We start from the raw sequence: 72,089 nt of genomic DNA, 5'->3' as shown, positions 1-72,089 counted from the left end.
CAACACCCCAGACGACCATGCCCAGGTGGCTGTGAAGGGTGTTTATGGTGCAAATTACGTCATTGTGCAATAGGTCAATAGGGCTTGAAAGTGCTACGTCACAGCATAGCAACAATTTCAAAAATTCAAAAACTGGATCCACTTGGATCCAGTTTTTGTATGGATCCAAGCACATTTCAAGCCGTCTTACCCACAGCATGGTGATGTAGCCAGTGAAACTGACTGATTTCGCTACTGGGGGCAGGGTTACAACTGGTGGCGAAATAAAAGTCACACCTGCATGCGACATGAGTGGGTTGCTATGCACCCACATATATAGGCAATAGCAAAGTCACACCTTAGTGGATCCAAAAATAGAAATCTAATGTCAACTTACTACACCCTGGTCGTTTTGACGTCATCACTTTCAAGCCCTATGGGTCCATTCTTCTTTCTGTACCGGGTCGTGATGATTGTGTTTTGTGCACGTGTGTCCAATGTGATGATTTGCAGCCAGGCCAACGCAGCGGTGGCCCGTCAGGCGCTAGCCATGGCCGCGGAGCACGCCAGGAACACGTCCGTTTCAGCAGTACCACCACAGCAGCAACAGCACCAGCATCACACGTCACCTCCCATGGCAACCGCAGCTCCAGGAGCTGCGAACACGCGCCCGCTGGTGGCAAGAGCGATCGGGCCAGATGCGCCAACTCACCGCCACCTGCCAAAGGTTGCGGCAGCGGCGGTGGAAACCGCACAGACGCGTGGCAGTGCTGAGGTTGCGGTGCCCGCCGACTTGGCCAGTTGTCATGTCATGATTCACGCGTTGCGAAAGGATAACGTACGGAAAGCTCATGAGGTATGTATGACTGCGTATTGCAATGTGACCTATGTAGCTTTCAAGCTGGTGCCAGTCCTGCCCTGCCCCCCTCTCCATCTCTCTCTCTCTCTCTCTCTCTCTCTCTCTCTCTCTCTCTCTCTCTCTTTCTCTCTCTTTCTCTCTCTCTCTCTCTCTCTCTCTCTCTCTCTCTCTCTCTCTCTCTCTCTCTCTCCCTCTCTTTCTATCTCTCTCAATTGTAAATTTTAGGCTATCGAGTATCGTTTCTGGTCAGTAGTGGCGATTTTCTCCTATGACAGACCTGCAAGGAACACATGGTTTGTGTGTGTGTGCGTGTGCGTGCGCTTGTGTATGTGTGTGTGTGTGTGTGTATGCGTGTGTGTGTGTGTATGTATGCGTGCATGTGTCCGTGTATGCACACGCGTGTGCAAACATGTTCTGTTGCCTGTTCACTGCGGTGGTGATGTCGCTAGCTTGGACAGCTGAAAGCCGACCTGAACGACTTGCTCTACTCGAACAAGTGGACGCCGGACGCCTTCCTGCTCGCCAAGGCCTACACCAAACAGCCGAACACCAGCAGTGCTGCAGCTGCGGCCGCTGCTACTGGCCAACACACGACCACCGGCACAAGCAAACACTTTGCACACAAGACCGGCATGGGACGTGGTGGCGGTGGTGGCGGTGCTGGTGTCTCACTGCCCGCAATCAACCAGAGCACTCGCACTCGCGACGGCAAGCCCCTCGTGCCGTACTCGTTTCCACGCACGCTGGACACGTCCGAAGACTTCCGGCTGCCGGCTCTGAAGCCTAAGGCGCCCAGCCACGCGGGGCGACAGCGCAACGTGCAGGCAGTCCAGAAAGCCAGACAGGAGCGGCAGTAGCTATGCGAAGGGGTGACGGCGTGCTACATCATCCCCAGCCCGTACGCACCGGGGGCCCAGTCTCGAATGGTGCAGAGCTGCAGCATCTGACAGCTGGCTCGTGCCTAAGACATCGGCATGGTGCTTCTGATGCATCAAACCATGCTGTGCACGTGACATATCTATTGTTATGCTACTACAGAGGGTAACCATGGGAACGGGTGACGGCAGTGCTACCCAATCCCGGCCCGTACGCACCGGGGGGTCGCCCCGAATGATGCAGAGCTGCGGCATCAAACCTCTGGCTAGTGTTTTGGATGCAATCAAACCATGCTGCACATGTGGCATTATGCTACTTAAAGAGGGACAAACGAGAATCACAACAGTTTATTTATCACGATACTTATAATTATCTCTTTCATGGCTGCATGAGAAGACCGTTAGCTAGAGCTATGAATCTCAGCCAATCAGAAGACAATCATGCTCACATACTTCAACGTTCATCCACATGCAGCTGCGGAGCGAAGTGACGGCATTGCCCCGAAGGAACTCATGTGCTTCCTCCGCCCAGGAGACTATACCCATCGTGTTGGAAGTCGATCTTCACGGCACGGGAATGGAATCCAACTTTTGACATTTACATGTACCACCCAGTCTATAAGTCAGGTTGTGTGTGTGTGTGTAAGGATGTCAAGGAGTATTTTGTGCTCAGATAGAAGCTGTTCTGCCGTCTTGCTCTGATCATTGTCTTCAATACTCATTATCATGATCCATTTTGTTCCTTACTGTGTTTCACACTGCGCAGTAGAACACAGCAAGAGCAAGAGATCTATCTGTTCCGAAAGAGCACGACTGAAAGGACACGTTCTTTTGGTTTTGTTGTTTTGAAGTGTCATGAGAATTGTAAACAGCTGCAGGTGCATGTTTTCACGGTGACAGCATGAACAAGGCGATTTCGCGCTGTCACCGTGAAAACATGTTACCTATCAGGCAAGGCTTGCATATACAGGTGCTGTTGGTGTCCTATGTTTTCACAGTGACAGCGTGTTAGCAAGACGAGGACACACTGTATGGGAAACAGTGCGCTGTCACCATGAAAACATGCAACCAAGAGTCCATAACTATGGTCTCTTGATGTTACCTACATTGTATCGGGCAAGGCTTGCGTTACATACAAGGTACTACAACCATAACCCGGTTGGCAGAGTCCCGGTCTTGCGACCATTTGAACCGTATTGGGAAAACCCAGGTTCGGACCCTCTTCACTCTAGGGCCCAGTAGGGGTTGGTAGGAAGTAGAATTTTTTTTCTTTTTTTGTTGTGTTGTAGATGGACCCTCTTTACTCTAGGGCCCAGTAGGGGTTGGTAGGATGAAGAATTTTTTCTTCTTTTTTTGTTGTGTTGTAGATGTCGTCGTGTTGCCACCGCAGTTGTTGTTCACGTATTATACCGGTACCAGCTACTGTATTACCGGTACAGTGCTGTCGGTCGCCGAAGAACTGGGGGAGGGTCAGCCTCCTAGCCTAGTCCGTTCTTATTTCCATGTACTACAGTCGATGGGCAGTTGAGTCCTCGTGTATACATATTGGTATGCTGTGCTATATGAAATTCTAGCCTGGCTGTTCTTCGGCGCCCGACAGCACTGTAGTAGTACTCAGTGCTGCTCTATAATCAGGGAGTAGTACAATATAATGGTATTGTACTACTCCCTGATTATAATCCAATCACGCGAGTCAGGCTTGCGCCCTGTGCAGTACCCGATTTCAGAGCCCAGTGTTCGTAGGTACTAGGGCTGCGCAATGCCCGCGGCGCGTACTTGAGTGACTCCGGGTCGGATTTCAGTGAGCAACACTGTACATGAACATGAGAGAGCATGGGTTGTGTACGACATGACTGTGCTCTTTTCTCCCAGAGTATGTGTACTAACGGGATAGCGACGGCACACTAGAGCAAAGGCGCTGGCAGAAAAGCTTCCCGGTCCCATGCAACTTCACACGAACACCATCGGCATGGAAACGGCAAGAGCATCAAATTCGCACAACAGCACACTAGATTTCCAGGTGGAAAAGTTTTCAACAAAACAAGTTCTAAAGCAAACTATTACGGAAGTACTACAGACCCTAAGCAGAAAGAGACCGTTGAAAAGCGATTGCCACTGGCGTTGAAGCCATGGCGACATTCGACAAATCCAATTGAAACAACGCCTAATATCGTCCTAAACCAACAGAACACGAAGACAGTTTTATTCGAGCTGAGATGCTAAAATGATATATTTTTCTTGGAGTAAGATCAGTTCTAAACAATTACATCATCATCATTATTACTGTATCTTAGAAAAAGTTCTATAAATAGAGATCAGACCTTTAGAGAAAAGTATGAGAGAGAGAGAGGAGCAGTGTTAGACAGGCGTTTAGTGGCGCTTGCAGAGCTCCAGGGGGCGAGTGTCCATCTCCATCTTGTGCACGTTATCACAGGCTGCTGGCTTGTCACTTCCCTTGTACAGGGTGCAGATGGTGGTGAGCAAGTCATTGGTGTTCTCCAAGTGCTGCATAGGCAGAGTGAAAGAGAGCAAAAGAATTGCGTTACTTATCAATAGTAATCTCTCTCTCTCCCTCCCTCCCTCCCTCCCTCTCTCTCTCTCTCTCTCTCTCTCTCTCTCTCTCTCTCTCTCTCTCTCTCTCTCTCTCTCTCTCTCTCTCTCTCTCTCTCTCTCTCTCTCTCTCTCTCTCTCTCTTCTCTCTCTCTCTCTCTCTGCACCCGGCACTGGGGTGACTCGTCACTCGAGTGCTCGAATTTCGTTGGGCTGTGCCGATATACACAGACTGACACACACGCACACACTTATGACATACGTACGCATACACCCACGACCCCTCCCACACACACACACACACACACACACACACACACACACACACACACACACACACACACACACACACACACACACACACACACACACACACACACAACACATACATACATACACACACACACACATGCATCCACACATACACCCCCCCCCCCCCCCACACACACACATGCACACACACACACACACACACCAGGGGCGGATCCAGGAATTTTTCAGGGGGGGGTTCAATTTTTTTCGAGTGCACAGAATTAAATTCGCTTCAAACTGTTTTCGGTTCGTTCACTACACCGGGAGTTGCAAAACTTTATTGTCACGGTAGCCCTTGCATTGCTTGGCCAATAAGACAAGGGTAATAATGCGTTTAGAGCCTTACAAAGTACAAAGCTGCAGCACAGGCAGAAACTAAGGCCGTGACTGCAGCATTTTCCGAACTGACGGAAGGCGAAGTTCTCTGACTGTCCTCCGGCTGGGACTGCGTGTCGTCACATTCGCGTCGTACACGGCGGAACGAAGCCAAGCTCAATGGCAACTGATCGGCCGCTCGCCTCTTTGGCAGACGTCGCGACATGGCAAACCACACGACAAACACAAACATTATCTTCGTACTGCGACGGAGGAAACCTACAGTCCAGCCAGCGCGAAATAAAACAAAAACGACAAGGAAGGTAAGGAGGACAAGTGGCAGTTTCTCCACCTTTTCCTCCACCAAGACATGGCAAACTACACGACAAACACAAAATAATATTATCTTCGTACTGCGACGGCGGAAACCTACAGTCCAGCCAGCGCGAAATAACACAAAACGACAAGGAAGGTAAGGAGGACAAGTGGCAGTTTCTCCACCTTTTCCTCCACCGCGACATGGCAAACTACACGACAAACACAAACATGATCTTCGTACTGCGACGGAGGAAAGCTACAGTCCAGCCATCGCGAAATAAAACAAAACGACAAGGAAGGTAAGGAGGACAAGTGGCAGTTTCTCCACCTTTTCCTCCACCGCGAAACTACACGACAAACACAAACATGATCTTCGTACTGCGACGGAGGAAACCTACAGTCCAGCCAGCGCGAAATAAAACAAAACGACAAGGAAGGAGGACAAGTGGCAGTTTTTCCACCTTTTGCTCCACCACTTGAACTGTCGATCGTTTCAAGTCACATGATACGCGTACAGACCCTTCGATTCGAACGGTACGCGTATAACAGTCCCGACCACTGCATGCATGCAGCGACCTACATGTGTAGTACCTGCACTGCCTGTATACGTGACTACTGCATGCAGGATGCATGCCAGTGAAGTCTACTGGCTACGCTGCATGTAGATCTACGCTACACTTCGCTGGTTGCGCACGTGGATATCACAAAAGAATCGACTGGACCCATGCATGGTCGAAATTATTTTAGGGGGTTCGTCCGAACCCCCTGAACCCCCCCTGTATCCGCCCCTGCACACACACACACACACACACACACACACACACACACACACGCGATGTCAGGGTAAATTTCTGTTTTGAGAATCGGGCAAATATTGTAATACCATCCGATTCCTGAAGACAAGTAGAGTATACTGGCAAAGTTTAAAGCAAATCGGAGCAAATATAGTGGACTTATTCCAGTTTAGAGTGCGCGGGGTAAGCGCCGCCATTGTCGAAAAGCACCATGCCTCACTGTACACAAACCAGATCTCACCACGGCACAAAATCGGTCTTGACAACAGGGATCGCGGCTCATGAATAATCTTGCGCACTGTACAAAATGAAATACCGTAGCTGTACTATTTTTTGTTGTTGCTGCAAACTGTTGGAGAAATTCAAGAAGACTGTTGAAGAGTAGCCGAAGTATGAGTTGTGATTTGGCCATTCTCCGAGACAAGAAGAGTTCGACAAGTAGATTATGATCCTGGTGGTGGTCCGCTTTGAACTTCATCAGTTCTAACACCAATGCATTTGAAACGTTTCCGATCATGCTAGGCAGGGGCTTATCCTGCAATAGCTGCTCCTCCTTGAGTCCAAGACTCGACAAAACATCTTCACCGCCGGTCCATTTGCTGGACGAACACTCATGATGGCGTTGTATCCAGCAATGGAGTACCTGTCGCGAAAAATACTACAAGTCTGGTGCGCGGCGTGATACGCCGGTGAAACTTGGCAGCAAACTAAATTGGACGACGGGGAACACGATGGAACTAAAATCAAACCTGTATCAGGCAGCGCAAGAGATGAAAAAGGCGACTGAACATACGCTAACTTGTCGGCGGCCATACTCCCAGCTCTGTAGGCGCAGCGCGCCCGCACAAACGCGGATACGAAAGTTCATCTTCTATTTTCGTGGCAATAGTCACGACCAAGCTTGTCACTGACGTCTTCAGGTCACATTTGAATATCCCGCGTGCCAAGTACTGCACGCTCTGGCCGCGACTGGCATTCTGCCGTACTGGCCTTTTGTGCCATCATTTCAGCTGGTTGCTAGGGAATCCAGCGACAAGCGTGGAGGTCACGTGGCACGGCACTCTGACATCGCTACACACACACACACACACACACACACACACAACCCCCCCCCCCCCCCATGTACACACACACACACAACCCCCCCCCCCCATGCACACACACACACACACACACACACACACACACACACACACACACACACACACACACACACACACACACAAACTCCTTACCTTGCCGTTGACGGTCACCCATGGTGTGTAGGTGTGCGGTGGTTCTAGAGCCATGGTCTTGTTGTGAGCGGCCAGCTCAAGCGTGTGTCCCAGGTCACTGCCATGGCATTCATACACTTGCTGCCACTCAATGTTGCTCTCCTTTGCGCACTGCTCGGCCGTCTTGATAGTCTGCTTGTAACCATGTGCCTCCGTGCACACAACATATGGCCACCACACAGAGCTGGATTGAGAGAGAGAGAGAGAGAAAGAGAGAGACCGGCACACCGACACACACACACACCAACACACACGAATGTGCAAAGGACAGAAGAGAGGCAAATAAGAAAAAAACGACTGATGCAGGCCATCCAGTACAAGGTAGAAGTAGAACAACATATGGAGCAATGTTGAATGCAAAGAAAACGTTTGTCCTCAAGGGGCGGGTTCGATTGCACATTTGGGCCCAGGTTTTATAATTCTCGAATGAACATAATGAACGGATTGCGGCCATGTAAACGAACGACTACACGTAAAAATCGCAAAAGGGGATCACGTGGGATCCCGTGCATCCTCGCGCGCACGTGGACCTAGCATGGCGTGATACGTCGAGTGCGTCAATTCTGGAATTAGTAATTTTGGAATTAGAAATTCCGCCCTCTCTTCAGAGTTGACGGAATTGGAATTGACGACGGAATTTGTGTAATCGAACGGTGCATCCACCATAACTAATTCTAGAATTGACCGAAATGTGTGTAATCGAACGCGCCCAAGGTGACCTTTATTCAGGCTGGCCGTGTTAGTGGTAACACCAAGAGTCCATAAACAAGAGTGTGCAACGCCACATAGATGTCTGTCACGACTCGTTTTCAACATTACGTCATTTTCATGTAGCTGCGCGTGCAGGCCGCGACATTCGCTGGATGAAAATGTACATGAAAATGACGTAATGTTGAAAACGAGTCGTGACAAGACCCTATCGCGCGTTGCACACTCTTGTTTATGGACTCTTGGCAACACTCTTTAACACTCTCTACAGCTCCAAGGACCGCATTCCTACTTCCTATAGAACCGGTGACAATCACAAGGATGACCAAGTAGTGAACCAGATGAGAAAGATCCCAGACAAGTTCTTCGTGCAGCATCGGACTGAGCTCAAACCACCAGAAACTGACGTTTTCGCCAGTTCGGGGTACAGTAAACCTGGTTTAATCGACCACCCCACGGTGCAAGCAAAAGCGGTCGTTAAAGCCAGGTGGTCTTTAGATCCAGGTCCCACAGTTTCCGCGTAGAACTGTCCGTGCATGGAAAAACGGTCGTTAAGAGCAGGTGGTCGCTAAACCCAGAGGTCGCATAAACCGGTTTTACTGTGCCACGGCTTTGGCTCATCAGGTCTCGCACCCAGCGACAATTGCCACCCAAATTGGGGCTCGAACCCACAACCCTGAGATTAACAAACCCCGAGCGCGCAGCGCAGCGCCAAAAGAGACCTCGCAGAGGTCAAAGGACCACGGGCGAGCCGGGGACGCAGTACTGCGCTGGCTCACTTCAACACGAACGAGCAAACAGAACTAGGGAACAAGCAGCTGCACAACAAATACAGCGCTTCTTACATATCCTTGTTGTAGTGCATAACACACGCCTCAATGGTGTTCATCACACACTCAATAGGGCCGTGCTGGCACTCAAAGCGGTTGTTAACCAGCTTTGCATTGCCCCAGGGTACGAAGTCGAGCGTCATGATGGAGCTCAGCTGCACGTCAAAAGTCAAAAACACGAACAAACACACGTACACATCACACACACACACACAAACATGTAGACACACGCATGCACATGCACACACACACACACGCACACACACACGCACACACGAACGTGCGCGCGCACGCACACACACACACACAAACATTTCAGGCATCACTATTTAGGGATCACGTGGACAGATCTGCATGGTGCAGGTCACAAACACGGACACTTAGCGAACAAACTTCGTTGTGAAAATGTCATGAAAATGTCGTGTTAGGAGAACTTAAAAGTTATGACTGTGATGTGCGCGGCAGTCCGTGTTTCTTGCTTACCCTTTTTCTGCGAAGTCATTGTCGTCAACCATAAGTATATAAACCGGAGTGTGCAGTTCTGCATCAATGCTACATAAAACCGATCCCACCTCTAAGTTTTCGTTTTGTTTAGATCATTATGGATCATAGAAAATCCGTCATACCAGTCCTGGCAGTAGTAATAGGTGCAGTGCTAAATCACCGTATCACCAAGGTGATGACGGGAAATTCGCGTGCGTTTTACAACAAAAAAACTATTTACTTCGTTGTGGGATGATTCTCCCGGACCTGCAGTCCTGCACACTCTGGTTTATGTACTCTTGCTAATAGCAGTAAATACGGTATGATTGCTAGTAAAAAAAACCATCTCCATTATAGCATCCATTGGGCATGCCTGCCCGGCCATTTAGTTCTGATCTGCTATATAAAATACCGTAAACCAAAACAAAAAACAACTGCATGCAGTGGAGATTCTCGATATTTTTTTTGGGTGGGGGGTCAAAACATTCGAAGGCGCAGCGCCACGCTATGCGCGTTTTTGTAGGCTACAGCCCTGCACACTACACTGGGCACTCGAACAAATAGCACATATCCGACAAAGTGAATCCTGAAAATGATTATGTCCATACCTCTTTCACGGCTTTGTTCATGGTTGTCTCAGCCAGCTGGTCACATCCCGGACACAGCGCTTCGGAATAGAACCCGACAGTGACCTTTTCGGCGCCCTGGGAGGCGGCAGCCGCAACCAGCGAGAGGAAAACGAAAGCAAGGGCAGCCATGACTGAGATACGCAAGAAGAACCTTGGATGAACCTGGTCCGTTTGGCAAGCTCTTGTGAAGTGCAACAGTGCTACAGGGAAAGAAAAGGAGCTTCGCCACATCGGCTGTGACGCTGGTTCAAAGTCGAGTCGAAGCAGTTCGCTTTGTGCGATGTCGCTGGCCCTTCCTTTTACACAGTCGTGCATCACGTGCAGATGTCACGTGTCAGGCGTGAGGCTGCTAAATAAAGCCGAGACAGGAGTACAGGGAGTCGTACAAATACGACCCCCCCCCCCCGCGCAAAAGTACTCAGGCCCTGATTTCAGTCTTCTCGAGAAATGACTCGTGACATTGTCATTGACAAGCCCCAGGCCGCCCCCAGAGCATTGAAAGGGCGATCGCAGAAGCCCCAAAAGAAATACAAAAATTAATAGCAAAGACCCCCCAAAGTGCAAGATACGATTTCCATACAGTCTGTCATATGCATCATGCCATGTACACGTATACTAATAATAGTATACCGTGACTGGGTACTAGATACAGTACATAATGCAAGCCTACGAGTACACATACTGACATAGTACACACTAGTACTGATCCCAGCAATGGCCAATGCCAGATACTGTACATGTATGCCAAACATCACTATAATGCTACAGAACCACACTGCATGCCTGCTGTTCCTTAGATTCGCAGTACCTAAAACAGGATCACAGTGTGTGCACACAATCATGTACCGTAAAGTACCGTTGATCCGCCCCCTCTCTAATCCCCCCCCCCCCCCTGTCGATTTTCTGCCTTTGAAGCGCGGACTTCGGTGTATACAACGAAATACGATGTTGAACTGACGCATGCACTGCTGTACACAATCTGTGCCAATCCAGGATGAAAATGTGCACAATCCTGCACATCGAGTCTAATCCTCCGAGTTGTTGTACATCGTACTGCACTGGACAGCATTTTATCTAATTCCCGCCCCCTGCCGAAAAACCAGCTGGGAAGCGACTTGGCGTGGGGGCGGATCAACGGTACATGTACGTATATACACACACACACACACGCACACACGCACACACACACACACACATGCGCACGCATGCACGTCCGCCCGCCGACAGGCATTGTTTCAACTCCTTAGTGAAGCGAACAGGGTCAACGTTTTTATTTGTTGTTGCTGAAAAACAAAATTATTTACTTTTACAAGTCCATGATTTCAACAGCCACATGACCCCCGTGGAAACTATGCACTGCATGCTCATGCGATAATGGCACATTGCAATCATGCATCTACCATAGAGATGTAGACATCAACAACAAGGCAAGTGCGGCATGCGTGTGTGTGTGTGTGCGTGTGTGTGTGCGTGTGTGTGTGTGTGTGCGTGTGTGTGCGTGCCGGTGTGCATGCACGGTGAGTGCAGAGAGAAACATGACAGCAGCCTCGGAGTTACCATGGTTACAAGAGAATCGGAGAGTCGCGGATCAAGTGAAATAGGATGTCATACAAGACGCATGTGCCCATGGAGTTAACGTTAAAATCATACCCTACAGCCATGAAGTCTTAGTTCTAGGAGCTAGTGGTTGAAAAATGCATTCTGATTCAGGATTACAGCGGCACGCGTGGCACTAAAGTCATGACCGGACTATTCTCGAGGCTCGCCGCTGCGTCACATGATGTACATGTAATACACCCATTAATATAATGAATGCAAGGTCGACGAGAAAAAACGCTATTCTTCTTATTAGCAGCTCATGAAGTTATAATGAGAGATCGCGGATCAAGTGATGATATTATGTTATACAGATTATCATGTTCTCAGTCATAGCATGATGGGACGAGGCGTCAGGCCAGTATGCGGCATGCGTTGGGTCACAGGCGAGGGCGCACACGCTAGCCATCACAACCCTCTACTACGCGACGCAATCTCCATTCAAATAGCTAGCAGTGCAGTCAGCGGTCACCAGTGAGCGACTCACTAAGTGGAGTGATGAGTGATTGCGCGCGCGCGCGCGCGTGCGAGGCCAGTGGAAGGCAGGCGGCTGCGGAGCGTGTGTACACTACGTCCACCGTGTGTGTTACTTGAACAACGTGTGTGCGCTCTCTCTCTCTCTCTCTCTCTCTCTCTCTCTCTCTCTCTCTCTCTCTCTCTCTCTCTCTCTCTCTCTCTCTCTCTCTCTCTCTCTCTCTCTCTCTCTCTCTCGGCTACATCTATTCCAGTGCAGGCCAGCCAGCCAGGGCGGGGTCAACCGGTAGCCATGGTTTCTCCTCGCCGCCGTCGTGCGGTCGTCAACGACAACCGCACGCCGCCGCCTCCAGGTCGGCCAGTGTCTCCAAGCTCGTGCTCGTGCTCTCCTCGTGGTAGTGGACGGTGAGGAGGTGAAGCGGCTTGAAGCCCACCGCAACGCATTCGGTCTGCGGCTTCGGTCGCTCGTCACCTGTGCACAACAACAGCAACAGTTCAGAAAAATGGAAAACAATTGCAGGGTTCTAGGGAAAGAGGGTTAGGGGGGGGGGGGGCGCAGCGTCCCCCTGATCTGTTTGCGCATCCCCTGTGAAAAAGTGCCCCCCCACTCTTTGCCTGTTTTGTGTTTTGTTTCATGCCATTCAACGAAATGCAGTCCGATAATCACTACTATAGAGTTCATAAAGGCACATTTGTCTTGGGTGAAGTTGGGGGTTCGCCCTGCACGTTGCATGTTGGCATGGCAAGACAATTTTGGATAATGGAAAAATGTGTTACGGGGTACTGTATTTTCACAAATTTTCGGTGTACTTTTATTTTCGGTACTTTCGGTGCGTCTGTTTCATACCTAAAATTTCAATACACCGAACAAACACTAACACGCATAATCCAATAGGGAACTGCTTCTCTGTACCTACAATTTCTGTTCACCTAACCTGGCCTTTTGCCCTCATACCGAAAATACTGAGCACCGACAATTTCTGAAATTAGAGTAACTGCTTCCCATATCTTCCCCCCCCCCCCCCCGCTACTATTTTGACCTGGCTAGAACCCTGAATTGGCAGAGCCGCAATCAGCCCAAAAGTCAATCGAACGGGAATATTCATCATCCAAACATCGATAATTCAAACAGCAATCATCCAGGCATCGATAATTTTTTTTTAATTTTTACAAGATCGCCACAAACCATCATGGTGCAAATGCCGGCAAAAACGCACAGGGATAATCTAATATGATAATCTAAACATCGATCATCCAAGCATCGATAATTGAAACAGGTACACCGCCACACCGCCATACCGGCACACCCGAATCAGCACTGTATCAGGAAATGTTGTACACTCTTCACGACCAATGATTGGCTGGTGTCTATGGTGATTCTAGTGTGACGTGCGATGCATGAGCGCACGGGAAGGTTAAAATAAAACGGCTACATGTGATATCTCTCCTCCATTGCAGTGTGTGTGGGGGGGGGGGGGTGCGTGCGTATGTGTGCGTGCGTGCGTGTGTGTGAGACATGCTCTGCAGTGGCTTACCTTGCAATTCGGGTCCAGCCGTGTCTTCAGACTGCGATGCTGAGCACAAGAAAGACCGATTCACGGAAACCAGAGCAAAGCGATATTTGCACCTTGTCATAGTGATGCATTCTAAAAGCAAGCATATTTCACCAGGGTAGTGGCCCTAGTGGATAAGTATGTTCATTCACAAACCATGGCAGGGGCGTCGGACACGGTACGGTCACTACGGTATTCACCGTACCACTCTTTGCCCCAAGTACCCCGTGATTCAATGAAGTACCCCATGAATCAATGAAATGCACTGATCTGGGCTCTAATTTGCCAAAATATTTGGCTCAGCCATCCCCCCCCCCCCCCCCGGAGTAAATTGTACTTGAGATGGCTGACCGTACGACACTAAAATACCTTCCGACGCCCCTGTGTTGTTTGCTTGTTTTTCAACCTTACTCCATACAGTCTGCTCAAGCTACACGATATAGTGCACCGCGTATGTGTCTATACACACACACACACACACACACACACACACACACACACACACACACACACACACACACACACACACACACAAACACGTGTTTGTGCACGCGTAGGCACTCTCACCTCGTTGGGTTCGAGACATGCGAGACTTTTGCTTCCAGACGGCGGCTAGAGTGGCGTGTGTGGACGCATTCAAGTAGTCATGGAAAGGCACCTTGCACCTAACAACACGGAGATACGACAGTTTAATTAAAGGGGAAGTTAAGGCAAAAATTAAAATTTCACCAGTTGTAGTCTTCGGGGTGCTGAGTCGAATGGTCGTGGTCCGAGGAAGCTGAGACGCTCCCTTCCTACTTGAATCCCAATCGAACTCGCGCACTTCCACCGAAACTGGGTGACTGCGCCCTACTAGATGGGGATTTGTATGCAAAATGTCACTAAAAGCGCCATTTCGTTCTTATAAAAGCATGGATGACCGCGATTGGTCCATATGTTGTAGTCTTTTGGACGCTGAGTCGATTGGTTTTGGTCCGAAAAGGCTGCGATGCAGCGTTCCTCCTTTATTCCCAATCGAACATGGTTGAACAAGCGGTCACGTGCTCCTGCGTACGCCAGTCACCTGGTCACCGTGCCTGCTGGGTACAACTTACTAGCCTGTTTGACCTTTTGTGGGTGCAGTCCTGTCACTGGAGTTGAACTCGAGTTGAACCTTGGTGTGAAAGTTGTCGCCTGCTGGCGTGGTGACCAGGTGATTTGGGCACCCAGGAGCACGTGACCGCTTGTTCAACCATGTTCGATTGGGAATAAAGGAGGAACGCTGCATCGCAGCCTTTTCGGACCAAAACAAGTCGACTCAGCGTCCAAAAGACTACAACATATGGGCCAATCGCGGTCATCCGTGCTTTTATAAGAACCAAAATTAATGGCGGTTTTAGTGACATTTTGCATACAAATCCCCATCTAGTAGGGCGCAGTCACCCAGTTTCGGTGGAAGTGCGCGAGTTCGGTTGGGATTTAAGTAGGAAGGGAGCGTCTCAGCTTTCTCGGACCAAGACCATTCGACTCAGCACCCCGAAGACTACAACTGGTGAAATTTTAATTTTTGCCTTAACTTCCCCTTTAAGACACGTCCACACACAGACACACACACACACACACACACACACACGCGCATGCACGCACACACGCACACATACGCACACATACACACCAGTGTCTGCTCCAGCGCCGGGTGAGCCGGGTAATCCACCCGGTTGGGCGGCGCTTGAACCCGGTTGAAAATATAGTACCGGGTCATCTGTGACCCGGTTGGTACTTTACACTTTCGAACTTTGAAAGGACTGACTACATGGCTTGTATGTGTCAGACTCCAATACTTCTTCTTCTTTCGTAATTTTCTAATTCCTGTCCTCTCTTTTCTAAATGCGGCTTATCCATTCGCCTTTATATCATTGTGCCTAGTTCCCATTTGTTGTCCGAATTAAAACAAACCAACCAACCAGTTGAAGCATGTGACTCGGCTGGTGAGACAGGGCCAGGTACATGTGTACCCGGCTCCGACCCGGTTGAAATGGTTGCGCCAGGTACACGTGTACCCGGCTGTCCTACAAGCCTAGAGCAGACACTGCACACACACTCACGCATGCATGCACGCACGCACGCACACATGCACCCATACAGACAAAAAGCACATACCCCACACAAACACACATGCTGTACAACGACAATGATGTTGATGTGGAAAACTGGAAACACGACAAGTTCTTCTCTTACGCATTCGAGACCAATTTGCCCCTGCCCATGTCATCAGGCACAAACTCACTACAAGTACATTGTGCTCGTATTATCATACACAAACCTAAACATGAAGCGTCTGCGACATGAGCACCCCCCCCCCCCCCTCTGGTCCCATGGGTCCTTCCCCCTGGTCACCCGCTCCCCTGATCACCCGTTCCCATGGGTCCTTCCCCCTGATTCCCCGTTCCCATGGGTCGTTCCCCCCGATCCCCTGTCCCATGGGTCGTTCCCCTGATCCCCTGTCCCATGGGTCGTTCCCCCCGATCCCCTGTCCCATGGGTCCTTCCCCTGATCCCCCGATCCCATGGGTCGTTCCCCTGATCCCCTGTCCCTTGGGTCCTTCCCCTGATCCTCCGATCCCATGGGTCGTTCCCCCTGATCCCCTGTCCCTTGGGTCCTTCCCCTGATCCCCGATCCCATGGGTCGTTCCCCCCGATCCCCTGTCCCATGGGTCCTTCCCCTGATCCCCCGATCCCATGGGTCGTTCCCCCTGATCCCCTGTCCCTTGGGTCCTTCCCCCTTATCCCCCGTATGTACTTACATTCCATGGCAGATATTTAACGGGATCATCTGCGGCTGGATGATGTTGTTGCGGAACTTGTCACTCGGCACCGAGTACTGGAACAGCTGACAACTGCGGCGTCGTTTTGGCAACCAGGACTGCCCCGGCGCCCAGCTCAGGTCGGCATCGTCGGAGTCTGAGGAGCGTCGTCTCCGCTCCGCACTGTGTTCCAATTCCTGCAGTGTGAAGTGCAGGCGCACACAGCAAACACCATGGTGATCGCTATTACATCACATGACTATAACCATGGAGACAGCCAATCACAGGGGATACGTGCACACAGCGAACACCATGGTGATCGCTATTACATCACATGACTATAACCATGGAGACAGCCAATCACAGTGGATACGTGCTCACAGCAAACCCCATGGTGATCGCTATTAGGTCACATGACTATAACCATGGAGACAGCCAATCACAGAAGGCGCACACAGCAAACACCACGGTGATCGCTAATACCGTTTCAGTACTTGATAAGTACTTTCTGGAACTGTTAGCGAGTATCGAGTACTGTATAAGCAGAAATATTCGTCTGGAAATTAATTTCGTCTTTTTCGTCCAAGGAGGTTTTGGACTAAATTAAATGCCGGACTAATGTTGATTTGTCCACCCTTTCTATACACTTGTATGATCCATGGACAAAATTTACAACCAGACCAACTCCCTTTCTTTGGAGTTGGACGAAATTATTGACCGACGAAATTTTCTGCCTGTACAGTACGACCCTAACACGTCAGTGGCACGTAATCGGCATGCTCCCTTCACTCCTGGCAAACTTCGCCTACCCCCTACCTGTCTATGAAGGTATTCAATGCCAGCTTCGCTGAGCTCAAGTTGCTCCTCGTCATCAGCGCCGTTGTTCCGAATCAGTGTGAGCACAGGCTGACGGTCCTCATCAACCAGCATTGCATGCAGGTCCAGAGGAGAAGACCGTTGCTCGCTTTCCTCCGCATCATCATCATCATCTTCGGCGTAACGGCTAACAATGAACGCCGAGAAAGCCAGCTCATTCAGCGCGGCGGTTTCACCCGTGGTGGTGACGGTTGCAGTCGTTTCTGAATCGCTAATGAACGCTTGCCACACCTGAACAACATTGGAGAAGCACAGGAGCAAAACAAAGCAAAAAAGAGTATATCAGCTCATTGCGCATTGCCGAATATGGAAGGCGTGAGTAGTACCAGGGGCGTCGGAAGGTATTTTAGTGTGGTACGGTCAGCCATATGAAGTACAATTTACTCGTGGGGGAGTGGTGGCTGAGGCGAAAATTTTGGAAATTTAGATCCCAGATCAGTGCATTTTATTGATTTACAGGGTACTTGGGGCAAATAGTGGTACGGTCAATACCGTAGTGACCGTACCGTGTCCGACGCCCCTGAGTACATGTGAGTACGCTGGGATCGGGAATGTACTGCTCAACACCCTACACAACCATGTCCAGGTGGCTGTGTGTGTGTGTGTGTGTTTACGGTGCAGATCACAACATCGTGAAAAGGGTAGTATTGTTTCCGCTCCCGAGGGAACTCACGACGACCGCTGACACACAGTATATCCAGCGGAAGATGCAACGTCTAGCGGTGGGGGTGAGTACACAAAACAAAAATATTGTTTGCCATTGTGATTATCATGGCAACAAAGGGAATAAGCTGAATCGACATGTCAACACTTTCTTCATACGAATAAAGTACATGTGGTGAATTCTGCTTGCAATGATAGGATGAGCCGACGTCGAAGGATCAAAAAGCAACATCACTATGAACGCTTGGCTGCCACAAGCCAGTTATCCCTATGGAAATTTATGTACTGGCATGTTGATTCAGTTTTTTTTCTCTTGACTCGTTACAAAATTGCTGTCTCCTCTCCGTCTCCTTACAGGTGTGCCTATATGTCAGTCGTTTTAGTTACCAGCCATATCGGTCATCAAGGAGAAGTTACACTTGAGCTCATATTGGGTGTCATGAAAAGGGGTGAGGTGCACCCAAGAAGGGGTGGGTGTCCCCAAGAAGAGGTGGGTTCCCGAAAAAGGTAGGCTGCCCACAAGAAGGGGTGGCAGCCCCTCCTCAAAAAGGTGTGGTGCCCCCAAGAAGGGGTGGGGGCCCCCAAGAAGGGGTCCAGTGCCCCTGACAGTGATGCGGACACAAGTACAGAGTATACACTGGTGCAGCGACTGTCCCCGAGAGCACCGTTTGTACCTGCAATGCCGTCGTCATGTCGACCGACAGCCAATTACCACGCGGCAGGTTGGACAGCGGGAACGACTTGATCAGCGTCTGCAGGCGGCGTGAGCCACGCTGCAGATCCAGCTCAAACTGCAGCAGGAGATTGCCGACGAGAGCGTCATCAGTGACGTTGAGACCCTGCCACCAGAAGTCAAGGTACGCTGATTGGAAGTCGACGGGTCCGTTTCTGTTGCTACGTTGGTTGCGGAGTTTGAAGTCGAACACATCCAGTGCCTGATGACCGCCACCATCTCCCCAGAGCGTTTCCGCACTCCTGCCGTCGCCGGTTGGGACGACGTCCGAAGACCGGAGCGATGTCACTGTGAGCAGGGGTGCATTGTGAACACGCACGCACGCAAACACACATGCATGCACATGTACAATCAGACATGTACTCACACACACACACCATGCACACTTACACACACACATGCATGCAAACACACACACACACACACACACACACACACACACACACACACACACACACACACACATACACACACATACACAGACAAACACATACACAGACAAACACATACACACACACACACACACACACACACACACACACACACATATATATATATATACACAGACAAACACATACACAGACAAACACATACACAGACAAATTCACAATGATACAGACACAACACATATGAACGCACACACGCACGCACAGATACACACGCAGAACGGTTCTCAAATATTGTATTTCAGGCAATTGGAACAGGTCAACTGCTGCTGCTGCTGCTGCTTTCTGCGTCGTGTAAACCTTTCACCGAACCACAGTCCATCCAACCAAATCGTAGAGACGCCACAAATGCATAGTACGTTGCAGACACCACCTGTACACAAGGGCCACTTTTACATAGGGACCACCTTTGGGAGACCCCTTGAGTGGTCAGCAAAGACCGACTGCAATGTGCTCAAATCTCTCAAAGTCACGGTTCGGCTCTAGTTTGCATCACTATAGACCACATTCACACTAAAGTTCTAGCTACTAGTAGCAGTACATGTGAAGACCTGAGATGCCAAACCCGCTGATCGCCAAACTTCAGCTCAGTGTAATCAAAAGGTCTCGCAGCGCCACATGGCAAAAGTTGACTTGAAATCTGACTGGAACCATTTCAAAACGCTGCAAAACTGGAACCCAAATTTGGATTTAGATACAAACCGCAAATAAAATGAATCCTTTTCTGGCCATTATCCGGAACGTGATGGAGTGGATTTAGAAGGTTTTGCATTCCAGATCTTGATGCGTTTTATACTACGCCAGATAGCAGACAACCGGCCACTCTACTTGTCAAGCAGGCTGCTTACCGGTTCCGGTGAAGAAAACCGCGCTTGCGCCTTCGTTCAGCTGAGACTCTTCGCGCTGGAATGGCTGCCAGATCTCCTGGTCGTCCGTGCTGGGCACGTCGATCGGATCGGTGACGTCGTTGTTCCGTGAGAACATGACCTCGTCGTCATCGCCGTCGGCATTCGACGAGGCAAAGCGGAATCGCGCCGCATGGGGAGATGCCATGGACGCGTAGCGATAGCCAGCACCGTCTTGGACACGATTGTAGAGTAGCTTGACGTACTCAGGTATGCTTGCCTGCGCCGCCGCCTGATTGGTCTGGTCGTTGCCCAGGGCAGCAGAACCAGCGTCTGAGTCACTGGCAGTGCTGGAAGCAAGAGGAAGCACAGAGCAGAATCATTACAATGCGCTGCCAAGGGTCGTAAAATCGGTACCCCCCCCCCCCCCCACACACACATACACTTCATGGGCCCACTGGTTTTTATTCCAATCTTTTTTGACCAAAATTAGGCAACGCTTCCGACACAAATGTATTGCAGAAAGTACTAGTGCATCAGGTATCCACCGTAGTACTAAACTAGTACAGTGTACCTGTATCCACAAGGTTCCTACATCAACGTAAAAGAGGTAAAAATGATACGGAGAACAGAGCTGCCAATAGGCCTCCGCGGAATGTGCCGGCATAATTTCGGGAATTATCGGTGTGATTTTTAAAACGGGAATTATTGGCAATTTTTGTGGAATAATCGGTAAAATTTGAGCAATGCCACCCCCCTTTTTCAATTTTTTTTCCATTTTATAACACCCTGATTTGTACCAAAAGCTTGTAATCCTGAATGAGTTGATCGCCCGCGGTATTTCAAAAAAGAAAGAAAAAAAGCTTCCAGCCGAGTTTCACGCGAACCGTGATTTTTTGCCCGTACAAGTGGCAAAAAAACCGTACGCAGTACGGTATCTGCAAAAAGGGAAGAAAAAAAGCATTATTGTGAGAATTATTGGTGGAATTACGGGAATAATCGGTCGAACATTTGAGCAATGCTCAAAGGAATTATCGGTAAAAATACGAGCATATTCCGCGGAGGCCTAGCTGCCAACCAACGGTTACGTTGCAACTGGGTCTGTTTTCCGTACTGCGCCTTTGGAAAACCATAATTATGTGACTTGCACCACGATTTGATTTTTCTTGCTACGTACGTGTAGTCAAAGAACGGCATACACTCGCTTTGACACAGGGATATGCATCATTGAGATTGCGCTTGCCATGCTTATGCATACAAATTCGTAGCCGATCGATCCTCTTCAATTTTCCGTGTCATTTTGCTCTAATTCCGAAGTGCGGACGAAGGAGTGATTTTCCGCACAAATACGGAGAAATACGGAAGGCTGGCAGCATTGTCACTGGTCCGACAAGCACACAACTGTACCGACACACACTTACCACAAAGCGACCTTCGCCAGGAAAAGCACAGCCAATGCAGCCGCCGCGACTGCCGACAGGTGGAGTTGTGACAGCTTCGTCATCCTCGCTAGCGAGTGCTTGTAGTACAATTAACTAGCGGCTGCAAGACAGGCAGCCCTCTGCGATGACCTTTCCGTTCGGTTAGGGAGGCTCTTGTAACAGTTGGGACGGATTGACTGTGCGACGGCGAGCGACCGTAACAAAATTCTCGTCCCGGAAATTTCTTCTGACTGATCTTGCCGGATCGCGTGCCCCGTGGGTCGAGTTCCTCAGCAGGTCGGGTTGGCGTGAGCTAGCGGTCTTCGCACCATGAGCACCAAGGCCAAGTCGCCTCTACTTCAGTCCAGGCAAGCTCCTTCAGCTCGGGCAGTAGGAAAACCCGTGAGAGGCACAGATACCAGAAGACTAGCAGTGCCCACCACTGCAGCGTTCTAACTTCCGCAAGTCCGCTGTCGGCGGGTCCGATGCGCTGTCACTCATCTAGTTGTTGTTCTTGACGAATCCCGGAGCTGGCCACTTGGCCGCTGGAGCTGCGTTAGTGGCGGTACACATGTATCAGTAAGACAGACAGTTCCCTGACTCAGTGACTGAGGGGCTCGACTCCAGTCGGTGTTGGTGGTGGTCACAGGTGGTGATGGACGTGGCAGTGGTGCTGGCAACACAACGACGTTACGAGCGACCAAGGTAAGCTCCGAAACAAAGAATTTTCTTCTTTTTAAATGTGAGTGTCTACCACTGACTTTCGAGTTGAATGTCGCTTCGACACAGTCGTCTGCATGCTGTCGGAAAAAGTCTGCCTTGAAACGATGCAGTCAACGTTGTGCCAATCACGGACTTCCTGCCAAAGTAACAGAGGCAGTAGTTGCGTGGGACACTGTCGCTTTACCGTGTACGCGACGACGTGTTAACATGTTGTCCGAGTGAATGCAATCATTTTTATTGTAAAAGATGCATCAATGCATTCTTTGCATGCTCACACTCCGCACGAGCAACGCTCGGATCGTAATCAAATCACGGAAGCTAGTAAGTTTGTTGCTTTGGCTTTGTGGTTCGAAGGTGGGTTAGAGGCGTGAACCATGGTGAACGACTGACGTTTTTGGGAGCATATCGGATCCACCTGTAGCTATAGCTTTCCTCCCCCGATCATGCTAGCTGCCATGTGCGGAAAACCACCATTCACCAGCCACGACAGAGCAACGGAGCTTGGTTGACTGAGCACACAGTGTGTAAGGTTGAAAATGAGAGCCTTTGCCAAGAGGGCCCTCAGAAATTGGCAGCCGGTTGCAAGTGGCCACTTTACAGTATTGCTGGCAGCTCTGAAGGTGACTGACTCCCTTGCAGCCAGCCACTGTACAGTCACTGACTGACTCCCTTGCAGCCAGTCACTCTACTGTACAGTGTACTGTGTGTGTGTGTGTGTGTGTGTGTGTGTGTGTGTGTGTGTGTGTGTGTGTGTGTGTGTGTGTGTGTGTGTGTGATGAGATCCTAGATTGCAGACTAGACTGCACTGGGGCCCATACTACAACTGTTGTGATAATGCAATGCACAGTTAGTAAGAGATAGCAAGGATCAAGGACGTAGCTCACAATCGTCATGCATGTACATGTATCTGTGGTGTGGTGACTGTACTAGCATATCTGTGGTGTGTGAACATGATTGTATCTATAGGCTATAATTATAGTCGCCATTTTAACCTACAGTCAACTTTGCGCATTTATACAACACTCGGCCGGGCATCAGAAAAGGGACGTTATTCGCGAAAGTGTCCTTATACCCCGAAGTCTCATTATATGTATTACAGTTAGATGGGACTTTGCTCTGGGCATGAAAATTCTGTCGTTATTCGCGAATTGTCGTTATATGCACAGTCGTTATTAGCCAAATTGACTGTACATGACATGTTCACTATGATTGTAGTACCTCAGATGATGTCAGGCATTCGCAGGTGAGGTGACCTGCAGTCTGCAGACCATGTCTATGAGCTACGCACCTGAGGCTAGGATCGGGTGTGAGCATAGTTGTCCATGGTGATTGTCTGTGTATGGTGTCTGAGCTGAAGGTGAGCCATATGCTTGTTTGCCTGTCACCAGACACAGCCATAGAATGGTGCTTGAGACCTGAATTATTACTAGTCCAGGTCCACGCTACATGTAAGTAAAAGCAAAAATAGTAGAATCCACTTAAACTTGGTTGATTAGCACACCAGCCCCCCCCCCCCCCCCCCCGTGTCCACAGACACACACAGACACACACACACAGACACACACACACACACACACACACACACACACACACACACACACACACACACACACACACACACACACACCATTGGACGCCCATCGCCGGAGGCGATGATAGCGATGCTACAGCAGAAGCCATAGCAGCTTGCGCTGGGATTGCACCATTCAACAGCTTGCAAGGCTGAAGAATTGACCGCCACTATTCAGCCTGGTCTACACCACACAGCTATGAAGTGGCTTTTTCTGGCCAGTGAATCCCTACTTTTTGGTCTTTTTCATTTTTTTACACACACACACACACACACTCCACAGCCATGGTCAAGATGCCAGGAGGAAAAGAACACACACACACACACACACACACACACACACACACACACACACACACACACACACACACACACACACACACACACACACACACACACACACACACACAGAGTACATGTCCTAAGCTAAGGTAGGTCGTTTCTTGCCAATGGCCATATGGGTGATGTGTTACTGGGATCAAGTGCAGCCAAGCAAGGCTGAGGCCAGACACGCTTGTTGTGTAAACGTCCACAGCTTGAGATCATACCAGTGCAACAGAGCTCTAGCATGCAATCAAGCAGTGTCTGCTCTAAGATTTCAAACCAACTGGGTACTAACGTTAGTATGCCAATACCTGGCACAAGTCTTGCAACCGGGTCAGAGCCCAGTACAAGCCTTCAGCCAGTCAGTCTGTGCTCCCCTGAAGAACAGTAAAGGTTCTCGACATGAATATCATGACATTGTATCCTCCCACACGGGTCACGAGTCACCGGTGTTCTTTTTTCAAACGGGTCCAAGTACACCCCCCCCCCCCCTCCCCCGACCTGGCTCTGGAGCAGACTTCTGAGGATGTATAAATTAATCCTTGGCTCTCCATCCGAGTCCAAAGAGAAAAGGACCAAGGAAATACAAGTCACACTACACTGTCCACTAACACCACCAGTTTACAAATACTGTACCTCATGTGATAACATTGCACGACATTGACCAAAGGTACTGACGTTCTACAACTACCCGTACTTGTACCTGCCAATCAGCTCTAGCATGTCTTGGATGCGCACTCCTCACAACCATGTATATATTCATTGGTTTGGGGGAAAGGATGCAAACGGAAAAGAATGTTTATGAGAAAGGATAATAAAAAAATAGCAATAAAAAATAGTAATAATACCAACAGAATTTAATCATAATGTTGGTGTGCTACTGCTACTATGATCATAACGATACAAACAATCTTGGAGACAAACGTTTTATTAACGCTACTAACAGTAGCAGTGCCACAGCTATTACCATGAAAGTGAGCGTGTCTAGAGTTTAAAAAGGCGTATACTTGTAATTGCAGAATCGATTTTCTGTTCTGGTAAGTAAAAAAGGAAAGGCTAGTATTCGAGGTGGTGATCATACATTTTGTACATGACAAAAGTGTAGAGAAAAAAACCAAGAAGTGTGAGTTTACGGGTATAAGCGTAATGCAACAACGCGTTTCTTCTGTTTACACAAATCAGGCTTATGCATACAAATACAAACAGCTTCAAACGCTTTCAACTGATTGACATAGCGGGCACGACAAAGTACAGAGAGTGCGAGTCATCATAAACACTAAGACAGTCCGGATAGGATAGCAAAACTAATGCAAGTACACAGCTGTTTTCTTACTAACAATACACTCATCTGGCTTTTCCTGCTCCTTTCCCGCCCGACTCTTGTTCGTCCATGACGATGAGAAAGTGGATGAGAACGCAGTTATTGGTGTGGCCATGGTAGAGGAGACGGATGAAGAAGAAGAAACGGAGGTAGGTTGAAGATGATGGTGATGGTGAGACTGGGCGCGGGTGCGGATGAAATAAATTACACATGCACACACACCACACACACAGAAGCGGACACGCATACATGGCTACAATCTCTCTTGCCCCCAAGCACGGCACTCTTGTGACACTGCCCATACATGGCTGTTTGAGCGCGGGCCGGGGGGGGGGGGGGGGGGCTTTGTGCTGAGTTCCTCTGATCCAGATGCGGCTATGGCCATTGCATGCACGCACGCACACAAATGCACACAAATGCACACACACACACACACACATACACACACACACACACACACACACACACACACACACACACACACACACACACACACCCGCATACACACACACACGCACACACATATTAGGAATCTGGTTCTCCTGTTGAGGGTGCTTCTTCTTCCTCTTGGTTTTTCCCGGCATGTATGTTTCCGTTCACAAGTCTTCTTCTTCTTCAGTATCGAATAAATAATAATGTATCAGCAGGCACAAACACTGCAGAATCCATGCTGCATGTGCGTGTGGTGCGCACGGGCCAATCCAAGGCCGTTTAGAAACACACGGGAATACCAGCCGCTGAGAGGTAACAGTAATGCTTGCTGCAGCTGCGGGAAACGCTCGACATTGGCAGCTGCAGTGCCGACAGCAACTACGGTGGTGCATACATCCGCGCAGCCCTGGCAGCGGATGTGTTGAACCAAAGGATGCACATGCACATACAGCAGGGCCGTCGGGAGCAGGTTGTGATTCGTCCGGCCACACCATAGCCTTTTCATACAGTTTGTGCGTGATCACAGCAGGGTAGCCGGGAGCAGGTTGTGATTCGTCCGGCCGGCCACACCATAGCCTTTTCATACAGTTTGTGCGTGATCACAGCAGGGTAGCCGGGAGCAGGTTGTGATTCGTCCGGCCACACCATAGCCTTTTCATACAGTTTGTGCGTGATCACAGCAGGGTAGCCGGGAGCAGGTTGTGATTCGTCCGGCCACACCATAGCCTTTTCATACAGTTTGTGCGTGATCACAGCAGGGTAGTCGGGAGCAGGTTGTGATTCGTCCGGCCACACCATAGCCTTTTCATACAGTTTGTGCGTGATCACAGCAGGGTAGCCGGGAGCAGGTTGTGATTCGTCCGGCCACACCATAGCCTTTTCATACAGTTTGTGCGTGATCACAGCAGGGTAGCCGGGAGCAGGTTGTGACTCGTCCGGCCACACCATAGCCTTTTCATACAGTTTGTGCGTGATCACAGCAGGGTAGCCGGGAGCAGGTTGTGATTCGTCCGGCCACACCATAGCCTTTTCATACAGTTTGTGCGTGATCACAGCAGGGTAGTCGGGAGCAGGTTGTGATTCGTCCGGCCACACCATAGCCTTTTCATACAGTTTGTGCGTGATCACAGCAGGGTAGCCGGGAGCAGGTTGTGATTCGTCCGGCCACACCATAGCCTTTTCATACAGTTTGTGCGTGATCACAGCAGGGTAGTCGGGAGCAGGTTGTGACTCGTCCGGCCACACCATAGCCTTTTCATACAGTTTGTGCGTGATCACAGCAGGGTAGCCGGGAGCAGGTTGTGATTCGTCCGGCCGGCCACACCATAGCCTTTTCATACAGTCTGTGCGTGATCACAGCAGGGTAGCCGGGAGCAGGTTGTGATTCGTCCGGCCACACCATAGCCTTTTCATACAGTTTGTGCGTGATCACAGCAGGGTAGCCGGGAGCAGGTTGTGATTCGTCCGGCCACACCATAGCCTTTTCATACAGTTTGTGCGTGATCACAGCAGGGTAGTCGGGAGCAGGTTGTGATTCGTCCGGCCACACCATAGCCTTTTCATACAGTTTGTGCGTGATCACAGCAGGGTAGCCGGGAGCAGGTTGTGATTCGTCCGGCCACACCATAGCCTTTTCATACAGTTTGTGCGTGATCACAGCAGGGTAGCCGGGAGCAGGTTGTGACTCGTCCGGCCACACCATAGCCTTTTCATACAGTTTGTGCGTGATCACAGCAGGGTAGTCGGGAGCAGGTTGTGACTCGTCCGGCCACACCATAGCCTTTTCATACAGTTTGTGCGTGATCACAGCAGGGTAGCCGGGAGCAGGTTGTGATTCGTCCGGCCGGCCACACCATAGCCTTTTCATACAGTCTGTGCGTGATCACAGCAGGGTAGCCGGGAGCAGGTTGTGATTCGTCCGGCCACACCATAGCCTTTTCATACAGTTTGTGCGTGATCACAGCAGGGTAGTCGGGAGCAGGTTGTGATTCGTCCGGCCACACCATAGCCTTTTCATACAGTTTGTGCGTGATCACAGCAGGGTAGCCGGGAGCAGGTTGTGATTCGTCCGGCCACACCATAGCCTTTTCATACAGTTTGTGCGTGATCACAGCAGGGTAGCCGGGAGCAGGTTGTGACTCGTCCGGCCACACCATAGCCTTTTCATACAGTTTGTGCGTGATCACAGCAGGGTAGTCGGGAGCAGGTTGTGACTCGTCCGGCCACACCATAGCCTTTTCATACAGTTTGTGCGTGATCACAGCAGGGTAGCCGGGAGCAGGTTGTGATTCGTCCGGCCGGCCACACCATAGCCTTTTCATACAGTCTGTGCGTGATCACAGCAGGGTAGCCGGGAGCAGGTTGTGATTCGTCCGGCCACACCATAGCCTTTTCATACAGTTTGTGCGTGATCACAGCAGGGTAGCCGGGAGCAGGTTGTGATTCGTCCGGCCACACCATAGCCTTTTCATACAGTTTGTGCGTGATCACAGCAGGGTAGCCGGGAGCAGGTTGTGATTCATGTGTTAGGTGCCTACAGGACCAGCTTGGTGCGGTGATGGTTTGGCCAAGCGGACCGGCTCCAGCGGCTGCGGGCTTGTACACATTCACATGCACGCATTCGACCCTGGACTACTAGTACGCTGGTGAAGACATCATGTATGTTGTCGGGACTGGGGAGTCCATACGGCCCAGACTTGGCACGACTTGCAGCCGGTTGTCACGATCATGCACCGCATCGGATCGTGCTGATGCTGCAGTGCAGACAGAGATCTGAAACATCCTGATCATTGCTTCCAGCATGACGCATCACCACATGTACAGGCTAGTCTCATCATCGCCCTTGTTTCTACGTCATCATTATACATGTACAATGTATGTACTGGGGACGAACACATTTTTTAGAGTAAAATTCGTCGGCTTTTCTGCACGCCCGGCTTTCAGTCGGGTGCCGAGCCATGGCCTCCTGCCTCGGTATCGGCGTGTTGCTGGGCTCGCAGGCTGGCCAGCCGTGCGTGCATGCGGCCCAACTGTTGCTGCGTGAAGAACTTGATGCGAGCATAGCGCAGCTCCTGTGCAGAGAGGACTGCTGTTGTCGACGACAGAAAACCGGCACGCTCCGTGCCACGGCTGGCATTGGGTGCAGACTGCAGTATGCGTCTCACCATATTACCATTGCCTTTCCACAGGAAACAAGCTAGCACGATTATTAGAAACACAGAAAAGACCAAGAGAAACATGATGCCGATTGATGGTTGTTGAACGAAAATGCTCTTCGTGTGGATATCGAGCATGCACTCAGTTTTCGTGTCAGGACTTTTGAAAACTTTTGAAACCTCGCGCATGTCGATCGAGTAATCAAAATGCTTTTTTGCTCATCGAGAAAATGACGTCGTGTCGACATGATCGTCTAGATGCGCGCGTCTACGATCGTGACGTAACCGGCGTCGTTATCATGTCACAGGCTGGATCATGGACGAGCGGCGACGAGCGCTCTCCGAGTCTCCGGCCGTGACGTCGGTGACAAGATTTCAGAAACTACGCACTCCACAAACTCAAAATACAGCACGAGTGCTGGTAGTCTCATTTCTCAAGCTTCATCCAGTACATGTACATGTAGCACTAGCAGTAAGAGACATCTGGTGGTCGGTAGAGACACAGGAGAGGAGATGGGTCCTTTGCTGGTCCTGGACCTTGATGTACCGGTACATCCAATGTCATCCATACTGGCCTGTGGGGATTGCCCTATCAAAAATTTAATAATAATAATAATAATAATAATAATAATAATAATACTACAGTATATAATAATCTTTATTTCAGGATTACCCAAAGGCTAACGCCTATCTGGGGGATCTCCTATTTGTGTATGACATTGTACTAGTAAGGCTTAGTGGATGCGTGAGAAAGTGCGCAAAGTGAGTGTGAAATGTTGGTTTTAAAAAGCAATAATAAGAAACACAATATTGTTACATGTACTTGGTCAGCAGACAGCGCCGGACAGTGCCGAATCGGTAGCACGGATTTTTGCAGTGAGAATTCAGCCATTGCGCTGTATCCACAACTCAGTTTGTGAAATTTTTGCCCCAACCACCCTTTTGTCATGATGCGGCTCAAATGCAAACACTGCCTCCCCGTTTGTTTCTTCCGTTAACACACGCTTCAGCGCATCCGAAACCGCACTCCGCACCATAGCACACTCGCCGCAGCACCCACTATAATTATCCGCATCAATAGGCGCACACGGGTTTGTGGCGCCGAGATTTTCCGCCTATTTTGTGACAGCTTACTAGTATCTTTACCCAGCGCCGGAAAGTAATATTATTTAAAAATACTTAGTTTATTAGGCGGGTTACAGAACTATCTTTCCCTGGCTTACTTGAAGTTTTGATAACGCTTCGCTCTTCATTGAGATATCTACCATTCTCTCTTTTTTCTCCTTATTTTCTCCCCAACCCTCCTTCCCTGTAACATAATAACATATTCGCTGCCTTGTCATTGAGCATGTGTGCTCGTTTGGATTAGCGAATTCAAATAAAGTATACATACATGTACATAAATACATACATACAATGTAAGCCTTTGCCAATTAATGCAGCGCTAAGAACGGTGAGCGCTGCATATCTCAGCGGGAGTTGTGGTTAGCGCTTGATACCTCCACGCAAAGTAGAAATAAGCATAAAATACTTGTCATAGACACCAAGAGGTCATCATGAATTCGAATCTCTGAGTCTTGGAATCATGGAATTCATTACTTTCACAACTTGTCGTGGAAAACAAGCATTCAGCCTTGGTGGCTACTGCTACCGACAGGACAAGCGCACTCGAGATGGACGGTTGTTGTGGCGGTGCATGGAAGGAACTTGCTGCGCTAGAAGAGAAAGCGAAGGTTTCGAGGATATTCCTATCCCTCGCGGACATGCCGAACATTGTCATGCTCCAAGGAGGGAAGAGGGCCTCCAGAGGAGCTGCATTTCAACAATGAAAGAGCAAGCAACGACAACGACCGAACCGATTCCGCAAATTTACTCTACTGCCGCCGGAGGACTCCACGACATGGATGCCCTGGCAGCATCCACGCTACCGTCGGAAGCATCTCTATCTGCGTCACTTTACTGTTCGCGTCGAGCTGTTTACCCACCTCTACTGAAAACTTAACAGGATTAAGTGGATATACCTGCAGTGTTTGTGAATATTGGCGACTACCATCAGGCATGGCCCAGTATATCCCCACCAACGTCTTCACCACTCGTTCCTCTGACCCTCACTGGTGGACTCCAGAGTGCACCATTGATGAAGAGGCAAAGTAGAAGCAGCGGAGGAAGTGGAGGCAGAACCCGCACCGGAATGATCTGAAGACCTCCTTCATTGCGTCTGTCAACGGAGCTGTCCACACACACAGCAGACCGCCCATATGCCTAGCATCAATCGACTGCGCCACACACTCAGCTGCCAGTCCAGTCACTTAGTGACAAACAGTGGTGGAAAAGCATGGAGAAAGCCACTGGCGTTACATGCAACTCCGCTAGTGTTCCTCTGTAAGTCGACAGACATGACAAGGAGTGCCACACCTCAGCAGAGAAGGCTGAGTGGCCGGCACAGCATTTCTCCTCGAAATGCCGCCTGGGCGACCGAGAACTAAAGTCCAGCGGATAATGCTCCGAAAATGTTCGTATAATGTTAACCATAATGCTCCAAAAACTGCCTTATAATGCTGATTATAATGCTTCAGCAAGGGATGTAATGCTCTTGGTTTGGGACAAAAATGGAAGAAAGTCTGACCATTGTCAAACTTCCAGGAAATTATGCATATCGTCGATCTGCATCTGAAGTTGCCACCTTATCTCTCACGAGCTCCACCACTTCTTGGCACTACCGTAGAATCCCGCGGATAAGCCCACTCGCGTATAAGCCCAGGGTTTGTTCGAATATCACACAGCTTCATCGTACAAGCCCATGGACCATGGGCCTAGGTCATACCAGGAGTCCATAAATTATGGACTCTTGGCCATACCATGTACATGTACGTAGTCATGCACATTATAGTGTTTTTCGTACATTTCAGCACAATCATCGGTTGTTTTTGTTTGCACAGTGGTTTTCAGCAATGTGCTTCACACTTCCTTGATACTTTTCAATAGCACAACTTGGTGTCGGCGTATAAACCCATGCCCGCGTATAAGCCCATGTTCTCGTATAAGCCCACCGAAATGTCCTTGTGAAACAGATAAGCCCATGGGCTTATCCGCGGGATTCTACGGTATAAGACATGATCGCTTCTCCATTGATTGCTCTCCATTCCAACTTTGATGCAGGGTTGTGGCAGAATAGTCGGTGTATCAAATCTTTCCCCTAGTTATCCATGTAGTGAGAGATGAAACCATTATTGCAGGTAGTCATTCATTGTTGGGATGAAGTTTATCTTGGCAAATACTTAGTATTCCTGCCTGCTTACAAGCTGTCACTGCGTCAACTCTGTGGATAATGTCTTCATCTGAAACACCAGACGTGAGGTCAGCTTCTGAGATCCGGTCTCAGATGGAGAGCCCTCCCATTCGCGGAAATCCTGAAAACACGTGGTCAGAAGTTATTTTTCCACTCTACATCCTTTGCTTGTGCTCTCATCTTCTCCTTGAGATGGTGTGTAGACGTATGGCTTGCCACAATACTCTTCCTTTCTGATAGCATTTGACTGCAGGCCTGGCATTACAAGCGTCCACAACTAACTGTACGTGCTTCATCAGGAAAGTAAGACAGGCGCTCAGGGGCGTAGCGGCCGCTACGACTGGTACGACCATGGCCGTACCACAAGCTTTTCGAAAAGTAAGGTCCGTCCGGAACGTGCAAAACCATAATAAAAAAATTAGGATCCATCGATTCATACATGTATGCGCATATGCGCATCAGACTTTGACCTTTTTCTAGACTCGTACTCGTAGATATGCCGTGCATCTGGGCATGTCCATGCACGTCTCTTCTGACCGTGAAATTATGACTTTATAAACTGTGCCAGAAGTTCCCAGAACGCAGGATTTTGTGTCTTTTTTACAAAATTTTCCCGGGGGAGGGCCCCCGGACCCCCTCCAAACGGCCTTTGCCCGCACCGACCTTCGGTCGTACCACTTCCAAAACCCCTCCTACGCCCCTGGGCGCTGCTGAGCAATCGACTTGGTACTGAGTCCATGAGAAATTCTAGTTCTTTTCGAGCCTCCTGAGCTGGACTCGGCAAAGGCAGTTCTTTTGGAACGAACTCTTTCTGTTTATAGCCGCTCCTTCATCCTGGTCCAAATTTAGCAATGCATCAGTGTCTACTTCAGTATCGCTAGAGATGCTATCGCCAGAGCCTCTGGCACAACTAGAAAACTCTTCTTCGTCTGTTTGATATTCACTTCGCGTATGTCTCCTCCATAGCTCAGCGGCTCCATTATTCTAAAAGTAAAAGAAACCTCGTAAATATTTTCTCCGGATTTGTGTCACTTGAACAGCCTCGGCCTCGGTTGGGCATGCTTCACAAATGGCTTGTATACATTTACGTGACCAGATCGCTACAATCATAACGTTTTTATGTAGCAATAGTTATGTAGCGTTAGTGCTAAAGGTGTTACGTGTCTACACAATCACAAAGTCATGCGCCGGTACAATGCATAGTGCTCAAACGCCCGGAATGGGCGGAGCGTAGTACGCAAGAGGTAGTCTACACTAGGGTCCAGCGGATAATGCTCAGAAAATGTTCGTATAATGCTAATCATAATGATCCAAAAAACTACCTTGTAATGCTGATCTGTATAATGCTTCAACAAGGGATATAATGCTCTTGGTTTGGAACAAAAATGGAAGAAAGGCTGCACATTGTCAAGCTTCCAGGAAAGGATGCATTTAGTCGATCAACCTCTGAAGCTGCTACAATATCTCTTACGCGCTCCACCACTTCTTAGCACTATAAGACATGATCGCGTCTCCATTGGCTGCTCTCCATTGCAACTTTGATGCAGGGTTGTGGCTGAATAGTGGGTGCATCAAATCTTTTCCCTTGCTTATCCATGTAGTGAAAGGTGAAACCATTATTGCTGGTGATCATTTGGATGCTGGAAGCATATCATGGGAAGTGGTATTCCTGCCTGCAGACAAGCTGTCACTGCTTCCACTCTGTGAAAAATGCCAGTCTTCATCTGAAACAGGTCACGTGAGGCCAGTTCCTGAGAGACGATCGCAGATCGAGATCCCTCCCATCTGCGGAAATCCTGAAAACACGTGGTCAGAAGTTATTTTGCCGCTCCACATCCTCTGCTTGCGCTGTCTTCTTCTCCTGAGGTTGCGTGGAGACAAATGGTTGGCCACAAATACTCTTCTTTTCTGATAGCACTTGACTGTAGGCCTCACATTAAAATCGTCCACGACGAACTGCACGTGCTTCACCAGAAAAGTAAGACACGCGCTGCTGAGCACTGAAATCGTCTTGGTACTGCGTCCATGAGAATTGAAATTCTAGTTCTTTTCGAGCCTGCTGAGCTGGACTCGGCAAAGGCATTTATTTGGAACAAGCTCTTTCTTTTTATAGCCGCTCCTTCATCCAGGTCGAAATTTATCAATGGATCAATGTGACTTCAGTATCGCTAGAGATGCTTTGGCCAGAGCCTATGGCTTAACAGAAAACCTCCTCTTCGTATGTTTGATATTGCCTTCGGGTACAATGTACGTCTAGTCTCCTCCAATGGCTCCCCATGATTTCTAGAAAAGAACTCGTAAATCATCGTTACGGATTTTGTGTAACAGCCTCAGTTGCAACGACTTTTTATTAGTTACGTTGGGCATGCTACATCACCTGTACATTTACCAGACTACACTGCTACATAAAGACTTTATGTAGCATAATATGTATGTAGTCAGGTAAATGTAGCATTAGTGCTAGCCTAAAGGTGTTACGTGTCTACAAAATCACAAATCCATGCGCCGAAAATGAGACATCGAAAATCCCTTTTCGCCGTTTTTGGAGGGTTCCTATGAGAATCGCCGAAAATCTACCAAATGCTGTTGCAAAGTGCGTTTACGAGCGAATGATGTTGCTGCAAGCATAACCGCTCGATAGGCTTTCCCCAAATCGGCCGGCCAACAATTTCGCTGAAAACGAGACTAATCCAAAAATTCGCTTAGCTTTTAGCCGATTTTGGAGGGTTTCTTTGAGAATCGCCGAAAATCTACCAAAATTTAGTGTTGTTATTAGGGAGGTTCTGCTATACGTGAAACGTAGAGAAATCACGTAGAGAGCAGGTGTCTGGGTTAGAGTCTACGGCTTCGCGTGTTTTGGCTCCAGATTTCTACTCGGAGATGAGGTTCTCTACGTTGTGGCACACGCAGAGAAAATGCGTACGGAATTGCTGGGTATCGATCAACTGCATGCAGAAAACTGCCAAATATGGAAGGGGAAATTCCCAATACACATTCCACGTGACTTCTCTAGGTGAAACCAAGAGTACATAACCCCCCAGAGTGTGCAACTCCACTATGGGTGCTGTCCCGACAGAATTTCAAGTTGACGTCATTTTGATGATGCAATGCGCACTGTACACGGATTATCAGACGAATCCGGAACCTGTGGTTGACCGAAGCCGATCGATCCTGTACAAATATTAATTATTGCAAAGAAAAACGTGTGATGCGTTGACACCCGTACACATGTTGTAAATCACTGCTGCAAGGAGCATTGCGTCATAAATAATGACGTCAACTTGAAATTCTGTCGGGACAACAGGGTATGTGGGAGTTGCACACTCTGGGGGGTTATGTACTCTTGGTGATGAAACCAAGAGTACATAACCCCCCAGAGTGTGCAACTCCCACATACCCTGCTGTCCCGACAGAATTTCAAGTTGACGTCATTATTTATGACGCAATGCTCCTTGCACCAGTGATTTACAACAAGTGTACGGGTGTCAACGCATCACACGTTTTTCTTTGCAATAATTTGTACAGGATCGATCGGCTTCGCTCAACCACATGTTCCGGATTCGTCTGATAATCCGTGTACAGTGCGCATTGCATCATCAAAATGACGTCAACTTGAAATTCTGTCGGGACAGCACCCATAGTGGAGTTGCACACTCTGGGGGGTTATGTACTCTTGGTGAAACCAAGAGTACATAACCCCCCAAGAGTGTGCAACTCCCACATACCCTGCTGTCCCGACAGAATTTCAAGTTGACGTCATTATTTATGACGCAATGCTCCTTGCACCAGTGATTTACAACATGTGTACGGGTGTCAACGCATCACACGTTTTTCTTTGTAATAATTTGTACAGGATCGATCGGCTTCGGTCAACCACAGGTGCGGATTCGTCTGATAATCCGTGTACAGTGCGCATTGCATCATCAAAATGACGTCAACTTGAAATTCTGTCGGGACAGCACCCATAGTGGAGTTGCACACTCTGGGGGGTTATGTACTCTTGGTGAAACGTAGAGCAGAACAGCATTTCTTTACGTTACGGGAACGCGAAGAAAGTTCGCGTGATTCTTTGCGTCGCGTTCCCAAAACGTAGAGCAGAACCTCCCTATTCTTAATAATCTACGTGGAGATAATAATTTTAATATAGCTATGAATAGGATGAAGGCCGCAGACATCACGCAACTACGTTACTTGTTTGACATGTATTACTGTGTATTTATAACAACAATATTATTGAAAACCCAGAATCGATTTTCTCGTTCCTATCATCAGTGGGAAAAATACGGAACTAAGGATACAACCAAAGAAACTGAAGTTAAGTACTGTAAATAGAAAGGTGTTGGAAATAACATCAAGATACAAGTGCAATAAAACCACTAGAGGAAACGCGAAAAGGTAACAAGATTACATAACCAAAGGCGAGAAGGCACTGAACGAAGTGTCAACCTACGAATACAACTTCAGTGCAACAACGTGCTCTTTCTGCTTACACAAAACAGGCTTATGAATACGTATACAAGTACATACAAACTGCCTCAAGGACTTTCAACTGTTGGACATACATGTACATGTATCTTCTTGTGGCGGGGGCTGGGGTGGACCCACGTACACCCGCGCTGACATCACCAACTCTCACACGAATTACCACGCCGCCCACATTAATCCAGAGACCTCGGAGGGCAACAGCAAACTACTCCACAGAGATCTATGCCAGAAACGGCCAAGGACCGCGCGTTGTGGACAGTACCAACAGGAGGAGGGTCGAGCAGTATCATGAGTCAGTGAGTGAAGCTGATCCGGAGGAACAGCTCCGCTCACGGGACGAGCAGCTAGCAAATGGGAGACAAGTGGTCTGTACTGAAACGGAGGATGAGACGGATGATCAGAGGATGGAAGAGGAATTGGATGACGAAACGGTTGGTGAGGAGACAGAGGCCGAGGCAGAATATGGTAGTGATGATGATCGTGAGGATGACGAGCGGAACGAGGAAGAGGACGATGAGATGGACGAGGAGGAGTCGGGTGGGAAGGAGCGAGATGAGGCGGATGAATGTGTTGATCGTAAGAAGTCAGCTGTGTATCTGCACTTGTTATCTCGTCCTGACTGTCTTGGTGTGTATGATGACTCTCATTTTTCTGTACTGTGTCGTGTGCGTTATGTCCAACAGTTTGAAAGTCCTTGAGGCAGTTTGTATACGCATTCATAAGCCTGTTTTGTGTAAGCAGAAAGAGCACGTTGTTGCACTGAAGTTGTATTCGTAGGTTGACGCTTCGTTCAGTGCCTTCTCGCCTTTGGTTATGTAATCTTGTTACCTTTTTGCGTTTCCTCTAGTGGTTTTATTGCACTTGTATCTTGATGTTATTTCTAACACCTTTCTATTTACAGTACTTAACTTCAGTTTCTTTGGTTGTATCGTTAGTTCCGTATTTTTCCCACTGATGATAGGAACGAGAAAATCGATTCTGGGTTTTCAATAATATTTTGTTATAAAATACACAGTAATACATGTCAAACAAGTAACGTAGTTGCGTGATGTCTGCGGTCTTCATCCTATTCATAGTTGTTATTATTATTATGACGACTTTATTCACTCCCAAAGCAGAAAAAGAAAGCTTGAAAGGAGGCATGAAGCACAGCACCGGGATCCATATGACCCAAGGGTGAAGCACCAATCAATGAAGATAAAAGAAAATCCTGAACAAAATTTTGATAAACTTCATGAGAGAAAAATTCAACTATACCAACTTCGATACTCACATAAAATCACAGTCATGTATAACAGAACTACTGAAGTAGTAAACACCAAGCATGCTGCACATGGGACACTCCAAGCAAGACAAACTCAGACGAGATAAAACGGCATATGCAGAGAAAGACAATACATGACTGGGGGCATATGGCAGAAATTCACGCCTCTCGGCTCGTCACACAGCACATGATGCACCACAATCATAAAACACACAGACCGAGACACATCGAGACATTACGGGCAGGCTAACATAAGGTCAACCGACCGTTCCGACCATGCCACTCTCCCATCCATGACCAGTTACCGACCGCACAATTCTCAGGGTGCCCAGAATAGCACATTGCTGCAGCCGCTGGATCACGGACGCGTGGAGCCCAAGGATTAAGATGTGGCTGCGGCTCGTTCCTGACACACCACCCAGAGCACCAATGATAACTGGAACAATAGTTATCTTTTTGTTCCAGATCCTCCTCAACTCCGCTGCCAAGGGCAGGTATTTACTGATCTTCTCCTGCACCTTCTCATTGACCCTGTGGTCCAATGGGACACTGACGTCCAAGAGTAGTGCCCGATCATCCAGAACCAGCACCAGGTCTGGTCTGTTCGCTTTTATTATTCGATCTGTGGGAATGGAAATCTCCCACATAAGCTTGCAACTGGCAGAACTTGTGACCTGTACCAGCTGCTTACTGCTGGGTAATTCATGCTGCTTACACAGCGCACGATGCAGGGCCTGGACCACAAAGTTATGCCGGGCAATGTATGCAGTCCGTGCCAGGGCTGGACAGCAGGCGAGCCAATGTCCGACGATATGTACAATGTGGTTACTGCCTCCACAGACAGTGTTCAGCAAGGATCCCAAACCGTTGAAAGTTCTAAGCCGATCCAATGACAAGGAAGTCAGCACCAGCATCCATAATGACGTGGTATCTCGCCGTGACTTGAAGTATGGCCCTTACTTTGAACCAAATGACTATGTATCATAACAGTGCAATCTTCGTCAATTCTCTAGTCCAACTACTAAAATGCAACTTGTCTCCCGAGCTCCATCGCTCTCAAACCTTGACTGGATTGAAAAGAAAGGCAGCATCTTGTTTTTGGTATAGCTGTGCCTTGGTAATTGTATTCAGAACGCAGTTGCGTCGATCCCCAAAATGCGTAGATGTACCTGGGATAAGTAGGTACGCCTTCCAACGGCCAAAGAGAGTTGGAAAGCTTGTGTCTTTGTGGGTAACTTGAACATTTGGGGCTCATGTAAAATCGCACTGATTTTGGAATTTCCCTGCAACTTTTTGCTTCAGCAAAAATGTTGTGCTTGACCGCATTCCTGTCACTTCGCAGTGGCTTTTCGTTGGTGCAGTTTGTATCCCACCCTCCCACCCCTGACTTCTGGGTGTGTGTTTATCGATATAATCTTATCGGCTTTCTTATTGGCCATGTGGCTGTGGCAGTTACGACTGCTTTTCTTTTTTAGTTTAAAAACGTAGGGGTGGTGTGTGCGTCGCGGGCCTTTGTATGGTTACGTACAGCTTCAGATTGTATAGCTAGTGCCAGGGGAGTTCAATTGAATCTGCATGGGAAGAATACTACTGTATTGTGATTGAACTGAAGCTGGATGATGACCGTGTGGTGAGTGTGTGGGGTTTTTCAAGATACCGTCCTGGGGCAGGGATGTAGGTCCTTTAGCTTGGACGGGTGTTGTTACATTCATTGTAACATATTGTCGTTTCTGTGTGCTTTGCTGTGCGACTAGCAGCAGTATCTTGTGCTTATTTTTCTTATCTCTAATATAGTCTATGCATCCAATTATTAAAAAAAAAATCAGGAAGAGGATATATCAATAAATAAAGCCATTGCCGAGCCACCGTGCCCACAGCAGAGACTTCTGTGTGTGTTATTGTCGTGAAAGTGGACCACAAAGACGGATATTGACCCGCGTACTCGGGTGTTACCGTACCCTCATATCATCCCTCCTGCTACGCAGTCGGGATGATATTCGGGAGATGATGTGGTCCATATTTTCTCCGGGTGCACCACATACACGACAGAGGTCCACGACATCATGCCTCTTGTGGATATGGCGCATATTGTTTCTCGTGGTAATCACCTGATCCTGGCAAGCAATGAGAAAGCCTTCCGTTTCAGGACGCATTGTCTGGGATCTGAAACAGGAAAACGAGAGCTGCATGTGACTCCAGTATGCCATCAACTCGTGCCCAATAGCGACCATGAAGAGGCATCGCTCGAAGTTCACGGCGGCGGTTGTCATTGAGGGCCTGTTTAACAGTCTCTTTGTTTGCGGTGTCCAGGCTCGTCAGGCGAAGGCGCTGCAGCTTTGCCAGCTTTATTATTATTATTATTATTATTTATATGTAGAAGAGAAAAGGACATATAAAAAAAAAGTAAATTATCGTATCCGTTCCCGAAGGGAACTCACGACGGCCGCTAACACCCGATAAACCCTAGCGGCAGATGCAGCGCCTAACGGTGGGGGTGAGTGGGTAAGTCTCACAACCACTGGCACAAGTGCCGAAAGCGACCCCATTAGCTGCACCATCAAAGGACATATGGATACGAGTTAAGAGTAACTCTCCATCACTGTAACATGATACTATATACAGTCAGAAAGTGATGTTACAGTGATGGAGAGTTACTCTTAACTCGTATCCATACATGTATGTCCTTTTCTCTTCTACATTTATTTATGGCTCAACATCCGAGTTTCAAATTATTATTTATATTATTATTTTTTTTCTTCACTAGTTTGAGGGAAAGAGACAAACGGGAAAAGTCTGAAGAAAAAATTGACTGTCACCACCAGGACTCGAACCAGGGACCCTCGCTTGTAGCTAGCGATGCTCTAACCACTGAGCTATGGTGTAGTCGTCATCCCAGCAGATACTGTTCAACATTTTCTTCAGACTTCGTAACTCACACTTCCTGTGAATCTACACAGGCGGGTGGGACGCAGCCCCGCGTGCTAGAGTGTACGTGAAGTGTGTGGGTACAGTAAGAAGATCAATAGAAATCCGCAATGGAGGAGACGTAGCTGAAAGGACACTCAATCACCAATTTCACTTTCTGACTGTATAACGTATCATGTTACAGTGGCGGAGAGTTACTCTTAACTAGTGTCCATAATGTCTTTTTCCTTTCTACTTTTATTTATGGCTAAACATCCGAATTTCAAATTACCGGTATTATTGTTTATTTTTAAAGGAGGCCGGATAATACTTTACCATTAGTCATATCTCCCCCCTGACGGGAGTCGGAGAACGTAATGTGATGACGGCCTACGTAATGACGGTGGGATGTGAGTAGATCAGCTCACCAGCAAGTGGTCAAAGACCGAAAATCCCATTCACTGCATCCATGTTTCCCTCGTGCCAGGCCACGAGTTCCCAATTATACATGTACGTGTAACTGTGGATCACAGCACGGCTGGAAAACATCCTTCCGCTTCCAAGCAGGACTTGAACCTGGTACCCTCTGTTTCTCAATCATGGTCTTTAAATTAAGACCATCCCACCATGCCGCCTGCCTAAGTAAGCGAAAAAACGGGGCCGATTTCGGGAAAGGCGCCTAAGACCTGTTAGTCATAGTGGGCTTGAGGAGGGAGGAATGTAATGTGCTCTACCAACCGTGGATGGTTTTACAATTTAGGCACCGGCGGATAATGCCGGCAGAGAAATTGGCAGAATTCGGTACTTTTTCTGGTAAGTTTCATGCATGTTTGGTATGTGAATAGTAGTAGTATTGTATTGTATTGTATGTTATTATTTTACTTGGGCATTCCCAACAGACCCTAAGGTCTTCTTACAGGGTGCCCAAGATTAATGAAATTGTTAAGTTCCTGGCGAAATGAATTGGGGATATGATTTGTGCGAAGGGATTCGGGAAGCGCATTAAAGCGGTCAGCACCAAGGAATGAAATAGATCTGTATCCAGCTTGGGCTTGCACAATGGGTAAGGAAAGGGAATAATTGACTTGGCCGCGGGTTACTCTGTCTGTGTGAGCGCAGTCACGGCGAAGGGAGAACATGTCAGAGAGGAGTGAACTGCAGATATTGTGGATGCAACGGAACACGAAGAATATGGACTTAGTATGATATCTTTTGTCTAAGCTAATTATGTGGTATCGCTCAAGCAAGTATGATGTCCGCGTGAATGTGTCATGCTCAAATATGCATCTAAGGGCTCTCTTACTTATGCGTAGTAGTAGTAGTAGTAGTAGTAGTAGTAGTAGTAGTAGTAGTAGTAGTAGTAGTAGTAGTAGTAGTAGTAGTAGTAGTAGTATTTTATTATTTTACTAGGGCAATCCCCACAGACTGTGAGATAAAGAAATGGAGCAGAATTCGAGGAATTGCCCGCCATACGGTGCCTGTAACTTGTGAACGATTGCCGATAGGCCTTATGCACATTGTACAGATGCACGAAATCCCGTATAATCTTGTAGAATCCCGTAGACCCGGTTGGGTGTTGAATGTGCAGGACCCTATTGTGTTTACTGCTATTTCCACTATGAAATGGGCCATGAAAGCATTTCATACGAAATCTTTTTCCGGCAGAGATCTAGTTAGTCGTTAGTTCAATCCCAAAGTGAAGAAGGCTTCAAAAGTGATCGTTTGCCATGAATTGTGAGGCTAAATGGGTCAAACGCGCATGTATAGCACACAATGAACACCCAACCGGGTATGTACACACCTACGGCCATAGTACAGAACTTCGTACATCTGTACAATGTGCATAAGGACTATTGGGTGCTGGTGGCAGTGGTGCTGCTCCTCTTGTTGGTGCAGTGGTGGCGAACGGATACTCAGTACGCCATCATTTCTGATGATAGCCGCATCATCGGCTCACTGACAGCCTAGTGACAAGTGGTCAGAGATGCATGGTTCAGTGACATGATGTGGTCGACGTTCCCTGGCTCAAGCCATGACTCGTGTCAGTGTTGTCAAGAGTACATAATAATAATAATAATACGGTGTTGTGTGTACGTGTACATTGTATGTGTACTGTACAACTAGGCTGTGCCACGTAACGACCGTCGTCACCTGGTTGATGAACTCAGGAATTGGAAGTGTATAACACTCAGCACCTGTACTTGGATGAAATGCAGTGCAGCCCTGAACAGTGAACTACTCCTTCCATGGACCATTGATCCACTCCTTGCCATCCATGTTTACGTGGCTCTGTGATAACCATGATAACGAACGCTCACCAAGTTTCGCCAGCACCCTTGTTATACGGCCTTAGTCCTGCCAAGTACTTCCACTTACGGCAATGATACGAGCTGTTGCTCGCATCTCAAATGCTCTGGCCTTTTAGTGCTTGCAAGGACTTAGGTACGTCCTTGCGAGATCCCCCCACTTACAAACCACTTTGTAGCGGGGATGTAGCCGCTCTGTATGCGTGTGCCTCGGGCTGACATGAAGTGAAGATCACGGTGCATGCTATCACCGAGGGCTAGTAGTAGTACCAAGAGTACATAACCCCATAATAATTATTTTAAAATTATGTACTCTTGCCAGTCTTGGTAGTACCAAGAGTAGACATAGCCCGATTTTGCTAGCAATTCTGCTGGCAAAATATCGAAGAATTTTGATGAGAGAATTTGCTGGCAAAATGGAGCAAAATATCGGTATGTTCGCGGGAAATTGGGAGATTTTACACTTATACGATGCATGTGACTCATTTTCGTACATTTTTGCCAACACGTGACTCATTTTTTCTTATTTTTGCCAACACGTGACCCACTTTCGGTCAGTTTTCCTACACGTGACCCAAATTTGGCCTTGCATTGGAGCAAAAAGGGAGCAAAATATCGAGTGACCTGGCAAAATGAAAGCAAAATATCGACGATGGGCGAGCAAAATGTTGCGGCAAAATGTCGAAGTTTCCCTGGCAAAATCGGGCTTTGCCTAACCAAGAGTACATAACCCGTGGTTATGTACTCTTGGTAGTACCGGTACGTAGACCTACGTGCAAGGTGCAGGACTCTGATGATCTGTTCAAAATTTAGCATTAGTGAAACCGGTCAGTAAAAAAAAAACAATCTGTACAATGATGAACTACTTGTGTCAGGATCTATTCACCCCCCCCCCCCCAATATGGCGGGTTGAAACTTCACCCGGGTCGCGATCTCAACCCGGGTTGAAACTCCCCATGTCAACACAGCCCGAGATGACGCATTGCGCGTGACCCGCATTGAAATCAGGGACCGTGTGTGTATGTGTGTGTTTTTCCCGCTAACTACAAAAACTCCCTGGTTGAAATTAATTAATTGAAATTAATGGGCCTAATTTCAACCCGGGTTGAAATCAGGGAGTCGTACATTATTATTGCACCACTGATTGAACTGATTGAAATCGCACTACACTAGTCTACAGTACCGTACTACACTGTCTGTACCATGTTACATGTACCAGGCCCCTACACATACCCAATATCATTTTTTTAAAATGATAATGAGACTTTTATTACAAAGCACGAAGAAGTGTCTAGTCGAAGCATGTGACCAAGGATGTACATGTAAGTGGCTTGGAGCCAGTGCACTACAGTCCATTCAGAAAAAAATGAACTTCTAGCTTTTGGCCATAAATGGGTCAAACGTTGAGTTTTTTTAGAATTTTTTTCTGCAATCCCATATGGAATCCTCTTCCAATTATGTTTCTGAAGTTTTTTTGTCCAAAAAGCAAGCCATAGCAAGAATAGGATTTCGGCCAGGTTTTGCCCCAAAAGCACTGAATTGGGAAAAACCATCAAAATCCAGGCCGTTTGACCCCGCCTGCAACAGTGCATTCTGCGGTTCGAACCCCAGTTCAGGCACCCTTTTTGGACCCTTTTTCAAATTTCAAAGTTCGCAGCACCGCACTGTGTACGATGAAATCACGAAAAATCGCCAAATACGGGAGCTCGCCAGAGCCAGGACCCATTTTTTTATGAATGGACTGTAGTGCGCTTGTACAGTGCTTCATTGCGTACGGGGATATTTGACCCCTAAGTATGACTGCTCGGTGGAACGAAGTGTAAAAACAACAGAAAATGATAAGGCACCCAGTTTTGATAATCCAGAGGATGGCCCACGCCTGGTACTGCCACGGCATTATAAATCATACGTACATGTCTATTATCAGTATTTGACCCGGGTCAACTGTCTTCATGTAAACGCTCACCGTACCGGTGCACCTCTTTTGTCTGTCGTACAGACTTTCAACCCGGGCTGAACTCGACCCGGGTTGAAATTTCTCATGTAAACACAGCCTCAGTAGACAGTAGTATGTAGCATGCATGCACTCCACGAGTATTATTTTTTACGACATGCATTCTGCATGCTGCATAGTGCACGTGTACTTACTGTTTCAGTGTTTGTTGGTTGCTGGATCACGCAACGGATACCTACACCCTACTAATACTATTACTGTTCCCTAGCCAAGTAAAAAGACGGTGTAACATTGTCTCAGCTGCCTACAACAAAGACTTTGGGCTTGGTCAGTGAGTTGCACTTTCCTCTCAGTTTCGCCTCTCTTCATGCGTTAGAGACTCGCAGTGTACGCCGACTTTGGAAAGCCACTGGCGTGAGTCGGGAAGCTACTGGCGTGGTTCACAATAGTAACATTGGTGTCTTCACTGCAGCGCAAATTGCTCTCAATCTCTCAGCTCTTAGTGAGCACTGCTGATTGGTGTTGGTGGACAACGCTGGACTCTGCCGCCCGTTGCCGTTCCACCATCAACAGCTACGATATATAGAAGATCAAAAATTATTAAAGTACGTGCCGTTGACAGGATTCGATCGGAGTGTGCAAGATTTGTGGGCAGCTGACAGCGCTAGCGTATCGTGCGTCAGCGGTGACAAGCGCGAGGAGTAAAACATCGTGACAATTTCAGCTTGTGTGCGCTGAGGGTGCAGAAGATCGAGCTATCCAGGAGGACTAATAAGTAATATCGTAAGGGAAGATTGATCGAGTTTGGATTTGTGCCGAGCTCGCTCCACTTTCGATTTCTTGCGGATGTGAAGCTGTGCTGTCAACCTGCGACATCACAGTGCCACAGCGTCCTATTCAGGCTATTGTCCCTCTCCGCGTAGTGCCACAGCGTCATATTGTCGTTCCCTGCGCCGTGCTAGTAATAATATAATTATTATAATATGGGAAATCGGCGGAATGTCACCTTAGCTCTGGTCCTTCTTGCTACAGTACCGTGGATGCTTGTGATGATCTGGACGACGGTTTCACAACGAGGAATCCTGCCGGATCCGAACGCGTCGCATCTACTGCACTCCCCGTCGCCGACTTGGCGTGAGTATTCAACAGTGGCAGTTCGACTGGCCAGAATCGAGAGACATCAGCTGAGACGGGCACCAGCGGCGACCAAGGCAGTCGAAGCGAGCGTTCTGCAGCATCTCAGGTCCGCTCTGCAGTCGCATCGCTCAGTAGTGGAAGCAGTACCAGCAGCAGCAACAGCAGCAGCAGCAGCAGTACCAGCAGCAGAAGCAGCTGTGACTGTCAGTGCACCACAGGACAGTGGAAATGTAATGAACAGTGGCCACAGCAATCAGGGACCAAGTCCGGGACCAGCAGAAATAGTGGATTCTGCTGCTCGTGGAAAGACTGTACAAGGCGAAAATAGCGATGGCGTTGAGCGTGTGCGGCTAAAAGTGCTGGTCAAAACCGGTCCGAAGAATGGACAGCGGCGTCGCAATGTGCGTTTCAATTGGGTGGATGAGTGTAATCTTGGTTTGCTGCATAGGAAGCGTCTGAACGCCGAGCACGATCGTGTGCAGTACGGACGCCAGCTTTCCTTGCTAAAGGACGCGTACTACAACATTCCCGGCCATGAGTATGTCGGTGAAGGAGGCCGGACGATTCTGGACGTCGCGTGTATGTTTGTGACGGGTCGCGACGCCAACGCGGCAGAGAATGCACGCCTCCAGCAGGAGTTCGACGAGAACGGCGACATCATGATGGGCAACTTCACGGACAGCTATGGCGTCATGACGGCCAAGACCGTTTGGATGCTGCAGTGGAGCGTGGAGACGCTGCAGTACGATTACGTCATGCTCATCGACGACGACGCCACCATCATCTGGTCCAACTTCGTGCCGCTGGTTCTGGCTTCAGCACGAGAGCGTCTCTACTGCGGCCACCAGCACACCACACTGGGTGTGAAGCACTGCGAGGACGACACCAATGGAGAGATGCTCAAGAAGAACTGCGTCAGCTGGAAGCAGTACAACAAGGCCGACTACCCGCCGTTCGCGTCGGGCTTCGCCTACTTTGTGTCGCGCGACGTGGCCAGGGTCATTGTTCGCTCGGCGCTGCTGCGCCTGACCACCCCGGGATTGCCCGGCAACGTGGAGGACGCCATGGTGGGTGTCCTGGCCAAGGATGGTGGCATTGATCTCACGCCATCGCCGCGCTTCGTGCACTACGAGCACGACAACGTGCCGCGGGCGTGCCGCCAGCAACCGGCCCCGGCCGTCTTTGGCAACGCGGCACAGTACATTCTCAACACGCTGACCAGCAAGGGGAAAAACGGTCAACTGCTGTGCATGAGGTAACGTCTAGCCATCGTTTCAACGGCCTTGACTTAATACGCCGTCAACTCGCTTTGCGCACTATGAGCATGACACCGTACCCAGAGTGTGCCGCCAGCAGTCTCCTCCGGCCATCTTTGACCACGCGGCACAGTACGTTCTCGACACGCTGACGAGTAAGGGGGAAACGGTCAACTGCTGTGCATGAGGTAACGTTAGGCTTGCGTGAGACATTATCACAGTATATCTAGCCATCGTCTCAACAACAGCCTTGACTTAATACGCCGTCAACTCGCTTCATGCTCTACGAGCACGATAACGTACCCAGAGCGTGCCGTCAGTATACCCACCAGCTGTGTTTGGCAACGCGGCACACTACATTCTCAACACGTTGACGTGTAAGGGGAAGAACGGTCAACTGCTATGCATGAGGTAACGTCAGGTTTACGTAAGACCTCATGTTAGACTTGCGTAAGACCTCATCAGAATATATATTATAGCCATCGTCTCAACAGCCTTAACTTTATTCAGCTGCATTTCGCAGTAAAACCTTGCTATTTTTGCCGAAATTTGGCCCGTTTTGAATACTCACTTTAATCAAGCCATTGCATGCTCAGGACAGCCAAAGACTCGGTGCGTCTTCTGTTTTCTTGATAGTTTCAACACTTGGTCAGTTAGAAGTCTTGTTCTAGATTTTAAATCTATAAAACAAGTATGGACTCGGATGGAGAGCCAAGGATAAATTTATAGTAAAGAAAAAAAGGACCAAGAAACTACAAGTTACTGTACGCTAAAATGTCCACTAAAACCACCAGTTACTAAACAATCAGGTCATGCGATAACATTGCACGACCTTGACCGATGGTACTGACGTTCTACAACTACCGTATTTCCCCGTAAGTTAGGCTGTGTTTACATGAGAAATTTCAACCCGGGTCGAGTTCAGCCCGGGTTGAAAGTCTGTACGATAGACTAAAGAGGTGAGCGTTTACATGAAGACAGTTGACCCGGGTCAAATACTGATATGCCGCTAAAAGTCCACTTCTACAGTCCTGTATGGTCACGTGAATCCGTTCGCGCGAAATTTGCATCTGCAGTGCCGTTCAAACCTGGCGCGAGATACGCACAGAAGTACGTTTGTACGATTTTCTTGACCCGGGTTGATTTCAACCCTCCCCTTGCGGGGGAGGGTTGAAATCAACCCGGGACGAAATTTCAACCCGGGTCAAGCGCAATGCGTCATGTAAACGCGCCATTCATTTTGTGCACATGGCGGGTTGATATCTGACCCGGGTCGAACTCAACCCGGGTTGAAACGCCTCATGTAAACACAGCCTAAGGTTACGTTTGGTTGGTCACATTCCCAAATGGGAATCACTTGGAATCACTCGGAATCATTCTCGCCCGTTTGGTTGGTCAAAAAAGTGCGTTAGGTTGGTCACATTCCACATGATTCCAGAATGGGAATCGCTGAGAATGATTCTTTTTGGAGAATGATCATTCCACCTCACATGCTGGAATGAGCATTCTCATTCCGGAATCAAAAATGATAATGGCTGCCACGAGCCAAACAATGTAGCAACAGGTTCAAGTGCCTCAAATCATGCACTCAAGTACCATGACTCTCTGAAGGAAACTAGAGTCGGGTAAAAGAAAAGACAGCCGCCGGTCCACAAAGACATCATGGAATTGTTATATCAAGTGATTCCTAATTGATTCTGGCGCGTTAGTTTGGTCAGGTGATTCTTGCCGATTCCCATTCCCGAATGGTTGTCATTTACATTCTGAAAATGCCCAACCAAACGCAACCTAAGTCCGTACTAACTTTCGAACTTAGCAGCCACATGAGTACTAACTTTCGGGGAGTACTTTTTTATCGGGGGTAAATGGCACGCAGTGGGAAGCCTGCGCAACTCTAGTGTCCGTGCATATGATGTATGTACTGTACGGTGTCTGTACATGTAGGACGGGTACAAACTTATTAGGTTAAGTTTGGTTGGTCACATTCCCAAATGGGAATCACTTGGAATCACTCGGAATCATTCTCGCCCGTTTGGTTGGTCAAAAAAGTGCGTTAGGTTGGTCACATTCCACATGATTCCAGAATGGGAATCGCTGAGAATGATTCTTTTTGGAGAATGATCATTCCACCTCACATGCTGGAATGAGCATTCTCATTCCGGAATCAAAAATGATAATGGCTGCCACGAGCCAAACAATGTAGCAACAGGTTCAAGTGCCTCAAATCATGCACTCAGAAGTACCATGACTCTCTCAAGGAAAGAGTCGGGTAAAAGAAAAGACAGCCGCCGTTCCACAACGACATCATGGAATTGTTATATCAAGTGATTCCTAATTGATTCTGACGCGTTAGTTTGGTCAGGTGATTCTTGCCGATTCCCATTCCAGAATGGTTGTCATTTACATTCTGAAAATGCCCAACCAAACGCAACCTTACTATCTTTCGGGGGGAACTGTCTTTCGGGGTGATAACCTCGGCAGTGGAAAGTGTATTTTTTATAGGGGGGGGGGGGGGGTACTAAGTCATTGGGGAGAACTAACTTACGGGGAAATACGGTAACTGGCTAACAGCTCTGTAGTGTTCACGTCTACATACGCGCTGTGACATTCCTTGGCCACTCCAGACATTCATGATAGGAGTACATCGTGACCAGTGTCATGTTTAATATGCATGTAGCATGTGCCGTTTCCCGGGTGCGCGTGAAACGGATTTAGCGGCTTTTACTTTTAGTAAAGAGGTTTAGCACAACGAAATTTGTTGTTCATTTTCGTTTTGCCGCAGTACGAAAAAGCCGACCGAAATTTGCTCAATTTTGGTTTAGCAGAACGTTCGCAACGAACTTCGGTGTTGCTACTGGATACCGTGGATGTCGGAGAAATCTCCGCGAAATACGAAATGATAGGAAAAAAGGCGTTACGATTTCCCAAATAATTCCTTGTTCGACAAGGCCAACTAACTTTTCGATTGCAATGTGCTTCAATTTTTCCATGAAGAGGTTGTTCATCAAAAATGGAGCAGGAGAACAAACATCTCCTTGCCGCTCTGCTCCTTCTGAGCTATGATGATGGCGACTTCGATGACGTTGAAATCCTTTTGCTGTTTGGCGGAGTATTCGCCCCAAAGATAAACCTGATCTGAATCAGGTGAAGTACTTGAAGTAGTTGGTGAACGACTGCGTTTCGAGGATTTGGACGAGGAGACCTGCTTACGGAGATACCGCTTTGGGAAGAGCGACTTGCCAGTGCTGTGTCAGCATTTGCAGCTTCCCCACCAGATGACTGCTCCATATCGCCTAAAGTGGACAGCGATGGAAGGCCTTCTAATTTTTTTGAGACGTTTAGTATTTCCAAACCGACTTAGAGATTTAGTCGCCGAGTTTGGAACGGATCTAAGTGTAATATTGAACGTGACTCTAATTTGGATAGGCCGCCGATGGAATGATTTGCTGGCCAATCCCTTCGAAAAGCCATTTTTTCACCCAACATCGTTTACTTTAAAGCTATGCTGACGCCATCAGGAGGAGAACCGGCGCTGCATTAAACATTTGGGGATACATCGACGGAACCGTGAGGCCCATGTGTCGACCGTCTGTACTCCAGCGACCATTCTACAACGGACATAACCGAACACATGCTTTGAAGTACCAAGCCGTTGCATCACCAGATGGCTTGATGATTCATCTGTACGGGCCTGTCGAGGGAAGACGCCACGATGCTGGTATCCTGGCTGAAAGCAACCTGTTGGCGAAGCTGCAGCAATCACCGGATCCTGATGATGGAGGCATATTTGCACTCTATGGTGACCCCAGCCTATCCCGTATCACCAAGGCTGCAGAAAGCTTATCTGGGCGCAAACCTGACTCCTGCACAAGCATAATACAACACCCGAGTTACTAGTAACCGTGCACGGCAGTCTGTGGAGTGGAGTTTTGGTGAGCTGCTCACATACTGGGCTTATGTTGATTACAAAAAAACAACAGAAGCTTCTCTTGCAGCCCGTTGCCATCTACTACAGAGTGGGAGCACTACTGATCAACTGCAGACTGCAGAGTCATCATTCAGAGGGGAAACAAAACATCCAAATATTTTGATATATCGCCGCCAACAACACTTGGGGAGTACCTGTCATAACACTGCTGCACGCTGTGACTAATTTGTCTCTCACACATACATGTACACACCTTTGAGGTTTGCATATGTTTATGGTTGATGTCACACAATGTGTGTGCATGCTTCTCTACCCTTTGTGCGAGTGCAGTACAACATCCTCGTGTTAGTGGTTTTCCTAATTCCACTCTGTTCGTTCCCAGTGTAAACCGGGCATGGATTGCAGTTCCCTCTCTTCTTATAAAGATTATGAGCATCGCTGGCTACAAGCGAAGGTCCCTGGCTCGAGTTACGAAGTCTGAAGAAAATGTTGAACAGTCTCTGCTGGGATGACGACTACACCATAGCTCAGTGGTTAGAGCATCGCTAGCTACAAGCGAGGGTCCCTGGTTGGAGTGCTGGTGGTGACAGTCAATTTTTTCTTCAGACTTTTCCCGCTTGTCTCTTTCCCTCAAACTAGTGAAGATTATTATTACTATTATTATTATTATTCTTGGCTTGTCATTTCATAAACTCTATACATACTCATTCTGTGGACAAAACTGCTTCATCCTTCGTGGGAAATTAGTGAGCTACCGTAGTACGCATGGTTCAAAGAAAGTATAGCTCAGATGTTCGCTGTTGGCAATCATGCACATCCCATCCTGGACACAAGAACACCACTAGACGAGAGAGGGATCTGACCCACAGAGAAAATGAGTAATCTTTATTTTAGGATGACTCCTGGATGAGACACTAGTAAAGCAACTGAACTACACGAGAGGAATAGCTGCAAGCTAGTAACTGACTGAATAAAACGAAAGAACCCCACCAAGAACCAAACAGAAACGAGGTTGGCTGTTGTTGGTTGTTGTTGGTTGTTGTTGTTTGTTGTTGTTGGTTGTTGTTGGTTGTTGGTAATAGTTGTTGGTTGTTGTTGGTTGTTGTTGGTTGTTGTTGTTTGTTGTTGTTGGTTGTTGTTGGTTGTTGGTAATAGTTGTTGGTTGTTGTTTGTTGTTATTGGTTGTTGTTGGTTGTTGTTAGGTGTTGTTGTTGTTGTTGTTGTTGTTGTTGTTGTTGTTGTTGTTGTTGTTGTTGTTGTTGTTGTTGTTGTTGTTGTTGTTGTTTGGCTTTATTTAGCAAACTGAAGGATGACTACGAGTATGCCTTCTGGACAACCAGTGCATCAAAATCACCGCTCAACAGCATGCAATTAAGTTTCGGTCTATGCAAGATATGGGAGTGTGAAGATGCACTTCGTGAGCAGCTGGAGCTGGAGTTGTTGCTGTTGCTGTTGCTGTTGCTGTTGCTGTTGCTGTTGCTGTTGCTGTTGGTTGTTGGTTGTTGGTTGTTGGTTGTTGGTTGTTGGTTGTTGTTGGTTGTTGTTGGTTGTTGTTGGTTGTTGTTGGTTGTTGTTGGTTGTTGTTGGTTGTTGTTGGTTGTTGTTGGTTGTTGTTGGTTGTTGTTGGTTGTTGTTGGTTGTTGTTGGTTGTTGTTGGTTGTTGTTGGTTGTTGTTTTGTTGTTGTTGGTTGTTGTTGGTTGTTGTTGGTTGTTGTTGGTTGTTGTTGGTTGTTGTTGGTTGTTGTTGGTTGTTGTTGGTTGTTGGTGGTTGTTGGTGGTTGTTGGTGGTTGTTGGTGGTTGTTGGTGGTTGTTGGTGGTTGTTGGTGGTTGTTGTTGGTGGTTGTTGGTTGTTGGTTGTTGTTGTTGGTTGTTGTTGTTGGTTGTTGTTGCTGGTTGTTGTTGTTGTTGTTGGTTGTTATTGGTTGTGGTTGGTTGTTGTTGGTTGTTGTTGGTTGTTGGTTGTTGTTGGTCGTTGGTTGTTGGTTGTTGTTGGTTGTTGTTGGTTGTTGTTGGTTGTTGGTTGTTGTTGGTTGTTGTTGTTTGTTGTTGTTGCTGCTGTTGTTGTTTAAAATCTTTTATTCTCACAATGGCCTGTGGACAATAGGAGAATTGCTGTTGTTGTTGTTATTGTTGTTAAGTTGACTTTTGTGATGGTCGTAACCATGAAGAAATAGCCTGAAACGGAAGAAGCTATTGTTTGCATGAAACGTGGTCTAGTCTTGGGCTCTTTGTTTGCGCCAGAGGTAAATTTTGCAGAGTGTGAAATGGTGGCCAGTAAGCCCTACACAGATGTACAGATGTACAGCGACTGGAATCAGTATGTGTCGGGCGGGTTCAATAGTACCCAATTTTTGCGGTAAAATACGGGTTGCCCTGCTTTATGTTTTTCTTTTGTTTTATTGCCTATGGGACAATGAAACTACAAAGGAAAGTGTGATGTGCAATTACTGCTGAGGTGTAGAAATGCCAGTGGTTCTATGGGCATATTAGACATCCTTAGCAAAAGTACGATAACGCTAACTTTTACGGTACTCACTCCCAGCCGTGACAAAAGACGTTATCGGATAACGGAAAAACGTTACAGAGCTCAAAATAACGGGCCGACGTTCGTTATGGAAATTCTGCAAAAAATGCAAAAACTCGCATTGTTTTGTAACTGGCGGGAGATAAAAAGCACGTCGACGTGCAGATCGAGATGAGATCGAGAGTCGAGATTGCTTCCTCTTGTGACATTTAGCTTTTTGGCGAGTTTTGCCTTTCAGTTGACAATTTCTGCGTCCTCTGCTTCGTGCCGTTCTCCCTCTATCCCATCTGGGAAACAAAGGACCAGTTCCGCGGCACTCCTGAGGAAGAAATTCATCGGCCTCTCCCAGACGTGCTGGAGCTGGAGAACCCTTACAGTCTTCGGTGCTGCGTTTAGGAAAGGGTTTCCAAGGACCTGGGAACAGCGAAAACTCATGTTCGCCGTGCTCTTGCTATTCCAGAGTAAAAGACCTCGCCAAGGTATTCTTTCGGAACGAAAGCAAACTAATCCCTGGTTCAAAATTTTGAATTTCCCGCATCTGTTTCCACGAAAATTCATATCGCCATGGTTGTCACGACTACTTCGTCTCAACTATAACGTACTTTGTGCTAAGGGAAAAGTCAGCTTGAACGATCCGAGGTACGGAAAGGTTTGCGTTTACGTTAGCGTTTTTTTAGCTAAGGATATCTACTCGTGTGTATATAGACGTAAACTCCTCTTAAGGGGGCAGCCTACCCATAAATTTCATATGGCATTCAATTGACCGTAACTTTGGTGTTTCTCAGTGGATTTGAGTGAAATTTTGACCACACACTCCTGGCACTATGCTGGCCCTCAGGACATGATTTACAAGTTCTTGCGCCTCACTGACAGGCTTTCCAGGCCGGAAAAACTCAAATTTCCGGCATAGTGCTACGGTGTGCGAGCCACCCAGGAGCCAAACAAATGCATTTACATTTTTTTCACATTTTCGTGCCCATTCTGTCCGTGCGCGGGACCCAAACCTATAACAAGTCCAGAAGCAGCCATGGGTGGTGGGGTGGGGCCCCTCAACGTGGCCCTGGAATCTGTCACAACGGAACGAGTGGGCGTTCTCTCACGGACTCCCACAGACCCAAGTCAATTTTTGAAATTTTTTAGGTTTAGCACGTGCTACGAGGTCGTACCTTTGATACAACATCCAGTGCTGGGACCTCCACAGCAAGCCATTTCCACAGCGCTGAACACCAAATCCAGGATGCCCTCAGAAACCGGCAAAGACCATGAAGACTGCCACTCACGTTTCACTACTGCCTAGTACTGAATCCTACCTGACTTCTTGACACGACTCAAACTTGCCAAAGACAAGTCACTAAATCAACGTCAACTACAATAATCAAGCCACATAATTATCTGCAACGTCACGAGGGTGCTGGCAAAAGTCCTGCTGCACGGCGGCGGGCTTCGCCCGCCGCCGTGCAGCCCAATACGTGGTTTTTTAACAATCGACATTCTTTGTTCCATTGTGACTGTAGCTTGTGCTCATTTTCGTTGTGCTTGCCTTCCCCTCTTTGGTCTTTCCATAACCTTGAACCTTCCAAGTTGGAAGGCTGTCGGTTAGCGCTACGGAGATGTGTTGAAGCTAGGTGTGAGGACGTCGAATGTCTCAGTACTCTGTCACTTTTGTGCCTAGTTGTTGCACTTTCTGACTGTATTATAGTATCTGTTCACAGTGATGGAGAGTTACTCTCAACTTATTTCCTTTTCCTTTCTACATTATTATTATTATTATTATTATTATTATTATTATTATTATTATTATTATTATTATTATTATTATTATTAACACAGGAAGTGTGAGTTATGAAGTCTGAAGAAAATGTTGAACGGCCTCTGCTGGGATGACGACTACGCCATAGCTCAGTGGTTAGAGCATCGCTGGCTACAAGCGAGGGTCCCTGGTTCGAGTCCTGGTGGTGACAGTCAATTTTTTCTTCAGACCTTTCCCGTTTGTCTCTTTCCCTCAAACCAGTTAATATTTTATGACTTGGGGCTCCCCGCGTGCTAGTTTGTACGTGAAGTGTGTGGGTTACAGTGAGGGCTGCGTCCCACCCGCCTGTGTAGATTCACAGGAAGTGTGAGTTATGAAGTCTGAAGAAAATGTTGAACGGCCTCTGCTGGGATGACGACTACACCATAGCTCAGTGGTTAGAGCATCGCTGGCTACAAGCGAGGGTCCCTGGTTCGAGTCCTGGTGGTGACAGTCAATTTTTTCTTCAGACCTTTCCCGTTTGTCTCTTTCCCTGAAACCAGTTAATATTTTATGACTTGGGGCTCCCCGCGTGCTAGTTTGTAGGTGAAGTGTGTGGGTTACAGTGAGGGCTGCGTCCCACCCGCCTGTGTAGATTCACAGGAAGTGTGAGTTATGAAGTCTGAAGAAAATGTTGAACGGCCTCTGCTGGGATGACGACTACACCATAGCTCAGTGGTTAGAGCATCGCTGGCTACAAGCGAGGGTCCCTGGTTCGAGTCCTGGTGGTGACAGTCAAATTTTTCTTCAGACCTTTCCCGTTTGTCTCTTTCCCTCAAACCAGTTAATATTATTATTATTATTATTATTATTATTATTATTATTATTATTATTATTATTATTATTATTATTATTATTATTATTATTATTATTATTATTATTATTATTATTATTATTATTATTATTATTATTATTATTTCCCTCAAACCAGTTAATATTTTATGACTTGGGGCTCCCCGCGTGCTAGTTTGTAGGTGAAGTGAGGGCTGCGTCCCACCCGCCTGTGTGGATTCACAGGAAGTGTGAGTTACGAAGTCTGAAGAAAGTGTTGAACGGCCTCTGCTGGGATGACGACTACACCATAGCTCAGTGGTTAGAGCATCGCTGGCTACAAGCGAGGGTCCCTGGTTCGAGTCCTGTGGGTGACAGTCAATTTTTTCTTCAGACTTTTCCCGTTTGTCTCTTTCCCTGAAACCAGTTAATATTTTATGACTTGGGGCTCCCCGCGTGCTAGTTTGTAGGTGAAGTGTGTGGGTTACAGTGAGTGAGGGCTGTGTCCCACCCGCCTGTGTGGATTCACAGGAAGTGTGAGTTACGAAGTCTGAAGAAAGTGTTCAACGGCCTCTGCTGGGATGACGACTACACCATAGCTCAGTGGTTAGAGCTTCGCTGGCTACAAGGGAGGGTCCCTGGTTCGAGTCCTTGTGGTGACAGTCAATTTTTTCTTCAGACATTTCCCGTTTGTCTCTTTCCCTCAAACCAGTTAATATTTTATGACTTGGGGCTCCCCGCGTGCTTGTGTGTACGTGCTAGTTTGTAGGTGAAGTGAGGGCTGCGTCCCACCCGCCTGTGTGGATTCACAGGAAGTGTGAGTTACGAAGTCTGAAGAAAACGTTGAACGATCTCTGCTGGGATGACGACTACGCCATAGCTCAGTGGTTAGAGCATCGCTGGCTACAAGCGAGGGTCCCTGGTTCGGGTCCTGGTGGTGACAGTCAATTTTTTCTTCAGACTTTTCCCGTTTGTCTCTTTCCCTCAAACCAGTTAATATTTTATGACTTGGGGCTCCCCGCGTGCTAGTTTGTACGTGAAGTGTGTGGGTTACAGTGAGGGCTGCGTCCCACCCGCCTGTGTGGATTCACAGGAAGTCTGAGTTACGAAGTCTGAAGAAAACGTTGAACGGTCTCTGCTGGGATGACGACTACACCATAGCTCAGTGGTTAGAGCATCGCTGGCTACAAGCGAGGGTCCCTGGTTCGAGTCCTGGTGGTGACAGTCAATTTTTTCTTCAGACTTTTCCCGTTTGTCTCTTTCCCTCAAACCAGTTAATATTTTATGACTTGGGGCTCCCCGCGTGCTAGTTTGTAGGTGAAGTGTGTGGGTTACAGTGAGGGCTGCGTCCCACCCGCCTGTGTGGATTCACAGGAAGTGTGAGTTACGAAGTCTGAAGAAAACGTTGAACGGTCTCTGCTGGGATGACGACTACACCATAGCTCAGTGGTTAGAGCATCGCTGGCTACAAGCGAGGGTCCCTGGTTCGAGTCCTGGTGGTAACAGTCAATTTTTTCTTCAGGCTTTTCCCGTTTGTCTCTTTCCCTCAAACCAGTTAATATTTTATGACTTGGGGCTCCCCGCGTGCTAGTTTGTAGGTGAAGTGTGTGGGTTATAGTGAGGGCTGCGTCCCACCCGCCTGTGTGGATTCACAGGAAGTGTGAGTTACGAAGTCTGAAGAAAACGTTGAACGGTCTCTGCTGGGATGACGACTACACCATAGCTCAGTGGTTAGAGCATCGCTGGCTACAAGCGAGGGTCCCTGGTTTGAGTCCTGGTGGTGACAGTCAATTTTTTCTTCAGACTTTTCCCGTTTGTCTCTTTCCCTCAAACCAGTTAATATTATTATTATTATTATTATTATTATTATTATTATTATTATTATTATTATTATTATTATTATTATTATTATTATTATTATTATTATTATTATTATTATTATTATTATTATTATTATTATGGAGTTGGCTTTATTTCACTCACGTTGTCATGACATGAGGTAAGAACCCCATCACCGGGCCAAAAGAGACCAAGGGTAATGAGAGAAAAAAAATAGATAAATGGCCAACGCAATGAAGACCGAAGCAAAAAGGATTGTAAAAACCAAAGCAAAAATATTGAAAGCCGACGCAGAAACTGAGAGACGGACAGAAATAAGCAGTACGATGGAGGATGCCAGGACATATTCGAATACAAAAAGATGGAGGAGGACAGGACATATTCGAATACAAAAAGAGTAATCACAAAAATGGACTACCAGTACAGGAATAGACCTGTAGAAATAGAGGAAGAGATGAATGCCGGACATACTCAAATGGCAAGAGAAAAATTATTATTATTATTATTATTATTATTATTATTATTATTATTAACTGGTTTGAGGGAAAGAGACAAACGGGAAAAGTCTGAAGAAAAAATTGACTGTCACCACCAGGACTCGAACCAGGGACCCTCGCTTGTAGCCAGCGATGCTCTAACCACTGAGCTATGGTGTAGTCGTCATCCCAGCAGAGGCCGTTCAACATTTTCTTCAGACTTCGTAACTCACACTTCCTGTGAATCCACACAGGCGGGTGGGACGCAGCCCTCACTGTAACCCACACACTTCACGTACAAACTAGCACGCGGGGAGCCCCAAGTCATAAAATATGAACTGGTTTGAGGGAAAGAGACAAACGGGAAAAGTCTGAAGAAAAAATTGACTGTCACCACCAGGACTCGAACCAGGGACCCTCGCTTGTAGCCAGCGATGCTCTAACCACTGAGCTATGGTGTAGTCGTCATCCCAGCAGAGGCCGTTCAACATTTTCTTCAGACTTCGTAACTCACACTTCCTGTGAATCCACACAGGCGGGTGGGACGCAGCCCTCACTGTAACCCACACACTTCACGTACAAACTAGCACGCGGGGAGCCCCAAGTCATAAAATATGAACTGGTTTGAGGGAAAGAGACAAACGGGAAAAGTCTGAAGAAAAAATTGACTGTCACCACCAGGACTCGAACCAGGGACCCTCGCTTGTAGCCAGCGATGCTCTAACCACTGAGCTATGGTGTAGTCGTCATCCCAGCAGAGGCCGTTCAACATTTTCTTCAGACTTCGTAACTCACACTTCCTGTGAATCCACACAGGCGGGTGGGACGCAGCCCTCACTGTAACCCACACACTTCACGTACAAACTAGCACGCGGGGAGCCCCAAGTCATAAAATATGAACTGGTTTGAGGGAAAGAGACAAACGGGATTATTATTATTATTATTATTATTATTATTATTATTATTATTATTATTATTATTATTATTATTATTATTATTATTATTATTATTATTATTATTATTATTATTATTATTATTATTATTATTATTATTATTATTATTATTATTATTATTATTATTATTATTATTATTATTATTATTATTATTATTATTATTATTATTATTATTATTATTATTATTATTATTATTATTATTATTATTATTATTATTATTATTATTATTATTATTATTATTATTAAAAGGAGAAAGGGAAAAGGACATATGGAAACGAGTTAAGAGTAACTCTCCACCACTGTAACTAGATACTATATACAGTCAGAAAGTGCAACAACTAGGCACAAAACTGACAGAGTACTGAGACATTCGACGTCCTGACACCTAGCTTCAACACATCTCCGTAGCGCTAACCGACAGCCTTCCAACTTGGAAGGTTCGAGGTTATGGAAAGACCAAAGAGGGGAAGGCAAGCGCAACGAAAACGAGCACAAGCTACAGTCCCAACGGAACAAAGAATGTCGATTGTCACTGGACGATGGCGAGACCAGTAGGCGATTTGACAAAGCGGTCTAACTTCCCCCTTCTTAACTTATCTTTGATATTTTTGACCCACCCAAGTTGGGTGGTGTGCTGCTTTGCTGCTTCGAATTGTAGTTAGACCGCTTTGTCAAATCGCCTACTGGTCTCGTCATCGTCCAGTGACAATCGACATTCTTTGTTCCGTTGGGACTGTAGCTTGTGCTCGTTTTCGTTGCGCTTGCCTTCCCCTCTTTGGTCTTTCCATAACCTCGAACCTTCCAAGTTGGAAGGCTGTCGGTTAGCGCTACGGAGATGTGTTGAAGCTAGGTGTCAGGACGTCGAATGTCTCAGTACTCTGTCAGTTTTGTGCCTAGTTGTTGCACTTTCTGACTGTATATAGTATCTAGTTACAGTGGTGGAGAGTTACTCTTAACTCGTTTCCATATGTCCTTTTCCCTTTCTCCTTTTATTATTGGCTCAATACCCGAGTTTCAAATTATTATTATTATTATTATTATTATTATTATTATTATTATTATTATTATTATTATTATTATTATTATTATTATTATTATTATTATTATTATTATTATTATTATTATTATTCAAAGGATCTATCGGGGAAGTGAACTGCCTGAAAAGAGAAAAAAACGCCAGACCCACCAGGACTCGAACCTGGGACCCTGCTTGTCATGAGCAATGCTCTAGCCACTGAGCTATGGGACCAGGCTGAACCTAGAAGGCGCCTTCTAGGTTCAGCCTGGTCCCATAGCTCAGTGGCTAGAGCATTGCTCATGACAAGCAGGGTCCCAGGTTCGAGTCCTGGTGGGTCTGGCGTTTTTTTCTCTTTTCAGGCAGTTCACTTCCCCGATAGATCCTTTGAATTTGAAGTTCTCCCAATCCTTTCCAAATTATTATTATTATTATTATTATTATTATTATTATTATTATTATTATTATTATTATTTGAAATATGTAAATAGGCGTCGAGGCGACAATAGTTTTAGAATTGCGATCAACAGAACGAGCTGAACCGACATTTCACAAAGGCTTTTATTGTTTTCAAAAAACGAGTGGATACGAAGGCAGTGAAGAACGTGGAAGAAAGAAAAAATGTGATATGGAAAAAAATGTGATGAACAAAAAATTTTGTACTTCGAACTAGTTTTATTATTATTATTATTATTTTAACAATCAAAGCGAGAACTGAACAAAGGAGAAAGGAAGGAAAGACAACGTGATAAACCATAACAGCAGTACATTACACCTAGAACATTAACGGCCAAGCTTGGCCGCACTAAACACGACACGTTACTTGAACAATTTCAACCCAATTATACTATCTTTCTGTACACACAAATTAGGCTTGTACAGACGCTGATAGATAGCTTCCAACACTTTTAACTGTAGTCCATAACCATGACGACCACGGCACAATACAGTGAACGAAGAGTCGGAATACGCACCGCAACAATCAGTATTGTGCCGTGGTCGTCATGGTTATGGACTACAGTTAAAAGTGTTGGAAGCTATCTATCAGCGTCTGTACAAGCCTAATTTGTGTGTACAGAAAGATAGTATAATTGGGTTGAAATTGTTCAAGTAACGTGTCGTGTTTAGTGCGGCCAAGCTTGGCCCTTAATGTTCTAGGTGTAATGTACTGCTGTTATGTATTATAATTATAATTATTATTATTATTAGTGGAAAGCCGTGACTGAAGAATAACCATGCCAAATCAATAATTTATAAACATTCAATAATGTGTTACGAGAACAAAACAAAGTGCTAAAAATAGAATGAGGGAAGATGAGACAATAGAAGTAAAGTGAGAGCTAAGTGCAACAGGGGTGAGCCACTAATTGCAACGCTAGAACTATGTAGTGAGACAAACAATCATGCTGTGCACCTACGAAAACAATCTTAACGCAACTACATGTTTCTTCTGCTTACAAAGATCAGGCTTATGCAAACGAATACAAACAGCCTCAAGTACTTTCAACTGACTAGCGTACCGTGCACGACAAAGAACAGAAAAACTAAAATCATCATACACCTGCAGACACTTAGGGTGAGACAACAGATGAAGAAAAACGGCAGACTTCTTACGATCACAATCACCATCCGATTCCTCGTCTCCACCAACCGCAACCTCGTCCCCCGTCTCATCTTCCAACTCGTCCTCAGTGTCGTCCTCCGTGTCATTCTCCTCATCACCACCGATCGGTCCCAGGCTCGCTTCACGTTGCTGAACCACTGTTCGTTGACTCCTCCTTTGATCTTGATGGTAATTTGTTACCATTGTTGTTGTTGTCAATTTTGTTGTTCCTGTTGTTGCTAAATCTTCTGTTCCCAGTGTCTTCGCCGGTGCTTGACATCCAGTACTGTAATAATTCATTGAATAATTAGCCGTTGATCGTCTAGGTCTTTGAATGTTGATTGTGTTGTTTTCTCTGTTGAATTCCGTTTCCTTCTGCCTTCTTTCTTCTTGTTCATGTTCAGTGCTTACCTCATCCATATTTGCCCGTTCCAGCGACACCACAGACTCAGCCCCAGCACTGCCGATGGCAGATGCAGGTGGCGGTTCTGGGGGAGGCAACGGCAACGATGGCGATGGGGGCATCACCATGATCACCTCGCTGCAGCGTCCACTTTGGTCTTGAGCTGGATGTTGTTGTGGTGTACTTTCTTGTGTTGTTATGGTGCATTGTGTTATAACGTTAGTGACAATGTGCACATTGTTCATCTCCACGGCTCTCGATACGGGTAATGGAGGCACTATTGCCGTCGACGGCAATTGTGCTAACGATGGCTCTGATCGAGGGTTCTTAGGTGGCCTGCCGCGTTTGGGTCGCAGTGCCCGTGCCGAGCCAGTCAGCATGTGCAGTGGGACGTGCTGCTTGATACGTGCGTTCAGATGTTGAAGAGTCCTACCAACGTACCGACTACCGCATTGTCGGCACTCAAATTGGTATACCAATTTAGATGCGAGTTGGGTTGGTAGGACATCCTTCCTCACCGTGAACGCACGTACAGTTGTGAAAACCGGTACAAAATGTACCGCGTAGTACGTTTGTTGTACAATTTTGCGGACCACGCGACTCATGGATAATGAGAGGTTACCTTTCCAAGGGAGAGAAAGATACGTGGGGCATTTGTCCGGGCCAAAACGTATTTCCTTTCTATGCAGCCTTTCGCTCATGAGCTCCTTCAAGAGATCGTCGGGATACCCGTTCTTTAGAAAAACTGACTTTAGGAATTCCAGTTCCTCAGCCAGTTTGGAAGAGGAGCAAATACGGTTTGCTCGATCCACCAAGTTACGCACTAAATTCACCTTGTATTGGTACGAACAATACGAGTCAAACATTATGTACTGGCCGGTGAATGTAGGCTTTCTGTACACAGATGTTACTGTACCCTGACTAGACTTTTCCACAAGGACGTCTAGAAAGGGAAGTTTGTTCGCTTGTTCGTGCTCACAAGTAAAGCGTATGGAAGGATGTAGGTCATTTAGAATACCAAGAAAGATTTGGCTATCTTCAAGAGAATCGAACCAGGTGAAGGAATCATCAACAAAACGAACGTACAATGCTGGCCACAACTGTTCTGCAATCAGTGACTCGCAGTAACCAACGAACACATTCGCTAATACTGGACCTAATGGGGAGCCCATGGCTACCCCATCAACCTGCCTATACATAATGTCACTGAAGGAAAACTCCACACCAGTCGTCACGAGCAACATCAGTTCCCGGAATGCCGTCTCCGATATCCACGGCGTATCAACTTCATCATTTCGGTACAACACATCTAGGCAAAATTAATTTAATATTGATAGTCTCTTCTAACGGAACGTTCGTGAATAGACTCACAACATCAAACGAGCACATATGCGCGGAGGCCGGAACTGGGTGGGAGCGAAGGACGTCAATGAATTCGAAGGTGTCTTTAACTGTATGTTTGCAATAGAACTTTTGCACGATGTCAAGCCAACCACACAGCCATTTAGGGATATTATATTGCGGTGATGCGACCATGGATAATATGGGGCGCAACGGACAGTTCGCTTTATGTATTTTTGGGAGCCCATAGAGACGTGGTCGGACGGAACCAATGGGCCGCATTTTGAAGAACTCTTCCTCCGATATCTGTTTACTTTCTTTAAGTCTCTTGAGAAAACTATTCAACTTTTTCTCTACCCGAACTGTGTTGTCATGAGTAGATACCGGACCGAGTTGGACAAACTTACTCGTGTCCTCAAGGATGACCGCCATTTTTGTATTGTACTCTTGTGTACTAATAATAACTGTAGCTCGACCCTTGTCTGGTCTTGTGATTCTAATATCGTTGTTGTTCATTAGAACACGTCGAGCTTTAAGGTGTTCTCTGGATAATGAAAATGTGCTTCGGTCTGGAGGTTTTTCCGCGTGTTCTTCGGCGATGGCTCGAAGATTAGCCGTACAGATAGCACGCTGATTTTCAGACACTGGTGTAAAATTCTTCATGAGTTTTGTGTGGAACATTTCGAATTGTGTAAGGACCATTTCCTTTCTGTTGTTAGAAGGAGGAATACCAAACTCCGTACCCCGGCACAGCAATTCCTTTTGCACCGGAGATAGTTCAATGTTGGCAAGGTTAATAATCGTGTCCATGTTGGGCTTAAAGGAGCCATACCGCTTTGCACGCAGCCATTTGATGTTTTTCTCGTACTTAGCGAGGAGTTTGACTTGCTGTTTGCTGTCATTCTCCGCCAGTAGTGTACTGAATCTGAGGTAGTCGTGATAGGAGAGGAACGAACGAGCCGAACTATACAGACGTTTAAATTGAGACCTAACAGAACACAATGTGTCAGTAGAGCGCGCAATGTCGTCTTTGAGGAATACTCGTTTTATTGTTTGTCTCACTACATAGTTCTAGCGTTGCAATTAGTTCCTCACCCCTGTTGCACTTAGCTCTCACTTTACTTCTATTGTCTCACCTTCCCTCATTATATTTTTAGCACTTTGTTTTGTTCTCGTAACACATTATTGAATGTATATAAATTATTGATTTGGCATGGTTATTCTTCAGTCACGGCTTTCCACTGATGATTGTGACAAGAAAATCGATTATTATTATTATTATTATTATTATTATTTTTTTGAAGTGCAAGCCTCTTTTACGGGCAAAAATTAACACAATGTATTAAAATGCAATACAACATACACTGGAGAAGAAATCAGGAAGATAAATTATGAGCTCAAAAATGGAACGAAAAATAGCAAATAGAATCAAAACTCACGATGGAATCAACTCACGATGGAATCAAACTCATGATGGAAACTACAAAACCCAATGAGTTGGAAAACCAACCACAGAATTAGATATTGGGAATAGAGTCAGACACAACAACGACCGAAATCAGTACACCAAAAATCTGTCCTACAAAAAAACAAATGATTATTATTATTTGAAACTCGGATGTCAGGACGTCGAATGTTTCAGTACTCTGTCAGTTTTGTGCCTAGTTATTGCACTTTCTGACTGTATATAGTATCATGTTACAGTGATGGAGAGTTACTCTTAACTCGTATCTATATGTCCTTTTCTCTTCCATATTATTATTATTACTATTATTATTGTAGAAGAGAAAAGGACATATGGATACGAGTTAAGAGTAACTCTCCATCACTGTAACATGATACTATAACCCTCTTAACTCGTATCCATATGTCCTTTTCTCTTCTACATTTATTTATGGCTCAACATCCGAGTTTAAAATTATTATTATTCAACGCAATAAATAGAGTAAGCTGCGCACTCAGTACAAACACCATAAGCAAAACTTGTTTTCATGTAAATAAAGAAGCTTGTTCCTAAATGTTTTCGTCGCCATCTCATCAGAGGATTACTCGCAAATCAACAATAGCTCTTAACTCAATATATATACGCACAATGCAAGCAATAATTTAGACCCTAACTAGCGCGATAAAATGAGACCTGAAAGAAACATTACACCATTCAACGATATCAGGTGACAACAGGTGACGAAAACGTTTAGGAACAAGCTTCTTTATTTACATAAAAACAAGTTTTGCTTATGGTGTTTGTACTGAGTGCGCAGCTTACTCTATTTATTGCGTTGATTACATTTTTATCTCCACGGAAGCTTTTTAATTATTATTATTATTATTATTTTAATATGGCAATAAGTAGGACGAGCTGAAGCGACATGTGGACTACTTTATTAACAATGTAAGCGATGGAGACGATGCAAGAAACAATCTAAAGGGTAAGGAAAATACATGTAAGAAGAAAAAGGGCAATGGAAAAAAGATGATTTGAACAAGTTTTCGTACAACACTCTTCAGGAATCACCGTTGTACTAAAGAACAAAATGAGAACAAAGGAAATAATAATTATTATAGCAATCAAGGTAGGGTGACACGATACAATGACAGCACTGGAATATCGAGGTGCGATTTCTCACAAAAGCGTGCAGAACACAAGGGTATACAAGTAAGAACTAAGCGTGACAAGTGTGTATCAGCAACAAAAACAAAAAAGTGAGAACGAATGATAATAATAACAATAATAAACAAGAAGGTGACAAAACACATGTAGGCACAAGTGGCAACAACGTTGCCACACTACACAAAAGAACATCATTTGAACAATTTTAGGGTAATAACACTATCTTTCTGGACACACAAATTCGGCATGTATTTTCCTTACCCTTTAGATTGTTTCTTGCATCGTCTCCATCGCTTACATTGTTAATAAAGTAGTCCACATGTCGCTTCAGCTCGTCCTACTTATTGCCATATTAAAATTATTGTCTCCTCGTCGAATTTTTATTATGAAGCATTATTATGAAGTTGATAGTTGGAACAATCAACTTCATGACTATTACCGCCGAAGTCGCAACTTCTAAGTTATTATTATTATTATTATTTTTTTTTATGGGTGCAAGCCTCTTTTACGGGCAAAAATTAACACAATGTATTAAAATTAAATACAACATACACTGGAGAAGAAATCAGGAAAATAAAATATGAGCTCAAAAATGGAACGAAAAAAAGGAAATAGAATCAAAACTCACGATGGAATCAAACTCACGATGGAATCAAACTCATGATGGAAACTACAACCCAATGAGTTGGAAAACCAACCACAGAATTAGATATTGGGAATAGAGTCAGACACAACAACAACCGAAATCAGTACACCAAAAATCTGTCCTACAAAAAACAAAGGAACAAGAAAAACAAGAAAGACGAAGTACAAAGAATCCCCCAAAAAAGAGGGGAGAACGGGATGAAAGAGAATTATTATTACTATTATTCTCTTTCCCTCAAACCAGTTAATATTATTATGGAGTTGGCTTTATTTCACTCACGTTGTCATGACATGAGGTAAGAACCCCATCACCGGGCCAAAAGAGACCAAGGGTAATGAGAGAAAAAAAAAATAGATAAATGGCCAACGCAATGAAGACCGAAGCAAAAAGGATTGTAAAAACCAAAGCAAAAGTATTGAAAGCCGACGCAGAAACTGAGAGACGGACAGAAATAAGCAGTACGATGGAGGATGCCAGGACATATTCGAATACAAAAGATGGAGGAGGACAGGACATATTCGAATACAAAAAGAGTAATCACAAAAATGGACTACCAGTACAGGAATAGACCTGTAGAAATAGAGGAAGAGATGAATGCCGGACATACTCAAATGGCAAGAGAAAAATCAGGCTGTGAGAACCGTCATACTGCACATTCATGGATGTCAAAGCAAATGCGGTATTGGAGGTTTATACAGACTAGCTCTACCCGTAACATGAGGAGCCTAATGCCGAATGCCAAGAACCGACTTGATGATGTTCAGCGTGCCCAGGATAGCACATTGCTGAGCCCTTTCAATGCGCAGAGTGCCTGCCAATGCCAACACAAAGTGTGAGAGGGACACACCAGTCAGTCCACCAAGCGCCCCAACAACCAGGGGCACAACGCGGACATCATCCACATGCCAGATGCGCCGCAGCTCTTGGCAAAGGGGAGCGTACTTTGTTATTTTTTCGGCGATTTTTGTGGGCACATTCTGGTCCAGTGGAACACTGACATCCATCAGCAGCACCTGTGTGCTGGACCGCAACACCAGGTCTGGACGGTTGTGGCGCACTTGCGTATCCGTTGGGATATTGAACTCCCACAGGAGCTTCATGTCAGGATTTTCCGTGACAGGCACAAGATGATGCTTCAGCGGGTTGCTTCCCGGCTGACCCAGACCATGCCGCTTGCATAGTGCCCAATGCACCAACTTGACGAGCGTGTCATGCCGTTCGATATACAGTGTTTTGGCTAGGGCTGGGCAACAGGCCACAATGTGATCAACTGTTTCTCCGCGAGTGCCGCAAACTCGACAAATGTCCACAACGTCTCCCCGTCCAATGACCGTGACCTGATAGTGCCTGGTCGCAATGGCCTGATCCTGTACAGCCAGCAAGAGTCCCTCTGTCGCAGGCCTGATCGTTGGCGATTTCAGCCAGCGAAAACTCAAGCCCAGGTCCAAGCCAGCATCAGAAGCTCGTCTCCAGAACTGGCCATGGAGAGGCTTACCTTGGATAACGGCCAGGCACCGGAGAGCAACGGCCTTCTTGACAATGACTTTTGTGGCAGTCTCCAAGTCGGGTAGGTCAAGTTCACCCAGAAGTCTGGAGGCTTGACGTGTAACTGATTTTGACGGTGCCACATCATTGTCGTGATGGCGCTTAACAGCAGCCAACAATGGCACGTTTGGGTGGGCTTGTAGGTACCGCGCCACCCGGACACGGGTTCTATCCAGGAGATCCCGGAATGATAGAATTCCTTGACCACCCATGTCACGAGGCAGGTGGACCCTGGCGGCAGAGTCCTTGGGGTGGCGGGCGTGTGCTTTAAACAGTGCTTGGCGGGTCTGTCGGTCGAGTTCCTCTATCTCTGCCTTTGTCCACTCAACGATGCACAGAGAGTAGAGGATGACTGGAATGGCAAAGGTGTTGATGGCTTTGACCAAGTTCCTGGCGTTCAATTGAGACGAGCATATCAATTGAAGGCGGCGGCCGAACTCAGCCTTTGCTGTGGTCTTCAATTCGGTGGCGTGAAAATGTGCTGATTCCGGGACACCAAGGTACCTGTAGGACTCCTCTGCCTGCAGCTTAGCAATGGCGTGACCCTGGAGTGTCTGGAGAGCAGACTGCTGATCGCTCTGGGCTCTTCCCCGTTTCATGGTGAGCCAGCTAGACTTTGATGGGTTGAATCGCATACCAATGCAGTCGCCCATTGACTTATTATTATTATTATTATTATTATTATTGTTATTATTTATTTGTCCCTGGTTCGAGTCCTGGTGGTGACAGTCAATTTTTTCTTCAGACTTTTCCCGTTTGTCTCTTTCCCTCAAACTAGTGAAGATTATTATTATTATTATTATTATTATGAAATGACCCAAAGGCAATGTGCCTATCGAGGGGTTCATTTGATTGAAAGAACAGTAGATGTAGATGTATGTACAAAGAGAAGTAGGGATTGATGAGGAGAGAAATGGGGAAAATCAACTGCAAGGTGGCGGAATTCTGTTGATTGCATAAGCATAGTCAGCTGTAAATGTCCTGAGGGCAGCTTTGAACTTATAGAGCATTGATGTGTTGAAGCTAGGTGTCAGGACGTCGAATGTCTCAGTACTCTGTCAGTTTTGTGCCTAGTTATTGCACTTTCTGACTGTATATAGTATTATTATTATTATTAAAAAGCGTACGTGGAGATGTAATTAACGCAATAAATAGAGTACGTTTAAGGAACAAGCTTCTATATTTACATGAAAACAAGTTTTGCTAATGGTGTTTGTACTGAGTGCGCAGCTTACTCTATTTATTGCGTTAATTATTATTATTATTTCCCTGAAACTATAAAGAACTCTTCCTCTCCTCCATGCGCTCTCACAGCCGACTCACTGCTACCCTCGGTAGCCATTACACACACCAACCAAGGAAGGGTTGCAGGTAGATACTGAAATTCCTCCTGACAGCTGTTTCGCCTTCGTAAGGCTCATCAGAGAAGGTGATATTGAATAGGATGATATTAGGTAGAGATGGTCAGATTTATACTACAAAACATGGGCGCAAGATTACGGGCAAAGTGTGAGAATGAGAAGTTACAATCCTCCAGCAACACAGTGCCAGGGTTTCCAAGAAAATGGCAGGTGAGAAATCCAATCACAAGCTGCTAACCTCTCCAGCAACACCCCCAGGGGTTCCAAGAAAATGGCAGGTGAGAAATCCAATCACAAGCTGCTAACCTCTCCAGCAACACAGTGCCAGGGGTTTCCAAGAAAATGGCAGGTGAGTAATCCAATCACAAGCTGCTAACCTCTCCAGCAACACAGTGCCAGGGGTTCCCTGACACTAGTGAAGATTTTATGACTTGGGGCTCCCCGCGTGCTAGAGTGTACATGAAGTGTGTGGGTACAGTGAGGGCTGCGTCCCACCCGCTTGTGTGGATTCACAGGAAGTGTGAGTTACGAAGTCTGAAGAAAATGTTGAACAGTCTCTGCCGGGATGACGACTACACCATAGCTCAGTGGTTAGAGCATCGCTGGCTACAAGCGAGGGTCCCTGGTTCGAGTCCTGGTGGTGACAGTCAATTTTTTCTTCAGACTTTCCCGTTTGTCTCTTTCCCTCAAACCAGTTAATATTATTATTATTATTATTATTATTATTATTATTATTATTATTATTATTATTATTATTATTATTATTATTATTATTATTGACTGGTTATTATTATTATTATTATTATTTGATAAACGCAATCAATAAAACTAGCTGAACCGACATTTGTGTACTTTTACTCATGCAATGTAAAAACGGTGGAGACGATGTGCAATAAAACGATGAAAGTATGAAGAAATGGTGTAGAGAAAAAATATGGATTCAAACAAGTTTTCGTACAACACTGATCAGGAATCGTCGTTGTACTAAAGGACACTGAAACAAAATTGAACTATTATAGAAAATCTAAGTTAGAAAAATAACACTAAGAACAAAAGCAGTTAAATTTACAAGTGTGAATTTTAGCAATGAAAGCGAGAGCAATAACGAATGCATGTGCTAACAATAAACTTGCAAATAGAAAAATGAACAAACAAGAGAAAGAAAGAACGAAGGAAAAAGTGATCACACATAACAGCAGTACATTTAACCTACATGTAGAACATTAACGGCCAAGCTTGGCCGCACCAAACACGACACGTTACTTGAACAATTTCAACCCAATTAGACTATCTTTCTGTACACACAAATCAGGCTTATACAGACGCTGATAGATAGCTTCCAACACTTTTAACTGTAGTCCATAACCATGACAACCACGGAACAATACATGTACAGTGAAGGAAGAGTCGGAATACGAATTGCAACAATCAGGACTAGCTAGCAGATGATTGTACACTGAAGACTTGCTACCACGAAACCTACGCACAACACTAACACCCTCACCGGCACTCTCACCATCACTCCCATCATTGCTCTCCGACTCACTGCTCCCTAGCCTCCCTTCGCCGTCCGTTCCATCTTCCTCCTCCTCTGCACTCTCTCTGTCTCGTCCATTCCGCCTGACCGGGTCCATTGAACTTAACTCGGCCGTCACCCTGCTGTCACGTCCCTCCTTTCGCCCTTGTCCGTTGAGTGCATAGCTTCTGTTGTAGTTGGCTGTTGATCGTCTTGGTCTTTCAATTGTGGGCTTGGATGGTGGATTAGTTGTGGTTGTTCAAGTAACGTGGCGTGTTTGGTGCGGCCAAGCTTGGCCGTTAATGTTCTAGGTGAAATTTACTGCTGTTACA

At 46.8% G+C, this 72,089-nt stretch overlaps 5 protein-coding genes across 6 annotated transcripts in view; 3 read left to right on the top strand and 2 right to left on the bottom strand.

Moving 5' to 3' along the window:
- LOC135820918 (uncharacterized) overlaps positions 1 to 2,535 on the top strand; it is a 13,886-nt gene extending 11,351 nt beyond the window's left edge. For both annotated transcript variants that reach the window (XM_065333976.1, XM_065333975.1), the window contains exons 6-7: positions 493 to 835; positions 1,288 to 2,535. In XM_065333976.1, coding sequence (XP_065190048.1) covers positions 493 to 835; positions 1,288 to 1,695 — 751 coding nt within the window. In that variant the 3' untranslated portion in view covers positions 1,696 to 2,535. The remainder of the gene's footprint in view (positions 1 to 492; positions 836 to 1,287) is intronic.
- Positions 2,536 to 3,685: 1,150 nt separating this feature from the next.
- On the bottom strand, positions 3,686 to 10,163 carry LOC135820917 (uncharacterized). Its single transcript, XM_065333974.1, has 4 exons — positions 9,906 to 10,163; positions 8,830 to 8,969; positions 7,238 to 7,460; positions 3,686 to 4,218 (listed from the first exon to the last, which is right to left on the bottom strand). Exons 1-4 carry the CDS (start codon positions 10,155 to 10,157, stop codon positions 4,084 to 4,086), a joined length of 750 nt encoding a protein of 249 aa, XP_065190046.1. The 5' UTR covers positions 10,158 to 10,163; the 3' UTR covers positions 3,686 to 4,083.
- Positions 10,164 to 11,488: 1,325 nt separating this feature from the next.
- Positions 11,489 to 22,211, bottom strand: LOC135820916 (uncharacterized). The gene is made up of 8 exons (XM_065333973.1): positions 21,316 to 22,211; positions 19,898 to 20,244; positions 18,545 to 18,891; positions 17,148 to 17,438; positions 16,332 to 16,528; positions 14,117 to 14,214; positions 13,532 to 13,570; positions 11,489 to 12,468 (listed from the first exon to the last, which is right to left on the bottom strand). Exons 1-8 carry the CDS (start codon positions 21,396 to 21,398, stop codon positions 12,320 to 12,322), a joined length of 1,551 nt encoding a protein of 516 aa, XP_065190045.1. The 5' UTR covers positions 21,399 to 22,211; the 3' UTR covers positions 11,489 to 12,319.
- A 14,486-nt stretch (positions 22,212 to 36,697) lies between these two features.
- Positions 36,698 to 42,920, top strand: LOC135821590 (glutamic acid-rich protein-like). Its single transcript, XM_065334587.1, has 2 exons — positions 36,698 to 37,151; positions 42,907 to 42,920. The coding sequence occupies exons 1-2, from the start codon at positions 36,698 to 36,700 to the stop codon at positions 42,918 to 42,920; spliced, it is 468 nt and encodes a 155-aa protein (XP_065190659.1).
- A 2,263-nt stretch (positions 42,921 to 45,183) lies between these two features.
- Positions 45,184 to 48,139, top strand: LOC135820915 (uncharacterized). Its single transcript, XM_065333972.1, has one exon. It carries the CDS (start codon positions 46,026 to 46,028, stop codon positions 47,436 to 47,438), a length of 1,413 nt encoding a protein of 470 aa, XP_065190044.1. The 5' UTR covers positions 45,184 to 46,025; the 3' UTR covers positions 47,439 to 48,139.
- The last annotated feature ends 23,950 nt before the right edge of the window (positions 48,140 to 72,089 follow it).

This window comes from Sycon ciliatum, chromosome 7, assembly GCF_964019385.1.
Source record: "Sycon ciliatum chromosome 7, ocSycCili1.1, whole genome shotgun sequence".
NCBI classification, from domain to species: domain Eukaryota; kingdom Metazoa; phylum Porifera; class Calcarea; order Leucosolenida; family Sycettidae; genus Sycon; species Sycon ciliatum.
The sequence above is the reverse complement of the archived record's forward strand: the minus strand, read 5'-3'. Positions and strand labels throughout refer to the sequence as shown.

What these genes read in the sequence shown, in the direction of transcription:
- LOC135820916 (XM_065333973.1), bottom strand. Translation starts at nt 21,398, where the DNA reads ATGACGAAGCTGTCACAACTCCACCTGTCGGCAGTCGCGGCGGCTGCA. An exon ending in GGTTTTCTTCACCGGAACCG is followed by an intron (nt 18,892 to 19,897) that starts GTAAGCAGCCTG and finishes CCCTGCTCACAG; the next exon opens with TGACATCGCTCCGGTCTTCG. An exon ending in CATGTCTCGAACCCAACGAG is followed by an intron (nt 13,571 to 14,116) that starts GTGAGAGTGCCT and finishes TCTTGTGCTCAG; the next exon opens with CATCGCAGTCTGAAGACACG.
- LOC135821590 (XM_065334587.1), top strand. Translation starts at nt 36,698, where the DNA reads ATGTATCTTCTTGTGGCGGGGGCTGGGGTGGACCCACGTACACCCGCG.
- LOC135820917 (XM_065333974.1), bottom strand. Translation starts at nt 10,157, where the DNA reads ATGTGGCGAAGCTCCTTTTCTTTCCCTGTAGCACTGTTGCACTTCACA. An exon ending in TGAACAAAGCCGTGAAAGAG is followed by an intron (nt 8,970 to 9,905) that starts GTATGGACATAA and finishes TTTGACGTGCAG; the next exon opens with CTGAGCTCCATCATGACGCT. An exon ending in ATGCACTACAACAAGGATAT is followed by an intron (nt 7,461 to 8,829) that starts GTAAGAAGCGCT and finishes CTCTCAATCCAG; the next exon opens with CTCTGTGTGGTGGCCATATG.
- LOC135820915 (XM_065333972.1), top strand. Translation starts at nt 46,026, where the DNA reads ATGGGAAATCGGCGGAATGTCACCTTAGCTCTGGTCCTTCTTGCTACA.